We start from the raw sequence: 71,086 nt of genomic DNA on the forward strand, positions 1-71,086 counted from the left end.
CACATTATTTGAACATTGAAGTGAAAACGAGGATCGGTCGTCAAAAGTATTTGAATCACATTTGAATGTGAAAATTGCCATGCGTCTTGAATGTTTGAATAGTTTTGGGAAAAGCCTGGGCTTTGCTCATCTGGAATTGACAACTGAATGTTGTGTGCTCTCTTGTGGAGATAAGGTTTTCAATTGACTTCATTATTTTACTGTCCTTTCATTGATGTGCAAACATGGACTTCATGTTTATGAGGACTGGTTCATGAGGTAGATTGTGGAAAGAAAGGCACATCGCTAATTTGAGAGACTATTTGACTAAAACACTCGTAAAAGAAAACTGTCCGCTGAAGGAATAGCGCAGTGCAGACCATGAAAATCACTTTCTGAAGCCGGAAGTTAATGGATTTTGTTTAGGCATTGAGAAATTCACCCTTTTGAAGGGGATCTCATTGCACAAAACGTACAACGAAAATGGACATCTGGAGCATTGGGTTTTCTCTAGCATCGCTTCACAATTGAGTGATTGCCAGACAACTTAGTCAAGTGCTGATGGAGATAATGGCAGGGGGGAGTGTAAAGAGTGTTGTGATGACCTCGATCAAAATATATTCGTTGTCAACTTGACAAGTCATGGGGCCAAGTTTCGTTTGGACTGCCTCTTCTTTCTCTACGAAGGAGAAAGGGCTTTTATCAGACAAGCAGAAGAGAGGTTAACGCGACCTACAAGTGTAGCACGTGGAACTCTGACGTAACCGCCTTGAGCATCCCTACAGCTGCGATGTATCACGGCGGCTGAAAAACAGTAAGTTTTACCTTTTGTGTGAGCGTGGTGGCACCGACGTGCATAATGCCCGCCTCTCTCTGTTTCTGTGCCAAAGAATACAATGCGAATGCCCATGAAACGAAGGGAAATGGATCATCCGATGATGCCGCAGAACAAGCGCATGCGAATTCAAGGTGAGCGCCTCACTTGCGCGTTTGTTCTCGAGGCATCGCGACGGCACCTTTTGCGTTCGGCAAGATGTCAAAAGACGAAGTATCCATTCAAATGTCTTGTAGAGCAATTCAACCATTTGTGTGAGAGAACAATGGGCCATGCAGTTACCTTTGAGGGCCCTTGAAGGGACCCCTGTTCCACACAGCATGACATTCAAACCAATGTATTTCATTCTAGGGGTTGAAATGTCGCCAAATTACATTAAGAACCAAATTAAATGGTTTTTGGCGCAGTCATTAACCCACTATACTTGAGACAGGGTTTAACAGGTGGCTGCCTGCATTCAAACCCAGGATGTAAGTGATTCAGGTAAATAAATATTCAATGGATGTAGTGTTTAGGTTTTTATTCGTATAATTCACATTTTGCTTTGTAACTAGTTTAATGCCATTTAACTGGCATATAATGAGCTTAAAATGTAAGTGTTAATTTCTTGGCCGCAGGATTCTGCTCAATGTGGATAGTCTCCCATGAGGTGGATTATAATATTCAATGTTTTTTTTGTGTTCACTCGGGAACCTGCCCCCCTTGTATGTGTGTTTTGTTTTTAGATTCTGCGCAAGGATACGGTACAGGAGATGAACACGAGATGGAAGACCGCTACTGGATAAAGTGAGTCGCTCTAAATATTTTAACAAAAGCTTACACAGGAATCCCCCACTCGTTCTAAAGGGATGTATTGCTGGTAAAATGCGAATTAACTCGAAATTACTTTTGAAGCCACTCTTGGTTCCCCACGGACAATGTTAAACTCAGGGATTGCGTTCTTAGCCAACATGAAGTATACAGATGCATAAGGTAACATTTTCACTAATAATACAAATAATTAGGTAAAACTTAGCAGAGATGTTTGTAGAGCTTGCAGATCGAGGCCGCATAGGGTGAGCAGTTGTGGAGTAGGCCAAGCATTCTGGCACTATCACTGTAGGTTTTCGCATTATGCGATGTTTCGGATATATGTGTCATCCATTACTTGGGGAACATTGCCGTAAGAGTAATGTTTCGCACATACGTTCTTTAAATAAAAAATAATCATCAAAGTTTTTCTTGCGATTCTTAACGAGGAACGCACGTGGTGAATACAGAGACTATATCTTGCGATGTAAGTTCGTCCTACACGCGTCGTGTCTACCACCAAATAATAATCTCCACGTGTTCAGCCTCCCATCTGCCAGCCCGTCATTTTGTGTGATCACTTAGGAAGTCATAGCTTTAAAAAAGTACAAACGGGCTTTAGAAATATGAGCAAAACACGGTAAATGATGATGGTGTCTCTGGCAAGAAAAGGCAAAGGAACAGTATTAAATCTCCAGTTACATTTGAAGTTTTAAAGCATTTTGAAGCAGGTGAAAAGGCAGTTGATGTTGCCAGAATGCTCGGCTGACCCATGGTCTTTGTGAGAACTATTCAAGTTAATGCAGGAAAAAATTCTAGAATGATCTAAAAATGTAGCACCTTTAACTGCCACTACAATTACTCGTAGCAGAAGTGGAATTCTAGAAAATATGGAAAGACTTAAGTGCCCGGATTGGAGATAAAATCAGCGTAGTGTGCCGATTAGTACATTGATCATCGAGGAAAAAGCTAAAAGTTTGAAGACATCATTGGAAACTTTAGGAGCTTAGTGTGGCTGGTTTACCCAGGTGTAAGCGGTCTGCATCATATTAAAGCGTCAGGTGAAACTGCAAATGGTGACAGTGAAGCGGCAAGAAACTATCCTCTAACATTTTGAAAGAACCTATTGAAGAAGGTGGCGATACACCTGAGTAAGTGTTCAAAGTGGATGGCACAAGGCTGTATCAGAAAAGCGAATGTCGGCAAAAACATTCCTTTCTAAACAATAGAAGACTTCACCAAGTTATAAAGCAGCCAAAGATCGATTTACTGTCTTGCTAGGTCGGAACTCTTCAGGACATTTCGAGCTCAAACCCTTGCATCGTTTACCACTCGGGAGACATCAAAAATTGTGAAAGGTTATACAAAAGAACATCTGCCTGTTGTTTTGACGATAAAAAATTGCCATGACAGCGGGTTTCTAGAAGGGTTTAATTAGCATTTATGACCAGCTGTGATGGAATATTGCAACAAAACCAACTTTGCACACAAGACATAGCTCAGCAAATGTGATGAGTTTAAGCTAATTTGTATTGAGTTAAAATGCATTTTAACTTCTAATCATATGCATTTTCGTGCACTTAATGATTTTTTTCTCCAGAAATGGTCGGTTAGGAGCGTAACTCCTGAGTTCGCTTTCGGTAGCATTTCATAGGAACTTTTCCCTTGTATATAGCAGGAGTTTCCTGTACATTACACGTACTTGATTCATACAATGTCTGCTTTCGCTCAACACGTAATATGCAAAGCATACATTTGTTTTAACAAACGCCTCTGAAAGGAAGATGTGTTCCATGTTACGTCTAAACTCCAAAGATGCAATAAATAAGGGAATTTCTTCAATTAAACTTGTGAGCACTAAATGACTTGGTCAACCCCACGCAGGGCCCCATTAGACACTGTTCACATTGACATTTGACCTGGCTTCAAACACGCGGGCCCACGTGCCGTCGGTGAGGTTAAATCTCGGCCTCGGTGACCTGGAGTGCGCTCGGCCTGTGCCCAAAGGTGCAAGTACGGCTGCTCGCTGTGCAAGTTCTTCACGTACGACGAGAAAATCATCAAGGAGCACATGACGGGCGACAACCACCGGCACACGCTGCGTCTCGTGGACACCCTCTTCCCCAACGACAAACACATCTCACACTTTCTGCATGTGAGTGCCAGCTTGCTCTGGGATCCGATGCTGATGCGGCCCTGTGGAAATTGTAAATAAGAATGTATTGATACTGGAGGAATCCGATGAGCTATAAAGCTCCTTTTTTCACAGATGTCCAGTAGGGGCAGGTCAGAACGTTACAGCAACACACAATACAAAACACGATAGGAGTGAAACGGATAAGAAAGGTAAGAACATCATTTTAAAAATAAATAAATAATTAAACTTTTTTCCCCCCAGGTAAAACCCACTGACCTATTAGATTCTCTTTCAGAAGCGACCGGGCCACAAATGATGATATCTCAACGAAAGAACCTTGACATAGTGGTGAGCACTTTGCTATGAACCCAGTGACCTGAATTTGATCAACGTCACAACACTGGGTAGTGTTGGTTATCAGAGGCAGCACAGGTGGTACAGTACAATGGTAGATTTTTCAGCACTAACCTTATGCTGCCCACAATATGTTCCTACAGCCTATATAACACCACCTGTTGTACATGGTGATCACTCATCCAAGTTCTTTGCAGGCTCAACTCTGCTTAGCTCCTGAGATCTCAAGAGATTCTGGATGCATTGCAGGTGATTTGGTCCTGGGCTGAGACTGGTTAAGGATACTTATTTTATAAAGGAGAATCTGTCCCATTCCACTTGCGTTTATGCAGTGCCTGCTTGCATACCTGTCGAACCCTTATCAGTGCCTACCTTATTACAGACCAATTCAGATCTTATTGATCACCCCGTGCCCTTGTAAATCTCAACGTTCATCCTACAAAATCCTATCACAAGGGAGAAACACAAACGGAAAAAAATTATGTTACTAAACAAAAACTTGTTACGTATTCATGTTGATAATTAGTATCAATGATATTACTTATCATGCTACTGTGATCTTGCATGCTGATGATGCTGCTTGCTTGATATTTGGATGCACACACTCATATTGAGTATTATTTTTACCCTTATTGAAACGTCTGTATGCTGTTATGGACCTGAAAACTGAATTTTCCTGTACAAGAATACGGGTAAACCGTATGGGTTGACAGGTATGTGCTTGCTTTGACACTTGTACTTTTGTGCATTTTTGTTTCAACCAGAAAAAAATTGAGTACAGGAATAGCAAGATAGTCCCAATGACTCGCAAGAGGTGGGAACAAGACAACAGCCGGCCATTCAACGAACTGATTGATGGTGAGAAACAGTCGGTTAGCTCTTATTAACTTGTTGTGTCAGTCTAGCCCAGGTAATTCTTAACAATTGGCTACATCGATCTAACAAATAGAGTTGTTGTGTGGATGTGTGTGCACGCTGTGGAGAGCAGTATTGTAGTGGTTAGTGCACTGCCCTGCGGTCCGGCGACCCCAGTTTTATTTTTGCTCACAGCCAACATCGGTGACTTATGTCTGAACCGGTACTGGGATTTTCCCTAGGTTGACACAGCCTTCAATAAGTACCTTGTGCTCTGCCGACCATCAATAATGTTTGCTAACTGCACTTGTTTTAATAGTTGGCTTGATAAAATTGGGGATATTATTTTCGTTTATATTACTTACATTTTGCACGAGGTTATGCCTTTTGGCGATGATTGACAATGCAGTTTACCGGCACACATGTCCGTCAGATAGCACGGAGCACATTAGTATAGACACTTGTATTCTAACGTGCACAAATTAGTCAATCCTTTGATTACTTGGCAGCCAGTGCAGGTCATCACATATGGTCGGTGTGATGTATGTATGTATGCATGTTGAACTTCTTTCGCACTGCACGTGGCCATGTGGTCATTCTTACACTTCTGCACTATTAGACGTGTGGCTGAGTTCAGGACAGACTAGAGTGGATGTATATGGATGGTGCTGGTGCGGCTGAAGACGCTGTCACAATAGTCCACACGAGTGGTGATGAATGCGAGGACTAGTGTCTTGGCTGCATCAAGAGTCAATGAATGGCCTATTGTGCGTAGCCTCCGTAGTTAGGAATAGCACCTGCCCACACGTCGTGCGCGTAGAGAATTTAAGTTCATCGTCAAGGTCAACTCCCAGGCACTTGACACCAGCAGTCAGTGGGGTGATGATCCAATTCTGAACGTTGGTGAGTTGCTTCTTGGCACCAAGCGAAATTAACTGGGTCTTCTCAGCATTTATCTTCAGCTGGTTTGATGACATCCACTGGTCAATGTCATCAATGCTGAGGTGCGATAACGATGCGACACGTTGAAACAGCTTCATCACCAAAGTAAAACTGCATGTCTTCAGCGTATGTGTGTGTGCCAAGACCGTGTCACTTGGACAATGGTTGTGATATCAGCCGTGTGAAGTAGACAGATCACCCCGTGCCCGTGTACCTTGTGTCCTCTTCCGAATTCGATACTAGCGACATTCCAGTGACATCTTGCCGTAAGTTTACATATGCGGATGATATCGCACTCGCAACCCAAGCACGGAAAATGGAGGACACTGAGACAGTCCTCGACAAACATCTGAAGACTGGAAGAATACTTCAAGAATTGGCGCCTTAAGCCAAACCCATCGAAGAGTGTCGTCTCCGCCTTTCACCTGAACAACAGACAAGCTTCGAAAACGTTGAACGTTAACTCCTGCGGGGCGAAGCTAAGGCATTATGAACACCCTCGGTATCTACCAGTTTCCCTGGATCGGACGCTTAACTACCATCACCACCTCAAACAAGCAAAAGGTAAAACGAAAGCACGAGTGAATATTATTCAGAAACTTGCAGGAGCAACCTGGGGAAGGGATGGCAGCACGTTGAAGATATCGACGCTGGCCCCTGTTCACTCCACTGCGGAGTACTGTGCCCCGGTGTGGGGTGCAAGCCCTCACACGAGCCTTGTCGATGCCGAAATTAACAACGCGCTTCGTATCATCGGCGGTTCCCTCATGTCTCCTCCACTCCTGTGGCTTCCGGTGCTGGCGAATATCGCTCCGGCCAACATGCGACGACACGGGAGTACAACAACAAGATAATGAAAAACTTCACTCTGTCGCTCCATCAAGATCTAAAAGAACCCCCACGCCGCCCAAGGCTAAAATCCAGGAAACCGTTCTGGATAAGCGCCTCTGCTCTTAGCAGCCGAAAATAAAGACACCACCACTGGGTGGTCTGAATCATGGGCGGCTATGGACGTGGCAAACAAAAACATAATTCACGATCCGACGGTGGAAGTACCGGGATTCTCTCTTCCACGTCGACTTTGGACCGCATAGAACCGCGCTCGAACACAACACGGCAGATGCGCGTACACGTTCCATAAACGGAAGATCAAAGAATCGCCCAGCTGCGACTGGAGAAGTCCAAATCATCAAGCACATCACCGATGAATGCTCCATGCACATCCTGGCGGTAATGCTGAAATCCACACTGCGTCAACCACATCATTGGACTGGATGAGGAATCCTTGCATTCATTTATGACGATCGTGAAGAAAAATTTTAAACTGTTGCTTTTCACAATTCCATACGAAAGAAAAAAGTAGAAAGAGCAATGGACCCAAAGAATTGACCAGCAAAGGCAACCGTGTCTTGTGTCCTCTGCTGAATGGACGAGTCAATCCGGCAACTCCAAACGCATCGTGAAAACGGTTGATGATGTTGTGGTCGACCGTGTCAAAAGCAGCGAGCATGTGGATTAGACCTAGGATAGCGTTACGTCTCCACTATCAGTTGCTTAAAAAGAATATGAAACGACCTTGAGAATGCAGCCTCTGATATTTCCTGTAGGCTGACTGAAGGCGAAAGAATGTCATGTTCAAGGAATGCGATGCGCTGAAGACAGACCATAATCTCAACAACTTTAGAAATAAATGTAATTTGTGATATTGGTATGTAGTTCTTTACGTCAGCTAACTTCCCGCTGACTCAACAGATGTGAACCTTGATTAATGCATTGCACAGAGCTGTTATACACGGTAGAATCTCTGGAAGAAACTACGCAAGAGTCTTGGTTGGTATATGGATCAAGTGCACGTGACTTGAAAGGAAAACCCATGATTATACTCCGGACAACATCAACTGAGGATGTGGCTCAAACTCATTGAGCATTTCAGGGATGGGCTCGAGGGATGGCAAGATTGTATTCCCACCAGTAGAACTGAAAATTGTAGTGATGTTATTGAAGTAGGTGAGAAACTCGGTTTCCCGATCTTGTCAGATCCCAAGAGTCTGGTGCTGATCATATGTGGTTGTACGGTGCTGAATATATTGAGGGTTTTTCACTACTAAGTTTATTGAAATGGCTATTGTTCTCTGAGACTATGGAATTATACACCACAGAAATTGAGAATAATACAAATAATTTCAACCGCTGTGATTGCTCCAGACTCAGCGCAGCCTGGAAGTGTATTAAGTAATACACAATACATCCTTATAGAGGAGTCACATGCTAAGTGGCTGATTACTGATCTATTACATAATTGCAATATCCCCCCCACCAATGCCTCTGATCTCGAAACTGATGGGGTTCAACAATGATGACGTCATCTTGCACTATTTAAGACCGGAAGCAGGTGGATGGCTTCACTATTCTGGCAAATCGCCTGAAGATGCTGGCTGTAATTACCAGCGAAACATCGTACTCAAATTATAAATGTTGTGGATTCACTTTCCAAACACACCGGTGGGCTGAAGAAGTAACTTATTGACGTTTTGTTAACGTGACCATTTTTTACCTATTGTCCGTATCCGGTGGTGGAGGGTTGCGACACATTTATAATAACGCGATCTAACCCAAAAACCTTTATCATGAATAATACTGGTCGCGAAAGACTACGTGTTAAACTGAGTAGTATCTGACGCTGCAGTAGTATCTGGCTCTGCAGTAGTATCCACTGACTCTATAGTATCTACTGAGCCCCGTAGTATCTACTGACCCTATAGTAGTATTTACCGACTCTATAGTAGTAACTACTAACTCCATAGTATCTGCTGACTCTATAGTAGTATCTGCAGACTCTATAGTCGTATCTAACCGACTCTGCAGCAGTATCTACTGACTATAGTGGTATCTACTGACTATAGTATTATCTAATGACAAGTAGTATCTACCGACTCTATAGTAGTATCTACCGACTCGATAGCATCTACTGACTTTATAGTAGTAACTACTGACAATGGTAGTATCCACTGACTATAGTAGTAACTACTAACGCTACAGTAGTATCTACTGACTCTATAGTAGTACTGACTAGATGTATTTACTGACCATAGTATCTACTCACTATAGTAGTATCTATTGACTCTATAGAAGTATCTACTGACCATAGTCGTAACTACTAACTCTATATCAGTATCTGCTGACTCTTATCAGTATCTGCTGACTCTATAGTAGTATCTGCTGACTCTATAGTAGTATCAGCTGACTCTATAGCAGTATCTGCTTACTCTATAGCAGTATCTACTGACTCTACAGTAACATCTACCGACTCTGCAGTAGTATCTCCCGACTTTACAGTAGTATCTACCTACTCCATAGTCGTATATACTGACTCTATAATAGTATCTATCGACTCTATAATAGTACTAACTTCAAAGAGTAGTGTTGAGGCCTAGTCCCGTGCAAAGCCCCCGGCCTCGCCTAGATTGCCCAGCCGGCCGAGGTGGCACCTTTGCAGGCTGGGGCTGTGCCGCTACCCCCCCCCCACCATCCCCCCGCCCGCTCTACAGTAATAGTATCTAATGGCTATAATAATAGTATCTACCGACCTTATAGTAAGTGCACACATTGGGGTGGGGGGGGGGGGATAGGACATCGCACTCTAAATAATTCACCTCAGCGTTGTGTTTTTTTCATTTTTAACGTGAATGACAAGTCCCCCCTCCCCCCCTCCACCGATTGCGTGTGTGCATTGCCATGGGAACCACTTGGCAGCGTTTCGCGCATCCACATATGCGTGCTTTGATGCACGCTCAGCTTAGTAATATAATAATTAATAGTACTAAATTGTTAATTTAACTACTTTAAAGTTGACGGATGTGAAATACGAATAGCGGTGGCTCACCACGGGGCTTATCGTGTGGTATCTGGCTACTTTTTTGAAACGTAAACCCCACAGTTTGCGAGTTAAATCCGTCGCAATTTGCGTCCACAGACAGACGGACAGACAAAACACGTCTTTTATAGGTAAGAAGCAATCATCGCCCCTGCTGTGGAAACTTTGCAGGACGCTCCTAAATAAAAGTCATGAGATTCAGCGACGATTTTCCTGAGTAAACAAGCAAAACAAGTTTGAAGATGCTGGGTGTCTCTAGGTGGACCTTAGAAAATGTCTCTGGACGGTTTACCAAGTATTGTACAGAGTGAAACGGTACCTGGAATCGTCCCTCAATCTGCATAATGTCCTCGTCCTAGAAAGTCACTAACTTTGCTGCAAGTCATATTGATAAATAAAATTGTTGCGAGGGAAAGCTTTAAAAGGTTGCTTCGTCTGGTGACAAAAAAAAAATCACACTGCTGCTTATGGCACTTGCCCAAACAGGAATCCCGTGTTCTTTCCACATCCAGGCATAACGCTGCCCGAAGGCTGGATACGCACGGAGGTGGTGCGCTGTCTCGCTTGCCGCCGCTTCCTGCTCCGGAACAAGCTGGACCTGCGGCGCCACATCGCCTCCAGCGCGCACGCCGCTTGCTACCAGGTGCAGCACACAGACGCTCCCCCACCCATCGCCCCACTTGAACCCCACCTCTCCCTTTCCCTTGGTGCAATGTACTGACTGCTCAAGCTGCACTTCTGCAGTGCGGAACATCTTGGAAGTCAGACTCGGAATATTTATTTATACCGGATGAAGCCGATGAGCTATAAAGCTCTTTTTCACAGAGATCCGGTAGTTTCACAGATGTCCAGTCGTCACGTTACAGGCCTACGAAGAGATGTTAGCCACAATGAAGTGCTTAACCCTTTCCCGTTCATAACTCGGCGATATAAACAATAATCGACTCTAAATGGGGCAAAACTGTTCAGCCTTTTCGGCCAAGTTGATGATGTCACACGTCATGCACTTTGCGACTTCATCTCATTGTGCAGCTCACAGGGTAGCGATAGTATCACTTAGTAACCCTTTCCCCTTCCGAGACGTCTGCAAGTGGCAGGGTTAGTCTTAATTTTATTTAGAGAGGCAGAGGGTCGTTGTTTTTAAAAACCCTACTCACCGCAGAGAACTGTAGCGACACAACCGCACTCTATGATAGCTGGTGCCAAACTGTGCCACAGAGCCTCCCGCACGGCCTTGTGGGAGCCTCGGTACCAATAGAGTTGTATTTTTCTTCCGGTGACTAAGGCTTACCATACTGCCATAATGGAACAGCAGAGTAAATTTATGGATGGAAATCTTAAATTAATTCTTATGTCCAGATTATTATTGTTTCAAGGAACCAGGGGCATAACTTTTATGTTGTCAGTTGGTAGACATGTTGCTTTCTTCCAATTCACCAAGTGGAGTGGCCCTGAAACTTAGGCATTGCCATGATACTCAGATAATTTGATGACATCTGTTCGTCTTAATAATTCAAATGCTTAATAGGTGAACCTCGTGAAGATTGTGATAGCTCGTCAGAAAACAAATCTCATAGAAAGAGGTAATTCCGTAATTTTTCTGTTGGCAGGAAAGGATTTTAAATTAGCACGCTGTCATAAATCGACCTTTTGCTTTAATCGCGAAACAAAACTTTGCAACAAAAATGTCAAATCGCATCTTATTTCCAAAGTTGTAAATGTTGAGTAGTTTTAGACGTAGGTTTCCCAGCGTGCTCGCTCTCCGTGACTTGTTGTAAACGGGTGTCCGTTGTGCTTTGCCCCTTAGACGTTCACAAACGATAAGAAGAAGGGCATTCAGAGCATGGTTTTCCAGGTCTACGACAGTGCCACCATGGCCCACCGCTTCCAACGCTTCAAGCGGGTGAGTCACCACGCATTGCGCCACGGTGGCGGGATGTTAACTACCTCGCCTGGTATGCAGGAGGTCGTGTGTGTGCGTGTTCACCCCGTGGTCACGTGGATTTTTCTCCTGGTCCTCCGGTTTGACCCTCCACATTGAGAAGCGTGCATATAGAGTATTTGGCTGCTATGCATTTCTGCATGATAAGCTACTTTGTTAAGCTGTAATTTGTGGCCAGGTCGCTTCTTCAAAAAGAGCTACATAGCTCAGTGGGGCTGACCTGGTATATAAAAAATATATAAATTCACCTTTGGAAATCCCTTTCTCGTCTATATTTCTCACTTGGGTTTACCCATTTTCCTGATATCGTAGTGGACTGTCGTACATAAGCGAAATTTATTTTTTCAGTGACATTATGATGAGAGGATCACAATGCACTTCCAGAAATGCTGATGGTTTTTGCATAATGCACGCACGTGCCTTTTTTTATTTCCTATCCAGGGTGAAGACGTTTTTGACGAGGATGAAATTAACGTCAAGGACAACAGCAAGTTGAAAAAAGAGGATCCAAAAGCAAAGAAGGATGCCAACAAGAAGTCCGCTCCCGCAGGCGCGGCCGCGGAAACAAAGGTCGCTAAAAAGGGTAAAGCAGATCTGGAGAAATCGGCCAAGAAGAACCCCACGGAGCACAAGGAGTCGGCGGATGGCGTCAAGGTCAAGACGGACGCAGAGGGGAAACGGGAGGGTGAAACGGAGGCAGTCAAGGACGACAAGGAGAAGGGTGCAACGTCCGAGACGAAGGGGAAAGAGGAGGGCGCTGCGGCGAAGGAGGAAGAGGAGACCCAAGGGGAGGAAGATGACTTGGGAGATGATTCTGACCTCTTCCAGGAGCTCATGGACGAAGACGAGGGCGAGGGAGGGGAGGACGAGGAGGCTGCAGCAGAGAGCGCCGAAGTGGCGAAGGGCACCAAGGAGACCGGGCAGGAGAAGCAGCCCCCCGAGGGAGGGGCGACTGAGCACAGTGACGAGCTGGAAGATAAGGAAGACCTGGATTACGAGGAGGCGGAGGAGGAAGACGTGGAGGCTGAGGAGGAGGAGGAAGATGAACATGAGTTTGAAGAGGATGAGGAAGATGTTGAGGAGGAAATGGAGGAGGAGGACGAGGAAGATGAAGGCATGGGTGGGGACAAGGAAGACTTTTTGGAGGGGCTTCTAGATGAGCAGGGTGACGAGTTTCAGGAAACGGACGCCACGACCACCACCACCGCCACCACCACCGCCACGACCACCGCCACCACCACAGCCACGACCACAGCCACCACCACAGCCACGACCGCTACAAAGAAGGGGAAGTAATTGTCAGTCTTGAGAAACAAGCGCCTGTTACTCGGTGCCAGCCTTATAAAAGCTGCATTATCGCCCCAAAAGAGCCCTGCTTTTTACCCAAGATGGAGAGGCGCAGTGTTCATTGGACCAAGTCTTCGTATTTTCCGAGCGTCGCGTACGAAGAGAGTGGTGCCGTAGGGGTCATCGTTACCTCTCAGTCGTACGAGCGGCGTGCACGCAACACGAAACAGAGTTGTAGATGGGGATTTGGTGTTAGAATTGTTTAGCGTCCAGTGCGACATTTATTCTTTTGGGGATCGTAGGAAACCCATGAATTCACAATTCGAGGCATGCATTTCCTCAGAAAATGTGAATGTTTTCCAATCCCCCCTTTAAAATATGCTCGTCCTATTTAGAAATAAATGAAGTTATAGTTTTGATTGCAGGTTGGTATTGGGTTATGCTAACGTGTCTAGGTTTGAATCCTGAACTACAGCTGTATTGGTAATTGCCGAGGCTTGCAAGACATCCTCGTTGAAATAACGTTCATACAAGAGGCTTCGACTATTAGTTTATTATGAATCCTTAAAATTGTATTGGATTAAAAGCGCAATCCTTTACAATGCCTCGCGATGTGTGAATTCCAATAGCGTGTTTGGTTGCTGTCGGACCCAAGTTTTATGTTCGACAAATCTTTTGATTTGCAGGTGTTTGGTCTAAAAACCCCAATATTTCCTCCCAGCTGTAATCGGACAGGGGTGATGCATGAGAGCAATATGACCAAGATTATTCAACAGCTGTGTAAATGTCGCGTTGCATGCCAATGGTACCACAGCACCTGCGACCGTCAAGGTCACTGAGCAATGCAGAGGTTCTGGGACAATTGCGAAATTAATTCTCGGGCGTCCTGGCCCCCTCCCAACGTTAGCAGTGAACCCCCCATGAAAGTCCACCTGCGTGCTGGTTACATCAACACACTTTGCCCATTTGTATGGCATTGATAAGACACATTTTTGTTGGTTATTGGAACTGGTGTAGTGCGTAAATGTCCACTGGGTTGACGGAATTCGATTAATTTTTATGTAAATGGAAAGTGGTATCGGGTTGGGATTAATCTCAATTGTGTACAGCCTTTGTCCTTGGCATGTACGTGGTGGGGGGGGTGCGTGTTCGTTTTCCATGAAGTCTGATTGTTGCAAGCAACGCCTGAACTCTGCCCCGTTGTGAGCCGCCACTGCACAGCCTTCAACAGCACTCGTGATGTGAAGTCAACGCATGGGCCGGTCTTGGTTACACTTGCTTCGCGCGTGTACAACAGCTGTTGATTTGGTTTGGATTGATCGCTGATCTTCCTCGGTTGATTAATTTTAGTTGCAATCGAAATTGGCTGAAAAGTTTGCCCCCCCAGTTCGTGTTGGAAATGTTTATTCCCACGTGGAGTATGCCACCCATGTCGGCCCTGTGCCATTTGAAGTGAGATTTGCATGCATTTTGCATTCGTTGTCACTCGAGCAGTGCATCAGGTCGTGGACATAACACGACGCTGCCACAATGATTAGAAATTAGGCTCAGGCCACGTTGGACTATACCTCCACGGCTCCTGTCTTGTCCCATTGTGTCTGTGGTCTTGGCCCCTTTTAGTGTTTCTCCATTTCTTTCCTGCCCCCCATCACCCTTTTCTGATCATCGGGGCATTATGGTATTGTACTTTAACAAGGTGTAACGTGCTTGGATTAGCTTATCTTGCCCCATCTCCTGACACGTCTCCCCCCTAGTCGTCGTCTTCCTTCCCGATCTTTTATCTGTCCCCTCACTGTGCCCTATCCCATTTACGGCCCTTTCTCTTTACAACTCCCCCTCCACTGACATGAACTTCCCTTGTTACATTAAGCACCCCCCCCCTTAATCCTCCCATTCCTCTCTTCATGTCAAGCGCCTTGAACAAAAAGCACTCCGTAAATATAAATTAGATTATGCGATCCTAATTTATAATTGGCTTTTAAAACTAAAATTAAGGCTCTAAAGTTATTTATAATAGGTTCTGAGGTCAATCTAAAGTTCCAGCCCGTTTGCTTTTGAAAGTAAGAACATTGGCTGTGCACGTGGGGGCGGGGGGTGGTTAGGTTTATGTGGCTGGCTTTTTAACAATCTGGCCAAACCTTTAAAAAGTTTCGGAGGGGAAAACGTGTAAAGGTTCAGCCCCGCAATTGCTCGCTAACGCAACTGCCGGTGAAAGGGCATCCACTGGAGGGCGCTCTAAAGAGCTGTGGGTATTTTTGTCCTTGGAGTCAGTGGGAGTTACCCACACGTTGGCCCACACGACTTGTCGATCGACTGGTGAACCCATGAACACTGTTGGGTGGGCGTAATTGAGGAGGTGGGGGGGGATTCATGAAGCTTCTCTTCATTTGCCATGCCGGTGTGCTCACCATTCATGTCGAGCCGGCATTTAAGTAATGATCCCCTTCCTCACCGCGGGGATTTATCCTGCAGAACGGCAGCACATGGGCAGTGGCGATTTATGTTTTTTTTATGTCGATGTTTCGTGTGTACTGTGTTTGTGTGTCGGGCAAGAGTAAACAAGGGTGTCCTTGAATACCATGTCGTGTCAATGTCAAATGTCGGGTGTTAATCGGAGCATGATTGCCTATTGTTGGAAATAAAATGATTTGGGTACCAAAAATCGAAATGGTGGATGTTGAACTTCTTTGGTTTATTAGCAGCAGTAGTGGATTACATAGCATCGTTTATCATGGGACCTTTTTACCAGTATCAAAGTATGAAAAATAATAGGGTTTTACCCTTTCTAACAATAAAACAGGTGAAATGGGCTCCAATTAGGCGCACACACTTCTTGGGAGGCAACACTTTATTGTTAACGCAACGCACACTTAACATAGGGTGGTGGCCACCGACCTATTCTCACTAATACCACACCACCACTCACTAGCACTGACTCTCCGATACAACTCGCGTGACCCAGCCAGGAGGGCGACTGGTTGGCCACGCTGACTTGAGGCTTGACTCTTCTTCACGAGGCGTCTTCTTTCTTGACACGAGCAGCCCCGAACCCGGTGCGGAGGCCACTTATATGCGCCTCGGCGTGTCCGGGCCACACTCTGGCCACGCCCACCTTCGAGAAGGCTCCTCTGTCCACGTGGCCCCCAAGGTGCCCCCAGCCCCCACCTTGACCCGGTCACGTGTCCAGCCGAGTTCACTCAGTGCCACGGCCTCACAACCCCGTAGCCCTCACCCACGGCCTCCAGATCCCCTGAACCGGCCGTGACGTCATTCCCGCCCCCAGACGGGATGACGTCATGTGTGTGTGCGTGTCCACCTGGTAGTGACAATACAAGTCACTACACAGGTGTGAAGATGTTCGAACACCAAATGGAAGCCTTTTGTAAGGAATCAAGTCCTCATTCACCACACGTACTTTTGTGGTGAACACGCATACTGGCAACAATGTCCCATGATAGAGCGCCTCAACCAGAGCTGTAAATTATCTTTTATGTGCAATGTCTTTGTGCTGTTCGCCTTTTGCCGTTCTCTGGTCTAACACCAGTGAGACTTGGTCGTAAAGAAGGCTGTCTGGTGTAGGCCAATCAGTTTCAAATCATGAATATATTAGCAGTTTGCATGTTCGCCAAACAGCACGTGTGGGGTTAATGCAGACTTGACTCCTTGAAAAAGGTTTCAATCTGGTGTTTGAAGATCTTAAAACCTGTTTTATTCATTCTAGATTTGAAGTTGTCGTGACTGCAAGGATCCAAACTCTTTGGTTCTTTCGGTAGTCACGTAGTGAAAAAAGTATAATTAATTAATTAAATCACGACGTTTCGGACGCAATACAAGCGCCCGTCAACAGGTGGGACAACCACAGCAAGAAAACTATTGCTGAAATGGTCAAGAGAGCTGCTGCAAAACAAGAGGTTTTACCGGTAGTAACCTCCTGGTTACACCAGCCCACAGGGGATTATTGTGTCCGTCCGTCGTGCATCCAAAAATGGGAGAGGTGGGGTTGAGTGGGGAGGGGCTGGGTGGGGAGGGTGGGGCTGGGTGGGGGGTGGGAGGGGTGGAGCTGGGTGGGGAGCGGCTGGTCACCCCGTGGTGCCCTTATAAAACTCAACGTTTAACCTACTCACGCCGGCTTGTGCCCACCCTCAGTCGGGCATATTTGCGGAATACACCACGCCGCCGTTGACCCTGGCCATTGACCGAGCAACCCAACGTTCCTACCAGCTCCCTCCACAGGAATGTGTTATATAAGAGAGGGGGGAGGAGCCAGGGAGGGGAGGCAGAGGGATGGGGTGTGCGTGGGGCGGGAGGAATGGTGAGGCTGCTTGAGTACGGGGGAATGGAGAACAAAGGGGGATGGGAGGGAGAACGCCAACTGCAGGAGCGGAGGTGGAGGCGGGGAAGCAAGCGGGGCTGGGAAGCTGAAGAACAAGATGTGGAAAAAATAAGCAACAACGTTGTTATGGTTTTACCTGGTTAATAACATCCTTCCAATGATTGCTCAATTTGTATCCATCTTCTCGGTTGAAGCTACGTCTATGTTAATATATCTGGATGGCTTCATGAACAAATCTTTGATGGTAGCCAGACGGCTTGCAGAGCACCTTGGTCTCGGAGAAAACAATATCATGAGAGCCCACAGCGTTATAGCAATGATCAACAACGGTGGAGGAATTAGTTCTGCCGTGTTTCAGATCTGACTTATGCTCGCGGATATGGTCAAAGACATGACGTTTTGTTTCCCAATGTAACAATCACCACAGATGCAAATTAGTTTGTAGACTCCAGGGTATTGCAAGTCAGGAATGACATCCTTCACAGATGGGATTAGATCACGGATTTTGTGTACTGTACTGAATTGGACCTGGATCTTGTGTTTGTTTAAGATTTTGGCAATCTTTTTGGTAACGCCTGCTATGTAGAAGAGATATGTGGATGACACGTTCGTCATTTGGCCATATGGCTGACCAGCTCTGAACCAATTCTTCAACCACATCAATTACATACATCCGGCCATCAAATTCACCATGGAGGTGGAAAAGGATGGCAAGTTACCATTCTTGGATGTTTTAATTGTAAAGAGACCAGATAGCTCAATGACACACTGTCTACAGGAAAGCCACCCATACGGATGCCTACCTAAAACATGACTCTCACCACCATCCATCCCAGAAGAATTCCCTCATCAAAACTCTACACCATAGAGCTCTATGTATTTCCGACCGTCATCACCTAGCCAGTGAACTGGAACACGTACACCAAGCCCTCAAGATGAATGAATATTCAGACCACACAATCCGTAAAGCTATCACCCCAACCGTTGGGAAAGAACCATCTGAGGACCCAATCAAAACCATCACCTTGCCATACATAGCAGGGGTCACTAAAAATATTTCCAAAATCATGAGCAAACACAAAATCCAGGTTCGATTGAACACAGTACATAAAATTCGTGATCTGATCCCATCTGTGAAGGATGTGATCCCTGACATGCAATACTCCGGCGTCTACAAACTAAGTTGTGTCTGTGGCCATAGATACATTGAGGAAACTAAGTGACATGTCTCGGACTGTGCTTGTGAACATAAGGCAGATCTGAAACACGGTAGGACTAATACCTCGGCCGTGGCTGATCACTGTTTTAATGCGGTGGGCTCACACGAAATTGATTTCTCTAAGACGAAGGTACTCTGCAAACCCACTGGCTATCAGCAAAAATTTGTTCATGAAGCCATCCAGATATTTAAACACAGACACAATTTCAACCGAGAAGATGGGTACAAACTGAGCAATCATTTGAAGAACGTTATTAACCAGTTTAAGTCATAACTGGCTGTGATGTTCCCATCCTTCCGATGTTAGTAGTTATTTTCGACTCTCTGGTTTTACATTAACAGGTTAAATGTCTTTACATTAACAGGTTAAATGTCTCACTAACACAGCCACCGTTGCTCGTTTTCCTCGATGTGGCGGTGGCTCTGCGATCTTACATTGACATGCTAATCTCTCACAATACAATGGCCACCTTCGCAGCTTCATTGTCGTGGAGGTAGCTCTCCGATCTTACATTGACATGCAAATTTCTCACTTTAACATCACTAGCCCCGCCCACTTCGCTTTTGACCCTTGGGCTACACACATTTCAAACCTTTAAAACATCCTGCCTCAGCAGCTTTCCCTCTATTTTTTTACTTCTCCTGATGACGATTGCTTGTGTTGCGATCGAAACGTCGTAGTCTTTTTGTTATTTTCTTTGAACTTATCTACGTGACTTTACCGAAAGACCCAAGAATATATGTATTGTATTGTTATATCGTCATATTGTTGTATTATATATTGCATCGTATAATTGTATCATATCGTGGCATTGTCATATCGTATCGACTCATCGTGGCATTGTCACAGTACATTATGGTCGTATCCTGTCTTTGTATCCTGGTATCGTCTTCCCGTGGTATTGTTCTACCTTTGTGTCGTGGTATCGTCATATCGTGGCATCGTCCTCTCATACGGTATGGTATTCATATTGTAGTACCGTTCTATCGTATCGTGGTTATTATACCTCTGACATTGTAAACTCTCACATTTCGATTTAAAGCTTTCGTGACTGCAGGGATTCATCTTCTTGGTTCTTTCGGTAAATGTCTTTCTGACAGACCTGTTCTTCACCTGAGGACGGCTGCTTGCGTTGTGGCCGAAACGTCGTGATAATTATTTTATTATGTTTTATTTTTATTATTTTATTATTTCCATTCTACGTGACTTTACCGAAAGAACCAAGAAGATGAAACTCTCACATGTTAAACTCTAACATATAATATTATATCTCATACAGGCCCTTTGTATTGCACCCGTTGGGTTGCACTCCCTCGTCGAGGAGGCCGCTCTCCTCCTTTTCTACAGTTACATGCTAATTTATCACATTAACACATTCCTCCTGCGGAGGGAGCTGGTAGGAACGTTGGGTTGCTCGGTCAATGGCCAGGGTCAACGGCGGCGTGGTGTATTCCGCAAATATGCCCGACTGTGAGGGCGGGCACAAGCCGGCGTGAGTAGGTTAAACGTTGAGTTTTATAAGGGCACCACGGGGTGACCAGCCCCTCCCCACCCAGCCCCACCCCTCCCACCCCCCACCCAGCCCCACCCCTCCCACCCCCCACCCAGCCCCACCCTCCCCAGCCCCTCCCCACCCAGCCCCTCCCCACCCGCCCCTCCCCATACAGCCCCTACCTCCCCACCCAGCCCCTCCCCATCCTCACCTCTCCACCCAGCCCACCCCTCCCATTTTTGGATGCACGACGGACGGACACAATAATCCCCTGTGGGCTGGTGTAACCAGGAGGTTCCTACCAGTAACATCATGCTAATCCCTCACATTAACATAGCCACTTCTATCTTACAGTTACATGCTAATCTCTCACATTAACATAGCCACTTCTATCTTACAGTTACATGCTAATCTCTCACATTAACATATCCACTGCTATCTTAGAGTTACATGCTAATTTATCACATTAACATCACCAGTCCCGCCCACTTCTTTATGACCCTTGGGCTACAACCATTTAAAACCTTTTTAAAACATTCTGCCTCGGCAACAGACCACGCTTTCCCACCTGATGATGGACGCTTGTGTTGCGCCCGAAACGTCGTGATTTATCGTATTTTATACCCACGTGACTTTACCGAAAGACTCAAAGAGTATGATATGGTATCTTTATTTCCTGGTCTCATCGCAATATCGCGATATCGTCACATCGTGGTCTCGTCATGTGGTGGTATCGTCATATCGTGTCTTCGTTTATATCGTCATATCGTGATATCGTCATATCGTATATCTTCATATCCTGGTTTAATAATATCGCGATATCGTCACATCGCGATCTGGTTATGCGGTGGTATCGTGCCTTCGTTTATATCGTGATATCGGCATATCGTATCTATCTATATATCGTGATATCGTGATATCGTGATATCGTCATATCCTGGTTTCATAATATCGCGATATCGTCACATCGCGATCTCGTTATGCGGTGGTATCGTGCCTTTGTTTATATCGTCATATAGTCATATCGTATCTGTCGTGATATCGTATCTATCGTGATATCGTCATATCGTGATATCGTCGCTGACGATATATTCCCTCCCTGACCCGGAAGTGCTGACCCAGGGTCCCGCGGGCGCGTGGCCCCGTCCCGCGCGACTTTTCAGCGCTCGCAAACGGCGGCGGCTCCCGTCGCGAGAACAACGAACGTGGAGTGGGCACGCGGGTTTTGTTTTACGCACACCGGGCCACATGGACGCGATGGACAAGAAGTGGGACGTCATGGGAGCGCTGCGCAACTCGCCTCAAGGGAAACTGCGATACGAACGAAAGTGGAGCCCGGTGACTTACCATCAGCACCATCATCACCATCATCAATCAGCACCATCATCACCATCAGCACCATCATCACCATTAGCACCATCATCATCACCATCAGCACGGTCGTTATTATCATGAACGTGATTATAATTGCGACTTGTTCTGAATGATAAGAAATTAACACGACACTTTACAGACCCGTGTCAAGCCGCTGCTGGGATGGAGGCCTCGCCGTGCCACACTTCACGATTGTAATATAACTCTAGAAGCTAGGTTTAGAACCGCTGTACTACCGCTCCAATCCTTTACACGTATTGTTTTAGTACAGTTCAATTACAGCGCCACATTACTATGATTATACTGTACCATTGAGCTACCATTACTGCCAAGCATAGGTGGGACAAAGTCATTGTTATGCAAGTCCAAGTCGAGTCGCAAGTCATCAAATTCATGACTCGAGTCTGACTCGAGTCCAAGTCACATGACTCGAGTCCACATCTCTGCTGCCAAGTGCTTTTTGTGGAGTTCATTCCAATTAACTTTTGACCCACCCACTGCTGTTTGAAGACTCGTCTCCATGTCATCTCCATCTCATGGGCCTAGGGGCCATACATTTAGTTATTTAGTTCGTACGCGTGGAGGGGGAAGGGGGGTTCACCCAAATGCGTTCGCTTGCGTGTGGGGGGTCTACTGACAATGTACGCATAGGGGACGGAGGGGGGGCTGAAGCCTCGACAATAATTTGTCTACACTCGTAAGTCGGGGACTACCTGTATAGGTAGACTGTACTGTCTCATTTATTGGTTGTCGGTGAGAAGTATTAAGAGCTGCGTTGTGGATAATTTGAAGTTTTTTGGGGAAGCCGTATGGAAGACGAGTCGCGATGTTAAGAAGGCATGGATTGAGGGTCTCAGCGGTAGCTGGGACAGAGATGTGGATGCTGGACATGTTATGTCTCTTCTTTGTTCTGTTTCTCAGTGTACTAAAATTCCAAGCGTGCCACCACCCCATGCAGCATTTTAAACAATGGTGCAAGTTTCTGAAATCGCCCCCACTCTGTCCACCCAGAGGTATAAATTGGTACACCACAGTCGATGGGCAGGTCGCGCGTAGTTGTGTGATTGTTCCCACCTCTTCAAAGACATGGACAGCATGGAAGAGTTGGCCAAAATAAACTCTAAAAGGGCTCTAGATTATACACCATTGGAACCTCATTTGCCAGTAAAAAATATGATAATTGTTTTTTTACCCTTTTATTTGGCAACAAAACTGACACCTTTTTTTGTCAGTTTTGTTCTCATACTCTCATACTCTGATGGTGCATTGTCTTTGAGTTGTGCGCCTTTTGGCGTCACCTGGTCCAACACCATGTGAGACTAGGCTCTAAGGAAAGATGTCTCGAGTGTGGATCAATCAACTTCAAGGACAGTGCATACATTATCAGAGTTATGTTTTTTGTTTGCATTATGACTGCAGGTATTGTGGTCTATGCAAACATGACTCCTCGTAAAAAAGGTGTCAGTATTGTTGGCAGATAAAAGGATAAAAAAACAATTATCAGGGCTCTAGCTTGTTCCTTCTGATGGAGGTGCTTCTGCCATCAGTGGTGTGAGCACACAATTGCAGGGCTGCACCTTTACCTTTTATCTCTACGTATTCAGCATTTGTCCCCCGTTACCTATGTAATCTTATGTACACGGTACGTGCCTTGTAAACGCAACTGCTGCTACAGGAGGTGCTGACGGAGGTGGTCCCAACGCTCTCGCCGCTGGCCGGCAGAGTGCTCGACCTTGTGCAGCGACGCTCGCCCTCCGCCCCTGATGAGGAACAGCGGAGCCGAGTCTCCATCCCGTCGCTGCTCGTCAACTGCCAGGTGCGAGCTCCGTCGAGAAACATAACCCTTGCCTTGTACAACCCTTGCCTTGTACACGTCACACAAGGCCGCGTGGTCACCTTAAAGCAGGGGTGTGGATTCTAATACCGGTCAAGCGGGACTAATATGCTCCGCTACTTAAATTCATGCGGTCTGTGGCCACGTGAGGCCTACTGCCACTTTGTCCATCGCGGCGAGCACCTTAGCCATTGGTTACAAGAGGGGGATATTTTTGACCTGACAACACTGTTTCCGATTTTTTACGCATTTTGTCACATTTGTCTTTCAAGTAGTTATGAGCGCAATATCAATAGATATAGTAGGAGAAGTTGAGTGTCAAAGGTATTGAAAGTAAATTTGTATGTCGGTAAGGAATAGATTCCCCACCTCTGATCTAAAATACGACTGTATCTGAACTGAATGTTGGGGTACGGTAAGGCTTCGACATTGGTGAGGGTTCTGTTCTTGAAAATCTACGCGAAAGTATAATTCGTGAATGTAGATACTGTACTATGTTTATATGCTTCCCGTGTCCGACCGAATTTACGGGAGAAAATTAAAATGTATCGTAACATTAATCCTGTACTGTACACGTAACTAATGACATCCATATACTTAATACATTATACACGGATAATGACACAGCAAATACAACAATATATTTATGTTCTTTGGGTCTTTCGGTGAAGTCATGTAGATGGTTCAAAGAAAATACCAAAAAACTACGACGTTTCGGTCACAACACAAGCGACCGTCATCATGACTTTCCCGAAAGACCCAAAGAATATGAATTCCTGCAGTCACGAAAGCATTAAGTCAAGATTTAAAATAGAATTAATAAAATAAAACGCATCAAGGCATCATACTATACATTTTGAAGTTGTATTTACCTTGGATTATGATGGGGGTATGTTGGGGATGGTTTTGTTGGAGAGCAAGTCGATCGAACGACTACTTTTTGAGCGAGCTCATCACTTCTTTTCTGCCTTTCAGTCTTGCCCTCACTTTCTCCACTCACTCGATGCTTAGACCCTATGATCAAAATATAAAAAAACACAAATAAGGCAAAAAATAGCACTTGAACAGTAAAAGCTTCAGCGTTCAGATCTTGGCACAACGGGATTTGATGCACATGCTGGGGGCGACAGTAGACCGCTGTGATGCGCAAGTACTCCCCCATGATGCGATGTTGACAAATCTGGAATAGTCGAAGGAAAAAGGCACGAAACTAGAATTAGCTGACCAGCACTTAATTCTAAGCATGCACAAGAAGCGTCTGTATTTAATGTATTTGATTGGTTTTTTTTGGGGAATTCTTAAAACTTACAAAAGTGCAGAGGGTATTGGTGGATGGAGTAATTTGTAAACGTCTCCTACACGTGCTGCCATGAGTCACTATCCCCTTCTGAAAAAAACTCACGGGCACCCGACGCCTCTGCCTCCATTGAACCAGGCTGGTGAGAATGTTACTGATGGTCATGCGTTCGTGTGCGCACACTTCTCTGCTGTGCCACAGAACCTCATCACAGGCAACAGAAGTGGTGGGAGCTGTATTCGCCGTAAAGATGAAACCACCTTCGTGGTTTCCATGCCGGAGGACCCAGCCGAGATTGAAGCGCAGATCCGGGGCCAGGAGGAGATGTACAAGATGAGGACAAAGGTGCTTGAATGCTTATCAGCATGGTTGTACGCTGCTTTGTCAATGACTGCTCACTCGCATCAATCTTCTTCTTTCGTATGGCATGTAAGCAACAGTTTACGTAGATGTCTAGTTTAATTTTAAGGTCCTTCAACCAATCCAAGGCGGCAGTAGACGCTCTACGGATTGCAGCGATACCGCCAGGGTGTGCGTCGGCGGCTCAATCGTCGGTGGTGTGTTTGATGGTTTGGGCTTTACCACAGTCGCAGATTGGTGATTCTTTGATTTTCCATTTATGGAACAACGTGCATGCCGCACATCTCCTGTGCTGCGTCCGATCGCGGTTCAGTGTGGTCCACAGCCGTCGTGAGAGAGAGAATCTCAGCAGCTCACATCCATAAATGAGACTAATTTTCATTTTTATTTACCTTCGATTATGATGGGAGTATGTTGGGGATGGTTTTGTTGGAGAGCAAGTCTATCGAACGACTACTTTTTGAGCGTGCGCATCACTTTGTTTCTGCCTTTTAGTCTTGCCCTCACTTTCTCCACTCACTCGATGCTTAGACCACATGATCAGAATATAAAAAAAACACAAATAAGGCGTTCAGATCTTGGCACAACTAAATTTGGTGCACATGCTGGGGGCTACAGTAGACCGCTGTGATGCGCAAGTACTCCCCCATGATGCAATGTTGCCATATCACGAATAGTCGAAGGAAAACGGCACGAAACTTTAACTGATATGCAAATATAAAATCGTAAATAATCAAATTTTGGTTTAACACGTAGCCTTTCGCGACCAATATCCATAATAGAGGTTTTTTTGGGTTAGATCGCATAAATAAATGTATCGTTAAAACCCGCCACCACCCAACACAGCCAACTAGCAAGGGTTGTCACGTAAACAGAACGTGCCAATTAGTCACTAGTGCAGCACACCGGTGTGTTGTAGATCCAAGCCACTCAGATTGTAAGAGTATGTATTTAATTTTTCTTTTTTTTTTGGGGAATTCTTAAAACTTACAAAAGTGCAGAGGGTATTGGTGGATGGAGTAATTTGTAAACGTCTCCTACACGTGCTGCCATGAGTCACTATCCCCTTCTGAACAAAACTCACGGGCACCCGACGCCTCTGCCTCCATTGAACCAGGCTGGTGAGAATGTTAATGATGGTCATGCGTTCGTGTGCGCACTTCTCTGCTGTGCCACAGAACCTCATCACAAGCAACAGAAGTGGTGGGAGCTGTATTCGCGTCAACGATGAAACCACCTTCGTGGTTTCCATGCCGGAGGACCCAGCTGAGATTGAAGCACAGATCCGGAGCCAGGAGGAGATGTACAAGATGAGGACAAAGGTGCTTGAATGCTTCTCAGCATGGTTGTACGCTGCTTTGCCACGTTAATACAGGTAGTCCCCGAGTTACGATGGTCCGACTTACGATATTTAGATCTTACGATGGTGATAGCGATACGACAAAATTGCCATCAACAATCTAACATCGTTCAAGTATGCAGACGACGGACATAATCTTGGTGATTACAGTACAATATGTTACGATACGTTCAATGCATGTATGATACGTAGCTCTAGCGATTTCATTTTAAGGTTACCATGATACGATACGTTCAATGCATGTTAAAAGTTTTTATAGTAGATAGGATTGTTTCCTGAAAAAAACTTTCTATTAAATTGCAGTTCATATAGGTAGGCTAAGAATTTACCTTGGTTTTTTTACTTTACATTTTACTGTGCAATACAGTATTGTAATTAATAAATACATACAGTATATAGTTTATACAGTACGGTACTGTAAATTGCTCTGTTTTGCTAAATTATCACCATTCTTTAAGACTCCTGGGTAGGCTAGGCCATCTTCGACTTACGATATTTTCGACTTACGATGGGGTCGTCGTAACGCATCTCCATCGTAAGTAGAGGACTACCTGTATTTAATTTGTCAATGACTGCTCACTCGCATCAATCTTCTTTCGAATGGCATGTAAGCAACAGTTTGTGTAGATATCATAGTTGAATTTTAAGGTCCTTCAACCAATCCAAGGCGGCAGTAGACGCTGTACGGATTGCAGCGGTACCGGCAGGGTGTGCGTGGGCGGCTCAATCGTCGGTGGTGTGTTTGATGGTTTGGGCTTTACCACAGTCGCAGATTGGCGATTCTTTGATTTTCCATTTATGGAACAACGTGCATGCCGCACATCTCCCGTGCTGCGTCCGAGCGCGGTTCATTGGGGGCCACAGCCGTCGTGAGAGAGAGAATCTCAGCAGCTCCCATCCATAAATGAGACTCCTTCACACCTGTACTACCTGTCCCTCCACTGGCTCCAAATAAAGTCCCGGATCAGTTTCAAGACAACTCACCGTCATGGACTTGCCCCTGCCTACCTCTCTCCTCCCATCCCACGTTATATTGTTTTTGGAAGCAGTTAGACACTGCTTCGTATGCGAATATGGCCCATGATAGTAGATCTCACAGAGTTAGCTCTGAGATTCCTTCAAGTTACCTGGTATAGACACCAAAGGTCACATTTTTCTACATGCTCTGACTTATGACCGTAATGTTTTGCTCACAGGCTGCCGACACTGGCAGCCGGGAAGCCGTGCACTAAAACCTCTCGGTTAAATCCAATAGAAAGATGTTAACTTTGTAACAATCCCTCCGTCTACCTTCTATATCTGTCTCATCACCGCTATGTTGTCTCCCTTGTTGCCTCTTCTACCAATGCCTCCATGATCAGTGCTCTTTTACAAGTTTCAGACAACTCCACCCGTGTCTGCTGGCCAATATGTGTCATTCCCATCTCTTCATCTAGCCATGCAAATTATATCCTTTACGACCTGCGGCATAAATTGTACGTGCTACAAAGAAGAGTCATTGCGTTGTCTATTATATATATATATTTTTATACATTTTAGGGCCACAGAGTTATTGATTGTTTAATTTGTATTATTTATGCTTGTGCACAACTGCCAACGCAGCATCACCAAAATAAAATGCAGCATAAATCACTTAGCTACATCCTTCACACCCCATACTGGGGTGTGGGATGCCACGGTGGTGATATGTTAACTACTTTGCCTGGTATGCAGGAGGTCACAGGTTCGATCACAACCCTGACGCCTGTATATTTAGCATTTGCGTGTCTCTCTGCTCATAGTCGTGTAGATTTTCCTCTCTGGGTCCTCCGGTTTTTCCCTCCACAATTAGAAACATGCGTTTAGAGTATTTGGCTACTTTTATAAATGTACACGTGTTAAGCCACTTCGTTGAGCTCTCATTTGTGGACACGTCGCTTCTGAAGAAAGAGCTACAAAGCTCTGGGCCTTATCAGGTAAAATTAACTAAAATTGTTCAATTTAATAATAGTTTAGATTTGGCCATAGGTGTTCATTTGTTCTTTTGGTTGATTCATTGCTGCCTTATTGATATAATTGGTATCGATGTCGGCATCAGTGGGGATGACGACATATATAGCTCAGTGGGCCTTACCTGGTCAAATAAAAAAAAAATTATTTTAGATGAATGTTCAAACTCATTACCCATCAATTTCTAGTCGATTATTCAACCTAATTTCCGAATCGTCCCCGTTGCTGTGAACTTGTTTCTGGTGCCCCTTCCAACAGGTCCTGCTGCACCAGCGGTGCAAGCGCCTGGAGGCAGCGGAATGTGCAATGCAGCAGCAGGCCACCCAGCAATTCAAGCGCTACGAGGAGGAGCTTGAGCTGGAGCAGCGGCTGGAGCAGGAGCGACGCAAGGACGAACTGGATAAGAGGTGACTGGACACGGGTAGGGGAGCTAGCAAGCCCCGGGGGCGAGGCAGTGGGAAGAGGCGGACGTCTAAATGGCCGGGGGTTGGGACGACCGGTGGACATAATAGGTGCTGATTCGGGGCTACAACCAGTTATTCTAGGTTTGTGCATACGAATGTCATTGCTAACGGCTGTTGATTTAATTTATCTGAACGGAATTTATATAGCGCTTTAACCGTGGCGCTTTACAAAGAATGAACAATGTTACAGCGTGTGAATGAAATGGTGGAGATGAGGTGAATTAAATTAATGACAGTAAGCAATCGGAGCGAATCTGTGAAGCGGCAATTTGGTGAAAGCAAAATTGATGACAGTCAATTAAGATGAATGGATTGTTGTGGATACCACATGCGCAAGTGGAAAATAAAAGGCGCTGCGGCTACGAACTCAAAACCGTGGACTTCTTAGCTTTGCACTACCCCAGATATAAGTTGAAAGGTGTCGGGTGGGTGTATCTGAAATTCAACAACACTCAGACGAAGTAATTGAATGACTAAATAATTTACAATTTAATATCTAATAGGCGCTCTCTATTAGGCCGCACAAATAGAAGCAAGAAGATGTAACTGGTTGCTGTGTTTGTTTTTGTTTAGCTTGGTAGAGGCTCAGAAGAAGCTGGAAAAAATTATGGAGGAGCATCAAGACCGAACGAAGGTAAAATCTTGCTGCTGGAGAACATCAAAATCAGAAACTTTATTTATCCTGGAGTAATCCGATGCGCTGTGAAGCTCTTTTTCGCAAATGTCCAGTAAGGGTGGGTCAGAAAATTACAACAAACAAACGAAATTATACAAAAACAAAACCATGGCCCAAGCGAGGAGATGGTCGGCTGCATCGGAGGCCGAATACCGCGGTTCAAGGACACTGAGCTGGCATTGCTGAGATCCTCGACTCAAATTCGGGTTGCCCTCGGCCAACCACCTTCAAAACCGCCGTGCACTCGTGTTGCACGAGTTGCTTTTCACCTTACCCAGGGGTCGACAACCAAAATGCCAAGAAGAGCCATTTTTTTTCGAATTCGATAAAAAAATACTTTATTTGAAGAGACGCAATGCGCGTGTAGAATGTTCGAGATGGTGGTCCTGAATAAATAATGTCACCAAGCGGTCCTGAAAGAGCCGCACACGACTCCAGGGCCGCAAGATGCTGACCCCGGATCTCTAGCCATATGCACGAGACCACCACTCTTCCCGTGTCTCCACCGGTTCCCGTCTCCATAGGTGCTGAACATTCGCTTGCACGAGGCGGCCGAGCAGCACCGGCGCGAGGAAGAGGAGGAGCGGCGCCGGCTGGCAGAGGGTCACGAGCGCGCGCGCCGTCTCAACGCGCTGCAGGAGGAGATGCTGGCGCTGAACCGACGGGCCCAGCCGTCTCCGCCGCAGCCCGGCGCCGCCGCCACCGCAGCCGGCGCTCAGTCGGGGGCGCTGGCGCAACTGGCCGAGCTGCGCGTACGCGCCGGGCAGCTGTGCGACACCGTCGCCACCGCCATCAGGAACAGCTCGGATGTGAGCCATCGCCGCGTGCTCGTTAATGCAATCATCGGGATGGATTGATATGTTTCACTAGCAGATACTTGTGTATCTGGCGAGATGTTAAATTCCTCGCCTGGTATGCAGGAGGTCGTGGGTTCGATCCCGCCTCTGACGCCTGCTGCTGTATATTTGGAGTTTGCATGTCTCTCCGTAGTTTTATTTTATCCGGGTCCTCCGGTGTTTTCCCTCCACATTTAGAATCAATGTGTGTATAGATTATTTGAGCCACGACGCTGAGCTATCATTTGTGACCAGGTCGCTTCTGAAAAAATAGTTATATGGCTCAAGTGGGCCTTACCTGGTAAAAAAAAAATGTATATGTAGAATTTTATTTGGGCCACCTCTTCCCCTATTATATTGATTATCATATAAAATTCTTAAATGGAACATTTTCTGTTTTTTTGTCAGATTAGATTATATAGTTTTATTTATATATATTTTAACAGTGGTACTTGAACCAGCAAATTTAGGAACTGCCGTAACAGACAACATACCCTTATGAATTGCGTCGTCATGGTCGTGTTGCGGGGCGCGCTGTCTGCAGAGCGGTGGCTTAGGCCCAAGCCCGCAGGACCTCGCGCATGCGGAGCAAGTCTTGGCGGAGATGAGGCTCCTGGCCGTGCAGGTGGAGGCGTTGAGGCTCCAGGAGGAACGGCGCTTGGAGGCGGAGAAGGGGAATGCACAGCGCCTGGCACTGGAGCTCCAGCAGCAGCAGCACCAGCAGCAGCAGCAGCAGCAGCAGGAGAGGGAGCAAGCCGAGCAGCAGAAACGGCAGCAAAAGAAGGAGGAGGAGGAGACCCGAAATGCGAATCAAGGTCAGACATCTTCCCCCATACCGCCACCTGCTTGCGTGGTGATAGAAGCGGTTTCGTGGGCTTCGCGAAGAGTTGAAGTGAACTTGAGGTGGCCTCTTGGGCCCTGTGATGAGAAAAATTATGCAGATCCATCTGATTTGATGGCAGATACCTGAACAAGGACTATGTCGGTCCCTGGATATTCACACTCAAGGCTGTATAGGATTGTATATTGGTTCCTGATTGTAAAAGGTTGGGTGTCAGTCCCTGGCTATTTTATGGATGCGTTTCGGTTCCTGGTTCTAAGAGACTGTGTCTTGGCCCCAGCTATAACAAGCAGGGTTCATCCCTGGTTATAATGGACTATTGGTACCTCAACAGGTTGTTACCGGTTGTGTATCACTGCTGGTGAGCACAGCTGCACATCGCTTCCCGCTCACGCCTTGTTTGACGTCGTGGTCGTTGCGCACAGTGGGCTTGCAGCGCACGGATGGCAGCATCCTGAGCTGGTCCAAGGAGCTGCAGGGCAAACTGGAGGAGACCTTGAAGAACATGGACGGCCTCAACAGCAGCAAAGACCCCAAGGTGCGGACCGTTACCCCTGTGGCAGTGATACAAAGGTGGTTGGGAGTTCGTACTGCCGTTGTATTTATTGCTATTGCACGCGACTTTCCACAGTCAAAACTCTCGATACAATTGCAAACATACATATAGATAAATAAGTAAATAAATGCTATTTGATTGGACATGAGCCCCCACAGAGCCACTTTGCAGCCTCCTCCTCCAGCACGTGCAGGGCCACCAGTCCGCCCGGCACGCCCCGACGCACTTCACAGCCGAAGACGATGAGCACCGTGGCCTCCCTTGCTCCCCGCATTCACACAGTGGGCTGTCACGTAGGCCCCGTCAATTTTTGGAAGCAGCAACACACCCTGGTCACACCGAAGCAGTTTAACTGCACCCATTTGCACCTTGGGAGGTCAAAGCCAGGCATCTGAAGGGACGGAGCACTTATGAGGTCCGATCACATAGCCCCTATCCCGAGGGGAGTTGGGGTTTGGGGCGGGGCGACTGGGCATTGCTTTATTTTTTTCTGCATTTGAACAAAATATTTTCCCGTTCGTGTTGTCGTCATTTTGTCACGAGATGAAAAGTCAATTTGTATGTCTCGCAGAGAAGTGCGACGACCCTCCCTGTTGGAGAATGGCCCCATGAACCAGAACACCTGGGTTAGATCATCGGCCGCGGCTAACATTGCTCGGTCTTAACATGACCACCTGGTGCTACGTGTAAACAGCAGCACTGGGGAAATGAAAGCGGTCCTTGTGTGGTGCTGGCCACGGCAACGTCACACGTGGCACGAATAGATGCTCGCTAACAGCACTTGCTTCAACAGTCGATAAGGCTGTATGGGGGATCGTTGTCTGTGTGTGCGGTGTGCAGATCAAGGCCATTAAGTTTGATCTTGCCAAGGCAGTGTCGACACCAGTGTCACAAATCTGCTCCACATCAGGTGAGGACCATCCCCTCCCCTATTGCAGCTTCAAGTCTGACCCATGACCCCTCAGGTTGACACACAATCACGTGGATTATGTATGATAGTCATTGCATTGTGAGTGCAATATTTTAGCAGTGCCTGTAACCATGTCACCTGGAATGCGCCTGAGCTCGTCTGATTGTGAAAGCCAATTGGGTTTGAGCTGGGATAGCATTTGGATGGGTAACTGCCATACAAGAAACAGATGTTGTCGGCTGCTGCCGTGCTGTGTTAGAAGGGACCAGTGCAGAAACAAATCATGATTGTGCTCCAATGTCTGCACTCACCGCTTTCACCAACCCACACTGACCACTATGGGAACCTCATTTGCCAGTAAAAATATGATAATTGGTTCTTTATCATGGGCAGGCCTTCATCTACCAGTCGTCTGGCAAAGGGGAAGTACAAATACATAGAGCACGATTGTCAAACGCATTGATTCCGCTCCATCTATTCTCCCACTTTGTTCACTTTACCCGCTGTTAACCACGCCGCCCACTTAGTCATCACTCGTTTCTGTTTATTTCTGCGTCTTCTCGCGTATTTTTTTGTGCACTAGTGAATGACCCTGTGTGTTCTTGTGTATTTGTCTGTTCCCCCGTATCCCATTTCTTCTATGTCTCCCTGTGCATGTTGTGATTGTCCCTTGTTGTGTACCGTGTGTTGTGCGTATTCCATGACCAGGCTCTCACCTGTACGATATTACGGGGAAGCTGAACTCGCTGCTGAGCAGTCAGACGATCGAAGTAGGCACCCGCTCCATCAGCGTTACTCGCCATCCGCAGGGCCTTCTCTACGCTCAATTCAAACTCGGCGAGAAGCTGGTGGTAAGTCGAAATGCCACACGGCCGAGCGTCAGGGTCCATATTTACCAAATTCGTAAATTACCTTCAAATTCCTTCATGGGGACTATCTTATCTTAACGAAATTTATGTTGAGCCTTAACCAAGGCACTTCACGAAGAATTGACAATGGTACAACAACATTGTGTGAATGTAATGGTGGAGATAGGGTGAATACATATATGAGAGGAAGTAATGGGGGCGAATCTGTGATGATGCGTGAATTCGGTGAAGGCGAAAATGAAGACGGTCAATGATGATGAATGTATCGATAGAATGGGGAATGAGTGAAAGGCATAGCATGGGAATATGAAGAGGGGAACAGTAACGGTGGTGTGGTTATGAGGGGGAGATTTAAGGGGTCGTGGGGTGAGCTAGGGAAAATAAGTGAGGTTTCAGTGAGGAGCGGAAACGAGCGAGCGAAGGCGGCGCTTAATGTGGAGAGGGAAGTTTGTTCCAGTGAAGGGGGGTGACAAAAGATGAAGAGTGAAAGCGTGGATTTAGCGCAAGGAGGAGAATTAGGAACAACAGAGAGAGACGGCAAAGATTGAGAACGTGGAGGGCGAGAAGGCGACACGTAAAGAGGTACAAGCGTGTCAGGCTGTGGTGGGGCAAGACCATGAAGGGGTTGGTAGATCAGGGTGCAGACTCATGCGACTCTTGCAAACGATACTACCCTGGTCTGTTGAGTCCTCACCTGATTAAACAAAATTGATGGGAAACTCGCATTTTGTTCGCCGTTCAAACACACCCCACGTGCCCATTCATCCACTTTGTCGTCGTCCACGAAAATCTGCTCCTCGGTTTTGTATGGCAGTTCGTCCAGCAGCGGATAGCTCAAGGCAGTCCGTCTGTTTGCCCGCTGTTCCTCCGTGCCTTTGCAGAAACAAGGAGAGGAGGAGGTGGCGTCGCAGCACAAGGCGGCGTTCCCCATTGCGGCCGTCGCCATAAGCTTGTGGGACCGCCACCCGGCCCTCGGGGAGCTCCTCCTCGCTCACATGCACCGCAAGTGCCCCTACACCGTGCCCGTCTTCAACCTTCCCACACCAGGACAGAACCAAGAGGACTTTTTCAGGTAATGGCGAAGCCCGGTACGTGGGGGATGAGGGGCGCGCGAGAGAAGCAGTGTTAGGGTGTCGCTCGAAATTCAAGTTTTGTTATTATCAGGGTTACATCTCCTGGTTTCGTTCATTCGCCTGTTGCACTGAAGTGCTATGGAGTTAAAGGCAATTTTATCGATATTTACTGGTTGCTCAGCACGTTTGAAACGTGCATTGCAGGTGTAATAATGTTCCAGGAGACTGGACGCCGGGGTTTGGAGGCACACGTATTTATTCCGTGTCGGTACAGCACAACACTGACATACAACACTGGAGGGGGTATCGGCCCCCTCACCCGTCTAACTGGGGATACACTCTCTAGCTACGCCTAGCCTACCTCTGGGTCCTCCACTAACGGGCTAGGGGAGGCTAGCTAGCCCGACACTGGTAAGTCGGGCTCACGGTACCCGGAGTCCCAGACCAGCTCTTACAAGAGCACCGGCTCTGGCTCTCGGGACCACGCCGCTGGCTCGATCCTGTTCGGCCCTGATAAGGGCGGCGATCCAGGGGAGTCCAGGGCTCTATCTACGACGATCTTCAGCCTTCACTGGTTAGCTTCAACATCTCTCCCCGAGCCCTCCGGCTCATCCCCTTTTATACCAAAATCCCCCGCTGAGGGGTGGGGCCCCGGGGGATCCCAGCTCCGAGTCAGCCCCCCAGGCTGCCCGATGCGGACGTCGCTGGGAGCACCTTCCCGTCCACCGACATAGCCACGCCCACTGTGTTTCTTTCCCATCTGATCCCATTCTATAACAGCCCCTCCGTAACACCCCTACACAGGCAATACATCAAGTCGTCGTAGTGTAGGCACAGATAGAGATAAGTAAAGTGGGAGGCTGAGCGACCTGTGAATATTAACAGAGTTGAATGATATTTTCAACATTTGACTTTTGCATTAGAAGTAACAAAATGAGAGGTTGTGATCCCAGAAAACTAAAAAAAAATTCCATATGCACATTGAGTGGCAGCCTAGTAACGGTGATGGGTGAGGGGCGATTGGTGACAATCAGACAAATTGTTTTAATTCTCACAGAAGGAATAATCCAACGTCATATTACAATTTTTTCCGCAGTCATTTGTGAGTGGACTGAGCTCGTCAACTCGGCACACTTGAGAATGCGGTTTAATAGCAGCCACCTGAAACTCGGATGCGAACCCAGGACAGCTGGGCCTTGTGCCAATATTCTTGCTTGACTGGTGCCCCTATCCTGTCTCTATTACCCGCAGGAGCCTTGGTTACTGTTACGATGGCAAGACACTCGAGAAACAGGACCTCTTCCTCAACCGTATGTCGGGCATGATGCGCCTCTACGCAGCCATCATCGCCACGCCCGTGCCCTCTCCCAGCATGAACAAGGTACGGTTGTGCCAGGTTAATTACTATAATAATTACATTTATAATGCGAGTTTCGTCAAGGATCTCAAAACGCTGTACAGGACACAGATGCAGCAGACACTGAGTATAAAAATAATTATATTATGAATACACAAAAATCCATTTACTCATCGAACTAAAAGTTTAATAAGCGGAAGTGTATAAGTCGGTTTTAAGACGCATTTTAAAAATGTCCCCACAGAGATCCCTGATATCTTGTGGAAGAGCTTTCCATAGCCTGGGGGCAAGACGGGAAAAATCTCAGTCACCAATAAACTGAAGCCTCGACCTGGGAATGCAGAGAAGATCTGCATCCCACATCTTAAGGATCTTGTTGAATGCTTTCTACTCTAGGCACATTCATACGTCGGGGTTAGGGACCGGAAAGTTTTGACTTATAACAAAACGATGTATAACGAGAATTTTTCCCCCATAGGAATAAATGCTAATGGGAAAGGGGGGAGGGGGAGATGGGGACCGTGAGAGCGTCAACATTGCCTCCTCTTACGTGCTGATGAGCGCTACACTGCGTGCTCCGTGTGTGCTGTTCATGTTTTTGCGTAACAGAGCTGTGTGCGTGTGTGTAACAGAGCCACCCCCATGGCTTGCAGTACGGCTGGCGGTGGATTGCACAAATGCTGAACTTGGAGCCGGTGTCCGACATCTCTGCCACCATGCTCTTTGACTTCCTCGAGGTATGCACAAGTACAGACTGTTTAGGCAATTGCTGTTAGCAAGCACTTGTGAAGGCACGGCACACGGGGGGCTGCGTGATCAACACCACGCCCAACCACCTTTGGTATATACACACACCAACCAGTTAAATCTTCATTTGAAGCTTTCGTGACTGCAAGAATCCATACTCTTTGGTTCTTTCGCTAAAGTCACGTGGGTAGAAAAATAACAACCAATTACTCATTCAAGGGCTGAGTCGACTTTGGGAGGCCCAGGAGGACTACTTTATACATGTAAGCATATGGACACACATTTGGACGTACACACCTACACCTGCTGATAATCTTCCGGCTGTTGGTCTCAGTACATTAACCTGATGTCACATCGACCCGTGGTCACGTACCTTTCCATGCTGCAAGCTGTTGTTTTCGTGTCGATATTTGTTTGTTTCAAACCTGATTCATTCCATTGATCAAGAAGCCAAAGGTTTTGGTTCTGGGCATCGCTCACAATCACATGAACGGATCCTCAACAGACCACTTTGGTCATGCCAGTTAACTCTTAGTTAAAGAGGGATTCTATTGAAACGGGTGAGGAACCGACAGTGTGTGGGCTAGGGCACAAGACTGTTTCATACAACCCATGGTCACGTCTGGCCTTACCACCTTGAAAGGGCCCAAAAACGGTATTTCTCCATTCACTGCAAGCTTCTGAGCTGCATTAATCAGGTACTAGAGGGAAATGTTTTCACCCTGGCAATACCGTGCTTCTAATTTAAGTGCATTCAGTCACTTCTGTCACCGCAAGGGCACTCGCCACTGATGGGAGCCATGGCAAGTTATGGATCGGCAGTTTCCACGTTCATCACTGAGTGCGCTAACCACTCCACCACTGCTCCCCCCCCCATCAGTTGCAGTGTAGTTGAGAGAAATCGAGACTGTGATGTAACTTGTTTCTGTGTTCCTGGTGGGTGTGTGAGCAGGTGGCGGGTAATGCCATGGAGCGTGCATACTGCAGCCAGTTCTGGAAGCTGCTGTTTTTCATCATCGAAGAATACTTGCCTAGGTAGCTAAACCACCAAGTGTTTCCTGAAGAACTGCACTGTAGTCCTCTTGTCTTAGATCATCACCTGCTGCTGTCAGTCCGTCATATTTGCTCAAATTTATTTTGATGGTGATCTCAGGCGAGGACCACAATGTACTGCTTCCGGAGATGCTGTTTGTTTTTGTTGCATAATGCACAGTGACTGTGTGCTTTTTACATGTTCGCATAATGTTTGAAACTTTGGGTTTTCTAGCCTGCACTATTCTCTTCTAATTGGGGTTTCTCATCATTTAAAGATTTGAGCCTTGCACACTGTAATAATATGTTCGATGTGAATTGTAAACTCTGGCCCACAAGTTCAGATTTCCACTCTTTGTTAGTAGCAGTGACTTGGACAATTTCATTTATTAAGCTGCCAACAGCTGAGCCCTGATGCAGATGTAGTACCTAAAAGAGCCGCTATTAACAGTGGTCACAGGTTATGGAATTGAGCGTATGGCTTGTAAGCATCGAAGTTATCTCTGGATGTGCACACAACCTCACCGAAGTTTGGTTTTGGTCCGTCTTTCAGAATCGAGAAGGTGTCAAGTCCCGCGCAGATGGGATCAGTCAGCAGGCTGAAACTCTTTGTCGAGGTACCACATTCGGCGACGAGCGTTTTGATTGCCCGTTTACATGCAGGTTATGTTACAACATACACTGCCGCAATGCCAATGTTTGGCACACTGACCTCGCGCAACCAGAAATACTCAACACATTCGTCAACCCAACGCATTCAGTCGCAACTCCGATCAGCACGGTTGGCTACGTACGGTGCAAAAGAAGTTCTACATACGTACAAACGATGACACTTCCTTAAAGGAAAAATATATAATCTGCGAAATTTCTGGCAGTGGGCCCATCACCGTAGCACATCAAATGTGTTACGGGGATGGCCCATTGCCCAAAACGTTGCTATGATATATTTTTCCTTTCAAGGCCACAGTGTTATTGATGAATGCTGGTTTTCTTTTTGTTATCGGCGCTTGTGCACTGCTGCCAATGCAGGATGGTCAAATAATTTTGCCATCCAGAGGTTGCAGCTTCGATTCATTCCCCCAGCCTGGTCAGTTCAAATGGGTAAATTTTACTTAACTCGTAAGTTTTTGTCGCCAATATTAAATTCACAATTCACTTTTTGGGGCAGTTTATAAAAAAAACCCACTCTGCCAACCCAGCAAAATAATGTGTACACCTACAGTCTGTCGGTTTGTCGCGTGTCGTGGGATAAATTGCGGGTATTCCCACCTCGTTTGTTGACGTCTGGCAAGCGTGGAAGAGTGTGTGCTCCATAGCCTCTGAACGGGGCATCATGACCTGTTGAACTCCCTTAAAGTGGTGGCCTTTCCGCAGTAGCATAAGCAAGTCCTTGCAGGGCGGCACCTTCATGTCATCTCTCTATGACGATGTTGGTTGCTGAACTGTTGCAACAAGATGAGTAACGTGGTCTTAAGGCTTAACAATCCAAATTCCGTGGCCTGTGCAAGACGTCTATTCAGACTTGCCTTCCCGTAAAAAAAAAAACTTTACTTATTGTTTATTTTTATTTACTACTTACCTTTCCTATGCTATTCGTTACGCACGGTAGCAATTTACTTTGCTCGATCGGTGTTTGCTGCTGAGGCCGTGACGTTCTGTGTTGTCATGCCCACTGTCGCCGACTTTTTTCGAGGGCAATATTGGCACGTATAATAAAGATGAATTGATCGATTGAAGGTGAGATGACGCAAATATTTTTGAAATTTAAATGCATCTGTTTCGTGAGCATGCTCTGCATACCTTATGGGCATGCTGCCTGGTGGTCAGGGGATGGCAGGGCTTCGAGTGTTTTATTTACTTCCCACATTGTTGTCGTTATTGATCACCTTCCACCAGGGCTCATGACAAGAAGTTGGAGGATTAGATTGACAAGCTCCCTCTACTCAAACCATACAACTCACGACTGATATTAATCGCCGTGTGTGTGTTGTGTGTTTTGTCTACAGAGGTGTATTGCCCGTCGAGTCGTGCCCCAAGCGAGCGGGTATCTCTCCGAAAGTTTCTGGAAGACCTAAAGGGAGAACGGACACAATGGCGCTTTACAAGGCCCATGACAAGCATCCCTGCGGTGAACCTGATCCAAGTGCCTCTGTCATATTCACAGTGTCTCCTAGTTCGGGGGGTGGGGAGCGCCCCGCTATATCAATGAACAAGTTGATGTTGTTGCTACGAAAACCACATTTTAGCCCGTTTTACAATTTGTTATCTTATTTGTATTGCATTTTTTTTATTTCGGGAAAAGCAGAAACAACATTAAAATAAAGTTAAACCACACACACCACTGAAACTGCCAAAAATCGCGAGCCAATTCTGGAACCCACAATCCAGTGCGCGCTGCATTAGTTATCGCGCCGCGTTAAACTGGGACCAGCTCGTCTTGATGTTCCTGCTCATCGTGGAGTTGCAGATAATGGGCAGTTGGTATTACATGGAATGCTGCTCAATCCCTGATCTTTGGGAGTGCGAATGTCACGTTTTTCATTCACTGTTAGCATTCCCCCAAACAACACTTATACATGGGTGGGACCGTATAACAGGCCACGCTTTTTATGAACTATGTACATCCATTGAATTACCAGTCGAGGGGATATTGAGAGAGTACGGGAGAGAGTTTTTTAATTGCGTGCATAAAGTGTGCGACAACAGACACGGGGGCAATGCGTACGCATCATTTGAACAAACTATGCGAAGCGATACAGGCAGACCCCGCTTAGCGTGGGCCCATAGAACACTCATTTCACTGTAGCGCTCTGTCCTTAGAGAATTTTAGTTTTTCTACAATAAAAATTAAATGAAATCCAAAAAATCCACAGTCATCTTATACGAGTGGGAATGCGCGCAGCAGTGCCGGCCGAGGGAAGCGTACCCGGCCCCCCATCCCGCTCAGCCAATGAGAGCGACGCAAGACCCCCATCCATCCCCGGCGACTATCACGATTCGTAGTCACGATTACTTTTTTAAAACCAAGTTTTAGTATTTTTCCCCCCCTCTCTGGTGAGAACTCGCGAGACCCAGGGCCGAGTCCTCAGGTTCCACCTAAAAGAAACCTCGCCACAGTAAATGTCGACCACGGGCATCACTAAGACCACGGGGGTCCTGGTGCACATTCTGCGACAATGACGTGGACGAGGCGAACAGCAGCAGCTCCCACCACCGCTGCCTTGTAGGCGGAGTAAAGTAGAATGAACTCGTGAGTAACAGTACATAATACTGATGTTATAAACTATTCATTTTATTTATGAAATCATATTTCGCCGTCTGTATTATTATTGCTGTTGCTCACATTTAAGAAATAAAGGGCTCGGCAACGCATGTACAATGGTATAATGACGCCCTTCTTAGCGCCGATTTGATAAGCGCTCATTTCTCCAGGAATGCATCTTGAATGCTCAGCGAGGTCTGCCTGTATATTATTTCCATTAAGACTTGCAGTAGACATCCTTTGATGTGCTCTACTGTATATTTCATGTGTTATGTATAAAATGATTGTAACCTAACACGATTCTAAATGTTTACACATTAAAAATAATATTGCGTTGAATTAATCAAATACTGACATGTAAAGTGCGATTCGACAAAGCGACTGTTTCATTTGCTGTGATGTACTTTTAAATACATTATTAAGTAACTTTTACGTGCGTCCGTATTCAGTCTTTGTTTGAACTTTTTTAACAGTCCACCATTTGTCCGTTGCCGGATGGAAGAATGCTCATGTCGGTGCCATTCGGCGTCATCCATAGTCAAATCCACTGCTGGATGGAAGCTTTTGCCAAGCCCCCCACCCCCCACAGTTCCCCTCGTAGACTTCGAATGTTAATCTCTCGACACGTTTTGCTTCACCTGGCATTAACATGCAATGTTAGAGGGTGTTAGCATGCACACTGCATCACTCACGTTGTGGATAAATACATTGCATTCCACTTAGAGTCCAGGCGGCCAGAGTAGAATTGGGTACCACGGGCGGTGGCAAATATTTAGTGACAACGTTGGTGTATTTAAAGATATTGGTAGCAACAAAAAACATTTGGTCTGGGATCATGGCCTTAGCATCGTTCAGTGAATCGTGGTTACAAGAAAATTAGTTGGTCACTAAAATTAAAACTGTAGATTGGGTTGCCACTGCGTGAACACGCATCTCGATTTTCCAAACAGATTTTTGGAACAAGATTTACATCTAAAACCAAACAAGTCAAGCAAATGTAATTTTTGGTGATTTGCCCGTGTGTTGGGGTTGGAGGCATTGCTACAAATCTGGCCCAAAATTAGATGAGGGCCATTGCCACCACATCCACGTGAATCGTACCCTTGAAAGAGTGAAGCTTTTAACGAACTGCGCTCAGATTAAAACCAGCCCAGCTTTTGCAATCAACAAAATAATTCTACAGTATGCTACCATGAGGTAATGGTTAGCACACCAGACTTGCAATCCAGGTCTCTCCCGGAATAGCAGTTGAAACAATGCACAAATGTATTAAATCCCTCTGCCTCTTGTCGACCCAGCGGTATAAATGGGCACGCCACAGTGGGGAGGTCGCGTGTGGTGGTTCAAAGCAGAAATGCTGTGCCACCATCTTTGGCCCGTGTGGAGAAGGAGGCCAAAAATACCCTCTGAGAGCTCCCTCGAGTGGAGGCTCTTTCCGCCAGCATTGGTGTTAGAAAAAAAAGCAACAAAATCTCATGGCCTGCACCTTTTTCCGTCACTTTCAGCAGTACGCTTCACTCCGCGCACACGCTCCCAACATCGCGCAGCTCCGCCGAGCGCAAGCGAGCCAAAGCCCGGCGCCCGACGGCTCCGCTCCCAAACAACGCTCGGCATCTCCGGCCGTGCCTCCTTGTCGAGTAACTGCAGGCCAACGAAGGCCAACGCCGGCTACAGTCAAGGTGGACACACCGCGGCGGCGGCGACGACCGCCGCCAACGCCAGCAGACTCGCGCTGGAGGAGACGGAGGAGGAGGCGGAGGTGGCGCCGTCGGTCCAGTTTCCCCAAACTCCGCCGCCATTGGTCTCGTCGGAGACGTTGCCCGCGCCGCTCGTGTTCTTGAACGTCTCGAGCAGCATGCGCGACAGCATCGCGCTCAGCCGCCCCTCGCTCGGCCGCGCCGGCACCGCCGCCGCCGCCGCCCGCTGCGGCCCGGGGCGGCACTCGCGGGCGTCCGTGTAGCGGAACGGCACCGCGCTCAGCTCCAGGCCGGCGGCCGACTCGGGGGAGGCGCAGGTGACGTCGCTGACCCTGACGCCGAGCGCCGGCGACCAGCCGCGCAGCCAGCGCAGCGCGCACGTGCAGTGCCACGGGTTGCGGAAGAGGTAGATGCGCTGCAGCGACGTCAGGCCTGCAACGTGCGGGGGGGGGGGGGGGGTCACACTCGTCACTCGCGAGGAAATGCGATTTCGAGTAACTTGTAGCATATGCGTACTTCTTTCGGGCCGTACGTAGCCACAGCCGTGCTCGTTGGAGGCGCGGCGACTGGTGCGGTCGTGGTGGACCGAGAGATGTTTGGAGGTTGAAAAGGGGTCGGCACGCTCCAAAAGTTTGGGAACCGCTATCACAGGCGATATGGGTGATATCTTAGAGGCGTATTGAGCATATTGGCACAAGACGGAGGAAAGTGGAAACAAATGACGTGCCGTGGAAGCCTACGGGATATCTGCGCATGGATCGTGATGATGATAACAGGCGACGTTCTGGGCAATGACCCTCCACAATTGCACGTTTTTCCCTTTAACCCCCCCTCCCTGCCCTCCCCACGCAAAGCAGCGCTCTTTGACGAACGCCGTTGTTGGAGCGTCCTCGCGCGTGAACGCTCCGAGCGACCTGCGAGGGCCTCCTGGGACAGCCACGTGAGGTTGTTGTGGTTGAGGTGCAGCGAGTTCAGCACTCCCAGCCGGCGGAAGGCGCCGGCGTCCAGCGTGGACAGCTCGTTGCGGTCCAGGTAGAGCTCGCGCAGCGCAGACAGCGACCAGAACCAGCTGCCGGTCACGGCGCGCAGGCGGTTCCCGCCGAGGTTGAGCAGGCGCAGGCGGAGCAGGCCGATGAAGGCGAGGGGAGGCAGCGAGGAGATCTCGTTGTCGTTGAGGTACAGGTCCTCCAGGTGCGAGCAGTCGTGGAACGAGCTGTTGTGCACCACCGAGATGTGGTTGCCCTGCGCGTGGTTGGAGGTGGTGGGGAGGAGAGCGGTGGCGCAGGGGTTAACGCGCCGCGCTAAGGAACCCGGTGACCCGAGTTCGATTCCCGCTCACGGCCAACACCGCTGGCGATTATCTGAACCGGTTCTGGGACTCCGCTAGGTGGACTCAGCCTAAAATTCGAACCTCCGATTAGCACGGTTGGCTACGTACGGTGTGAAAAAGTTCAACAAACATACGTACAAATGAGTACCTGGTACGGTGTGTAAATATCGCCACTAGCGAAACAGAGGCTGGGCGTGGTGCTGGCCACCCACCCCCAACGTATGCCGTGCCGGCCTTCCTAGGTGCTACTCGCTACCAGCACTTGCCCCAACAGTCTGTTAAAGGCTATACGGGGGGACTTTGTCTTTGGGGAGGGGGGGGGGCAAGGGGGTGTCAGTGATGACTCTGGGGTTTATATTTGAATCGTTGTTACTGAACGCAGTTTCCAGGAGCCAATATCCGCAAATCGTCCAGCGACCCGCAGCACTGATGACGATATGGAGAGCGAGCAAGACCGGCGCGAGATGGAGTGATGACCTGGGACCTGCACCACCAAATGCATAGCGGTCAACCCAGACGGTTTACCGTGTTCTTGTACGGGGAAATTGAGATCTCAGGTCCAAACGGCGTACACCCGTTTCAATACGAATACAAAATAATTGTCTGTTGTAGGATGAACGTTGCAATTGATAAGGGGCACGTGGTGACCAATAAGGTGTGAATTGGTCTGTAATAAGGTGGGGCACTGACAAGGGGTTGACAGGTATGCAAATATCCCTCTGGCCTGCCCAAGTTCACTCTCTTCCTGAGCGGGAATCTCCGGCATGGACCCCCCCCCCTCCCAAACACAACCCGAGAGGAGCTCGAGCCAGCACTCTGAGCTACGTACGGTGCAAAAGAAGTTCCAACATACTGAACATGCAAAGGGAAAGGTGGCGCCCTGCATGTATGAATGTTTTTGTTTTGTTTGGCATTGTAACGTTATTACCCCGTGCCCCGACTGGACATCTGTGAAAAAGAGCTTTATAGTTAATCGAATTCCTCCAGGAGAATTAAATATTGTGATTCTGTATGTTGTTGTTCTGCTTGAGTCTCGTTGAGCTGCCAGATATGTCAAGTTCAGGTTTCAAGTGTATTTGGTTGAACCATGTGGGAACTCAAGAGACAAGGGTAGTCTCATTCTTTGGTTCTTTCAGTAAAGTCACGTATAAAGATAAAATAATAAATTAAATAATAGCATACTACGACGTTTCGATTGCAACACAAGCAATCATCATCAGGTATAAAATAAATAGCAACAAAAATCTAACCAGAAAACTATAGCGGCCCCTTAAAGAGCAGTCCGCACGTGGCCAGCCGGAGCCGCAGGTTTGCCGACCCCCCTGGGTGTGACCCGTTGGTGTCCGAGAGGCGCCGCACCTGCAGGTCGAGCAGCACGAGGCCCACGAGGCCGTGCAGCGAGTTGTAGGCCACGGCCTCGATGTTGTTCTGCCCCAGGTAGAGGTGCGAGAGGCGCGAGAGGCCCTGCACCGCGCCCGGCACGCGGCGCATGTGGTTGCCCCAGGCGCGCAGCTCCCGCAGCGCGTGCAGCTCCAGCAGGATGCGGTCGGGCAGCGAGAAGAGGTTGCAGGCCGACAGGTCGAGCAGGCGAAGGGACGGCAGGCCCTCGAAGCTGCGCGTGTGCAGCGCCGTGAAGTGTCGGTTGTGTGCCAGGCTCAGCATGCTCACGCTCGGCAGGCCTGCGCTCTCGCGCCCACCACGACCACCACGACAGTTAACGCGCAACGACGGGGCGACGTTGGCTGACGTTGCCGGTCACGTTAGTTGACGTTGAGCCAACGTTGGTTGACATTGGGTCAACGTTGACCCAACGTTAGTTCAGGTCGGGGCAACATTAGTTGACGTTGGGTCAACGTTGGTTTACGTCAGGCCGACGTTGCCTGACGTTGGCTGACGTTGCCGGTAACGTTAGTTGACATCGGGACAACGTTGGCCCATCGTTGCATGTCTACTGGGGAGGGCCTCATATCGCACGCATCTCATCTGGTCTCGAGCAGACCAGTGCCCTCTGCGCCTGTAGAACAGTCCGGCCAATAATAATTTTCACAATAACATTGATAATCCTATTGAGTGTTCACATAGCAGCATCTTTGATACAACTGGATCTCACAACGCTGCGCAATCTGCAAATACGGAGGCGCAACGATTAATATGTTCAGCCAATTAACGAGCGGGAGGAATCGAGAGCACCTGGGGGAAAAAAATGCCCACGCCTGCAAGGGGGCAACACTCCACACCTGTCAACCCCTTATCAGCATCCTACCTTATTACAGACCAATTCAGACCGTATTGGTCACCCTGTGCCCCTTATAAATCGCAACGTTTATCCTACAGTCCCATCGCAAGGGAGAAACGCAAACAAATAGACAAATGTGTTTGCCTTTATTGAAACGGCTATACGCTGTATGGACCCGAAAACTAAATTTCCTCTGTACAAGAAGTCGGGTAAACCGTATGGGTTGACAACTATGACACTTTATCCCGCGCAAATGGAATAGATGGAGATTAGTCACATTTTGCTGTTGACCCCTGCTGGCGAGCCAAGGTAGTTTCACAAAATGTGGTGTGCGACGCATACGTTGAGATTTACAAGGGCACAGGGTGACCAATAAGGTCTGAATTGGTCTGCGATGAGGTGGGCCCTGATAAGGAGTTGACAGGTGTGGTGATGCGTCGCTCGCTGCCTCCACAGTGCTGGATTACAGGCGTGCGTCGGCACCACCCCGATGGGAGCTGTCCCTTCGCAGTGTGTAAAGAGCACCGGCCTGCAAATGGGCAAAAGTCTGCCAGTAGGGGGACCACGTTACCCCGTGGTTTTATTTTTATCAGGAGAAGTTGACAGCATGGATGGCTTGGGGGGAGGGGGTAAGAACAAAACATTCCAGACAGTTTGGGCAGCAGAGGAGAATGAGCGATCTTCGACAAAGCGACGATTGACTGGGGACTTCCACAGAAGGCATTGGTAGCTGGAGCAGGCGTCGTGTGAAGGGGAGTAGAGTGAGATGAGAGGGGAGAGGCAGGAGAGTGCGTGGAGGGGAGTAGAGTGAGATGAGAGGGGAGAGGCAGGAGAGTGCGTGGAGGGGAGTAGAGTGAGATGAGAGGGGAGAGGCAGGAGAGTGCGTGGAGGGGAGTAGAGTGAGATGAGAGGGGAGAGGCAGGAGAGTGCGTGGAGGGGAGTAGAGTGAGATGAGAGAGGAGAGGCAGGAGAGTGCGTGGAGGGGAGTAGAGTGAGATGAGAGGGGAGAGGCAGGAGAGTGCGTGGAGGGGAGTAGAGTGAGATGAGAGGGGAGAGGTAGGAGAGTGCGTGGAGGGGAGTAGAGTGAGATGAGAGGGGAGAGGCAGGAGAGTGCGTGGAGGGGAGTAAAGTGAGATGAGAGGGGAGAGGCAGGAGAGTGCGTGGAGGGGAGTAGAGTGAGATGAGAGGGGAGAGGCAGGAGAGGGCGTGGAGGGGAGTAAAGTGAGATGAGAGGGGAGAGGCAGGAGAGTGCGTGGAGGGGAGTAGAGTGAGATGAGAGGGGAGAGGCAGGAGAGTGCGTGGAGGGGAGTAGAGTGAGATGAGAGGGGAGAGGCAGGAGAGTGCGTGGAGGGGGGTAGAGTGAGATGAGAGGGGAGAGGCAGGAGAGTGCGTGGAGGGGAGTAGAGTGAGATGAGAGGGGAGAGGCAGGAGAGTGCGTGGAGGGGAGTAGAGTGAGATGAGAGGGGAGAGGCAGGAGAGTGCGTGGAGGGGAGTAGAGTGAGATGAGAGGGGAGAGGCAGGAGAGTGCGTGGAGGGGAGTAGAGTGAGATGAGAGGGGAGAGGCAGGAGAGTGCGTGGAGGGGAGTAGAGTGAGTTGAGAGGGGAGAGGCAGGAGAGTGCGTGGAGGGGAGTAAAGTGAGATGAGAGGGGAGAGGCAGGAGAGTGCGTGGAGGGGAGTAGAGTGAGATGAGGGGAGAGGCAGGAGAGTGCGTGGAGGGGAGTAGAGTGAGATGAGAGGGGAGAGGCAGGAGAGTGCGTGGAGGGGAGTAGAGTGAGATGAGAGGGGAGAGGCAGGAGAGTGCGTGGAGGGGAGTAGAGTGAGATGAGAGGGGAGAGGCAGGAGAGTGCGTGGAGGGGAGTAGAGTGAGATGAGAGGGGAGAGGCAGGAGAGTGCGTGGAGGGGAGTAGAGTGAGAAGAGAGGGGAGAGGCAGGAGAGTGTGTGGAGGGGATTAAAGTGAGATGAGAGGGGAGAGGCAGGAGAGTGCGTGGAGGGGAGTAGAATGAGATGAGAGGGGAGAGGCAGGAGAGTGCGTGGAGGGGAGTAGAGTGAGATGAGAGGGGAGAGGCAGGAGAGTGCGTGGAGGGGAGTAGAGTGAGATGAGAGGGGAGAGGCAGGAGAGTGCGTGGAGGGGAGTAGAGTGAGATGAGAGGGGAGAGGCAGGAAAGTGCGTGGAGGGGAGTAGAGTGAGATGAGAGGGGAGAGGCAGGAGAGTGCGTGGAGGGGAGTAGAGAGAGATGAGAGGGGAGAGGCAGGAGAGTGCGTGGAGGGGAGTAGAGTGAGATGAGAGGGGAGTTGTAGGAGAGTGCGTGGAGGGGAGTAGAGTGAGATGAGAGGGGAGAGGCAGGAGAGTGCGTGAAGGGGAGTAGAGTGAGATGAGAGGGGAGAGGTAGGAGAGTGCGTGGAGCGGAGTAGAGTGAGATGAGAGGGGAGAGGTAGGAGAGTGCGTGGAGGGGAGTAGAGTGAGATGAGAGGGGAGAGGCAGGAGAGTGCGTGGAGGGGAGTAGAGTGAGATGAGAGGGGAGAGGTAGGAGAGTGCGTGGAGCGGAGTAGAGTGGGATGAGAGGGGAGAGGTAGGAGAGAGCGTGGAGGGGAGTAGAGTGAGATGAGAGGGGAGAGGTAGGAGAGTGCGTGGAGGGGAGTAGAGTGAGATGAGAGGGGAGAGGCAGGAGAGTGCGTGGAGGGGAGTAGAGTGAGATGAGAGGGGAGAGGCAGGAGAGTGCGTGGAGGGGAGTAGAGTGAGATGAGAGGGGAGAGGCAGGAGAGTGCGTGGAGGGGAGTAGAGTGAGATGAGAGGGGAGAGGCAGGAGAGTGCGTGGAGGGGAGTAGAGTGAGATGAGAGGGGAGAGGCAGGAGAGTGCGTGGAGGGGAGTAGAGTGAGATGAGAGGGGAGAGGCAGGAGAGTGCGTGGAGGGGAGTAGAGTGAGATGAGAGGGGAGTTGTAGGAGAGTGCGTGGAGGGGAGTAGAGTGAGATGAGAGGGGAGAGGCAGGAGAGTGCGTGAAGGGGAGTAGAGTGAGATGAGAGGGGAGAGGTAGGAGAGTGCGTGGAGCGGAGTAGAGTGAGATGAGAGGGGAGAGGTAGGAGAGTGCGTGGAGCGGAGTAGAGTGGGATGAGAGGGGAGAGGTAGGAGAGAGCGTGGAGGGGAGTAGAGTGAGATGAGAGGGGAGAGGTAGGAGAGTGCGTGGAGGGGAGTAGAGTGAGATGAGAGGGGAGAGGCAGGAGAGTGCGTGGAGGGGAGTAGAGTGAGATGAGAGGGGAGAGGTAGGAGAGTGCGTGGAGGGGAGTAGAGTGAGATGAGAGGGGAGAGGCAGGAGAGTGCGTGGAGGGGAGTAGAGTGAGATGAGAGGGGAGAGGCAGGAGAGTGCGTGGAGGGGAGTAGAGTGAGATGAGAGGGGAGAGGCAGGAGAGTGCGTGGAGGGGAGTAGAGTGAGATGAGAGGGGAGAGGCAGGAGAGTGCGTGGAGGGGAGTAGAGTGAGATGAGAGGGGAGAGGCAGGAGAGTGCGTGGAGGGGAGTAGAGTGAGATGAGAGGGGAGAGGCAGGAGAGTGCGTGGAGGGGAGTAGAGTGAGATGAGAGGGGAGTTGTAGGAGAGTGCGTGGAGGGGAGTAGAGTGAGATGAGAGGGGAGAGGCAGGAGAGTGCGTGAAGGGGAGTAGAGTGAGATGAGAGGGGAGAGGTAGGAGAGTGCGTGGAGCGGAGTAGAGTGAGATGAGAGGGGAGAGGTAGGAGAGTGCGTGGAGGGGAGTAGAGTGAGATGAGAGGGGAGAGGCAGGAGAGTGCGTGGAGGGGAGTAGAGTGAGATGAGAGGGGAGAGGTAGGAGAGTGCGTGGAGCGGAGTAGAGTGGGATGAGAGGGGAGAGGTAGGAGAGAGCGTGGAGGGGAGTAGAGTGAGATGAGAGGGGAGAGGTAGGAGAGTGCGTGGAGGGGAGTAGAGTGAGATGAGAGGGGAGAGGTAGGAGAGTGCGTGGAGGGGAGTAGAGTGAGATGAGAGGGGAGAGGTAGGAGAGTGCGTGGAGCGGAGTAGAGTGAGATGAGAGGGGAGAGGTAGGAGAGTGCGTGGAGGGGAGTAGAGTGAGATGAGAGGGGAGAGGCAGGAGAGTGCGTGGAGGGGAGTATAGTGAGATGAGAGGGGAGGGGTAGGAGAGTGCGTGGAGGGGAGTAGAGTGAGATGAGAGGGGAGAGGCAGGAGAGTGCGTGGAGGGGAGTAGAGTGAGTTGAGAGGGGAGAGGCAGGAGAGTGCGTGGAGGGGAGTAAAGTGAGATGAGAGGGGAGAGGCAGGAGAGTGCGTGGAGGGGAGTAGAGTGAGATGAGAGGGGAGAGGCAGGAGAGTGCGTGGAGGGGAGTAGAGTGAGATGAGAGGGGAGAGGCAGGAGAGTGCGTGGAGGGGAGTAGAGTGAGATGAGAGGGGAGAGGCAGGAGAGTGCGTGGAGGGGAGTAGAGTGAGATGAGAGGGGAGAGGCAGGAGAGTGCGTGGAGGGGAGTAGAGTGAGAAGAGAGGGGAGAGGCAGGAGAGTGTGTGGAGGGGATTAAAGTGAGATGAGAGGGGAGAGGCAGGAGAGTGCGTGGAGGGGAGTAGAATGAGATGAGAGGGGAGAGGCAGGAGAGTGCGTGGAGGGGAGTAGAGTGAGATGAGAGGGGAGAGGCAGGAGAGTGCGTGGAGGGGAGTAGAGTGAGATGAGAGGGGAGAGGCAGGAGAGTGCGTGGAGGGGAGTAGAGTGAGATGAGAGGGGAGAGGCAGGAGAGTGCATGGAGGGGAGTAGAGTGAGATGAGAGGGGAGAGGCAGGAGAGTGCGTGGAGGGGAGTAGAGTGAGATGAGAGGGGAGAGGCAGGAGAGTGCGTGGAGGGGAGTAGAGTGAGATGAGAGGGGAGAGGCAGGAGAGTGCGTGGAGGGGAGTAGAGTGAGATGAGAGGGGAGAGGCAGGAGAGTGCGTGGAGGGGAGTAGAGTGAGATGAGAGGGGAGAGGCAGGAGAGTGCGTGGAGGGGAGTAGAGTGAGATGAGAGGGGAGTTGTAGGAGAGTGCGTGGAGGGGAGTAGAGTGAGATGAGAGGGGAGAGGCAGGAGAGTGCGTGAAGGGGAGTAGAGTGAGATGAGAGGGGAGAGGTAGGAGAGTGCGTGGAGCGGAGTAGAGTGAGATGAGAGGGGAGAGGCAGGAGAGTGCGTGGAGGGGAGTAGAGTGAGATGAGAGGGGAGAGGCAGGAGAGTGCGTGGAGGGGAGTAGAGTGAGATGAGAGGGGAGAGGTAGGAGAGTGCGTGGAGGGGAGTAGAGTGAGATGAGAGGGGAGAGGTAGGAGAGTGCGTGGAGGGGAGTAGAGTGAGATGAGAGGGGAGAGGTAGGAGAGTGCGTGGAGCGGAGTAGAGTGAGATGAGAGGGGAGAGGTAGGAGAGTGCGTGGAGGGGAGTAGAGTGAGATGAGAGGGGAGAGGCAGGAGAGTGCGTGGAGGGGAGTAGAGTGAGATGAGAGGGGAGGGGTAGGAGAGTGCGTGGAGGGGAGTAGAGTGAGATGAGAGGGGAGGGGTAGGAGAGTGCGTGGAGCGGAGTAGAGTGGGATGAGAGGGGAGAGGTAGGAGAGAGCGTGGAGGGGAGTAGAGTGAGATGAGAGGGGAGAGGTAGGAGAGTGCGTGGAGGGGAGTAGAGTGAGATGAGAGGGGAGAGGTAGGAGAGTGCGTGGAGGGGAGTAGAGTGAGATGAGAGGGGAGAGGTAGGAGAGAGCGTGGAGGGGAGTAGAGTGAGATGAGAGGGGAGAGGTGGGAGAGTGCGTGGAGGGGAGTAGAGTGAGATGAGAGGGGAGAGGCAGGAGAGTGCGTGGAGGGGAGTAGAGTGGGATGAGAGGGGAGAGGCAGGAGAGTGCGTGGAGGGGAGTGGAGTGAGATGAGAGGGGAGAGGTAGGAGAGTGCGTGGAGCGGAGTAGAGTGAGATGAGAGGGGAGAGGCAGGAGAGTGCGTGGAGGGGAGTGGAGTGAGATGAGAGGGGAGAGGTAGGAGAGTGCGTGGAGCGGAGTAGAGTGAGATGAGAGGGGAGAGGCAGGAGAGTGCGTGGAGGGGAGTAGAGTGGGATGAGAGGGGAGAGGTAGGAGAGAGCGTGAAGGGAAGTAGAGTGAGACGAGAGAGGAGAGGTAGGAGAGTGCGTGGAGGGGAGTGGAGTGAGATGAGAGGGGTGAGGTAGGAGAGTGCGTGGAGGGGAGTGGAGTGAGATGAGAGGGGAGAGGTAGGAGAGAGCGTGAAGGGAAGTAGAGTGAGATGAGAGGCAGGAGAGAGCGTGTGGGAAGGAGCAGAGTTGAGACGAGTGGTAGGAGAGTCAATGAAACGGGGAGCATCTTGAACGGGACTCGGCGGCGGCAGTGGCTGCCGTTACCGCGGAATGCGCCGGGCGTGAGGAAGGTGACGTTGTTGTGGTTGAGGAAGAGCTGCTGCAGCAGCGCCAGGCTGCCGAACGCGCGCTCGGGCAGCAGTCGCAGGCGGTTGCGCGTGAGGTGCAGGGAGCGCGCCAGGCAGGGGAAGGCGGGCGGCATGGCCGTGAGACCCGCTCGCTCGCAGAAGACGCTGTAGCCCACGTCGGCCGCCACTCCGCACGAGCAGCCGGCGGGGCACGCGTGCGCGCAGCCGCCGGACGTCGCGGATGCGGCCACGGCGGCCCAGAGGGTGCAGGCGCACGCCAGGGTCGCTCCTGGCACGGAGGAGAGCGAGACGAGAGAGAGAGGGGGGGGGGTTACATAAAGCAAAGTTATTTTTAAAAATTAAAAAAATTACGAAATGATGAACGAAGCAAAGTGCCGACTACACCGAGCATCTTCTTGTTTCCACTGATCGAAAAAAGAGAGAGAGAGACTGCCGTTGTCTTCTCGGCGGTGGTTTGTTGTTGTTGTGATTGAGTCTGGTTGAGCTGCCAGATGTGTAATGGTCAGATTTCAAATTTAAACATTGAAACTATTGATAATTGTTTTTTTACCCTTTTATCTGGCAACAAAACTGACACCTTTTTTACAAGGAGTCATATTTGCGTGTCAGTTTTGTTGCCAGATAAAAGGGTAAAAAAACAATTATCATATTTTTTCTTCTGGCAAGTAAGGTTCCAATGATTGAAACTATTTTTTTATTTTGACCAGGTAAGGCCCACTGGGGCTTAACAGAGCTCTGTTTAAGAAGCAACTTGACCACAAATGATAGTTCAACGAAGTGGCTTGTCACGACGAAACATTGTGTATCTGCCAGGTCCTCTAAACGCATATTTATAAATGTGGAGGGAAGAACTGGAAAACCCGGATAAAAATCCACGCAACCACGAGGGACACGCAAACTCCAAACATACAGCAGGGTCAGGATCGAACCCACGACCTCCTGTACACCAGGCGAGGTAGTTAACATATCCTAGCCACCGCAGCGTCCACGTGGAAACTCAAAAGACAAGTATCGTCTCGTTCTCTCGAGTGACCTGGTGTTACTGTCACGGGATGGACTAATTCGTGTGTTGAACTTCTTTCGCACCGTACGTAACCAACTGCGATAATCAGAGTTGCTAATCCGAGGAAGAACAACCGCTGGTGTTAATAATGATTGTACCAACCCTTATTTGACTTTTAAACACGTAGGCTTTCGCGACCGGTATTATTCATGATAAAGGTTTTTGGGTTAGTTCGCGTTATTATAAATGTGTCGCAACCCTCCACCACACGACACGGCCAATCAGTAACAAAAATGTGTCGCGTTAACAAATCGCCAATTAGTTACTTCTTCAGCCCACCGGTGTGTTTGAAGAGCGAATCCACAACATTTCGAATTTCAGTACGACGTTTCGCTGGTAATTACATCCAGCACCTTCGGGCGATTTGCCAGAATAGTGAAGCCCTCCACCTGCTCCCGGTCTTAAATAGTGCAGGACGGCGTCAACGTTGTTGAACCCCATCACGTTTCGAGATCAGAGGCGTAGGTGGAGGGGTATTGTAATTATATAATATATTAGTAATCCGTTAATTAGTATGGGCTAAGTCTGTAGCTATCAGAGCGGTTACAATTATTTGTATTTTTCTCAATTTCGATGGATTCTCTAATTCGTGTTGGGCAGTAATAATTAGTTTTGCATAACACTTCAACGTTATCAAAATCAATTGAGTGTCCTCGTTGGCAAGCATTGCTCTGCCACTGCTGACAGCTGTGATTGAGAGAATGTAATGTTCCTTTGGTGTTCTTTTAGTCTTACGCTGATGTGATGTCCCGTCTGTCCAATATAGCATTTACCGCATTAGCAATTGATCCGATATACACCTTCTGTTGATAACTTCGGTAATTAATCTTTAGTACAAAACACTCGTTTTTGAATTTTGTGTACCGTACCAAATCTCACTTTAATGTTTTGCTTTTGAAAAACACGGGCTAATTTGTCAGTAACTCCCGAGATGTATGGTATTTAAATTGTTTTGATAATCTGATCACTTTCAGCTGTATTGTTGTTCGGTCTTGGTTTGGCATTCACTGCTCTGTTAATTTGAGCATCATTGTAGACATTCAGTCGTAGTGCTTCTTTAACACGTTGAATCTCTCTCCTTAGACTTTCACCATCTGACACTGTTTTTGCCCGATGTATGAGCGTCTTGATGAGAGAGGATTTCTGTGTTGGGTGATGATGGTGTGTTATTTTACCATTTTGACCGCGTCCAAGCAAAATATCCAGGAAGGGGAGTCTGTTGTTCACCTCCATTTCCATGGTGAACTGGATGGCCGGGTTTTGTTCATTGAGATGATTAAAAAATTCACTAAGTGTATCTTTACCATGTGGTCAGACAACCAAAGTGTCATCGACATATCTAAACCAAAATTATGGTTTAAATGTACTTGATGCAAGTGCTCTTGTTTCAAAGTTTTCCATGTACAGATTTGCTATAGCAGGAGACAAAGGAGAGCCCATTGCTGCTCCTTCCTTTGGTTTAAAGAAGTCACCTCTCCATAAACACATTCCTGCGGAGGGAGCTGGTAGGAACGTTGGGTTGCTCGGTCAATGGCCAGGGTCAATGGCGGCGTTGTGTATTCCGCAAATATGGCCGACTGTGAGGGCGGGCACAAGCCGGCGTGAGTAGGTTAAACGTTGAGTTTTATAAGGGCACCACGGGGTGACCAGCCCCTCCCCACCCAGCCCCACCCCTCCCATTTTTGGATGCACGACGGACGGACGGACACAATAATCTCCTGTGGGCTGGTGTAACCAGGAGGTTCCTACCAGTATAAATAAGTGTTATTTAGACAATGGTCAGCTATTCTTTTTTTTCCGGTAAAGTCACGTAGATAGAAAAATAAAAATAAAGTGAATAACAAAAAAAACTATTGTAGACTGTAGCCTGGTTCTTAATCGGAGTGAGTGTACTGGCAGTCTATAATGTAGACTGTAGCCTGGTTATTAAGTTTGGTGAGTGTACTGGCAGTCTATAATGTAGACTAAATACATTATAGACTGCCAGTATGCTCATTAAGGTTATCAACCAGGCTACAGTCTACATTATAGACTGCCAGTACACTCACCAAGCTTAATAACCATTGCTCCAGTCTACATTATAGACTGCCAGTACACTCACCAAACTTAATAACCAGGCTACAGTCTACATTATAGACTGCCAGTACACTCACCCAGATTAATAACCAGGCTACAGTCTATAATAGTGTTTTTTTTGTTTTTTATGTAAAAAAAATTCATTATTATTATTTTAATTCACTTTCTTTTTATATCTACGTGACTTTATCGAAACAACCAAAGACTATGAATTCCTGCAGTCACGAAAGTTTTAAGTCAAAATTTAATGGTCAGCTAGTTTTGGAATATCTTTTGGTAAACCTGTCTTCTTTACGAGTGTATCAAATAATTTAAGTGACTCGTTAACTGAAACCTTAGTGAATAGAGAAATCACATCAAAACTCACCAGAATATCATTAGGGTTACGTTTAATATATTTAATCACATTCACAAGCTGTTCTGAATTTATTATTATTATAAATGAAGATGTCCTACCGATGTAGGGCTGTATTTGTTTCGTTACATATTTGCTCATTTATATGTGGCAGAGCCTATTGTACTTGCTATGGGACGTAATCGGATACCGATTTTATTAATCTTTGGTAGCCCATATAATCTTGGGGGTTTTGAGGCCCGTGGCTTAATTTGGTATTGCTCAGTCTTGGGGATGAATGAATTTGCAATGATTGCAGAAGTCTTGCGTTCTAAAGTATTGGTTGGATCTCGTTTAATTTTAATATAGGCATCTTCCTCCAGTAAATCTTTAATTTTATTATCATAATCTGTTGGGGACATCACTACAGTAGTGCGGCCTTTATCAGCTGACAGAATTTGAATTTATTTATTTAATCGAAGCTCTCTTAAGGCTTTTCCTTCGCCAAAGCTAATATTTATTTTTCTATTCTCAATTATTTGACTTGACTGAAAATTTGAGAAGGGGACATTAGCCTTCGACAGGATGGCCAGGTTGGTCGTGCGTGTACACAAGACAAATACAAAGATCGCCCGTATAACCTTAATTGACTGTAGGGACAAGTGCTGTTAGCGAGCAGCTATGAAGACGGCCACGTCACACGAGGAGGTGGGAGGGTAGCACCACGCCCGACCGCCTTTGTCTACCCAGTGCCGATGTTTACACACCGCACCTGGTACTGATTTGAGGCTGAGTCCACCTAGGGAAGGCCCAGGACCGATTCAGATAATCGTCACTGCTGGTGGCCATGAGCAGGAATCGAACTCGGATCACCGGGTTCGTAGTGCAGCGCTACACTACCGCTCCCCTCACACACACGCGCGTGTTTGTGTGTTGTGTGTACACAACACGCGCGTGTTTGTGTGTTGTGTGTACACAACACGCGCGTGTTTGTGTGTTGTGTGTAGACAACACGCGTGTGTTTGTGTGTTGTGTGTACACAACACGCGCGTGTTTGTGTGTTGTGTGTAGACAACACGCGTGTGTTTGTGTGTTGTGTGTACACAACACGCGCGTGTTTGTGTGTTGTGTGTACACAACACGCGCGTGTTTGTGTGTTGTGTGTACACAACACGCGCTCACCATAGAACAGAAGGACGCGGCACGTGGCCACCAAGATCCTCCTGGGCACCCACGCCCTCCGCTTGATCTGCAACTTCCACAGCCTCATCACGGCCTCTGTCTCCCACACGACGCCAGCGATACGGGGAGGGGGGGGCATCAGTGTGTTTCTGAACCACGGGGAGGGGGGGGGCATCAGTGTGTTTCTGAACCTCGGGCTATTATACTGCGTGAGTGTTCACGGTTGTGCTGTCTGGCTTGTCCATTGCGTTTTCGGCTTGTACCCCGCGCGTGTTGTTCGGCGTGATGTCCGACGTTTTGCTCCACGTTCTGGGAGCTACTTCAGAGACTGACCTAAAAGAAGCCCCCAGCATGTGGAGTGATGGCTAGGAGATGTTAACTCCCTTGCCCGGTATGCAGGAGGTCATGGGATAGATCCGGACCCTGACGTCTGTTGTATATTTGGAGTTTGTTAAGTCAAATTATGAAGGAACCAAACGTATTTCTCTCTGCCTGATTTAACAGACGTGTATTTGCTTTTCCCCACCCATCTGCCTACAAGGTGAAGACGAGGAAGATCGCTGTGATTACCTGGAACACAGAAGTGCGGAAGGACGCAGTTTGCGCGTCTCTCTCTCCGTGGTGGCGTGGATTTTTCTCCGGGTCCTCCCGTTTTTTATCTCCACATTTAGAATCAACATCACGCGTTTTGAGCATTTGGCTGCTATAAATAGCCATGTGATAAGCTACTTCGGTGAGCTATCATTTGTAACCAAGTCGTTTCTGAAAAAAAACCTATATATCTCAGCGGGGCCTTACCTGGTAAATAAAAATCGTTAAAGTTTAACGGGTTTTTGGGGGGGGGGGGGGGGGGAACGTCAGACATCATACTGAACAACACGCGGTACAATCCGTCAGCACAGTGGAGAGCTCAGAGCCCTGCTAACTCGATCATCGTGCCTCCTGGCTCTGGGTGGAGGGGCCTACAGAGTCCGCCTTCGGGTTTCCAGTCGAAGATGATGACTCGCATAGCTGGATTCATTGAGAAACCGGAAAGGACCGGCTTGTGGCTTCACCATTTAGATACCCACAGACTCACGCAAAGACCCATAACACTCGTAGAGAGGCATCAATACGCACAAATGTTTGCCCAATTTCTTTTCAAAAAATAAATCAGAGCACCTGCAGATACATACTCAAACAGAATCTGCATGTATGGCTTCACAAACTCCCTTGCCGGATTGCGACCTCTTGACCACTTACATCACGGTGGGTGTGGGAGTTTGACATCGACTGGAATGGACAATTTCACAAAAACGACCATTCTGTGGCTTCAAATGAGCCCCCTCTCAGCCAGTGGGATACAGCCTCGACCGAAATGTGCATCTCATTTTAAAACCAGGAAAAAAACGATTTTTGGCACGATGTTTTATTATTTGTTCTTTTTGAAAGACACCAACCGACGCCCGGTGTCGGCTGAGCTGCCCAAATTTCGCATCGTTCGTGAGCTCATTTCAATCAGACTCAACAGCTCGGCAAACGAGCACGATCGCGACCGGGATTAGTGATTTAGAGAACTCGAACGAACGCACACAAACGACAGTGACATTTCCTTTCGAAGCGCTCGATGCCTGCCTTACCTCGGAGGGACGACTTGGGACGGATGAGTGTTTTGGGGTGGGCGAGCGCCGATGAATGACCGAGCGCGCGAGCGCTTGTGCGTCCGTTGTTTTGGGGTCACGGTGAAATACAGCCCAGGTCCGCACAGTATCTGCTCACTCAGAACCAAACCCAGCTCCAGCACCCGTGGCAGAGAGCGAGAGAGAGATTAAAACGATCGGCACATCCAGGGATTATCACGCGGGGCGGGAGGCAGAGAGCGAGCAAATCATGCACCCCACACACCAAACGAAGGATCGCCCCTCCTAGGGTCGCCTGGACAGTGTTGAGCCAGCGATGCTCGCGCGTGCCTATAAAAGGCCGGTGTGGGGTAAATGTGAGGTTAGCACCACGTGTGTCCAGGGCTTCATTGCGCAACGAATATATTCCCAATCCCCAACACCAAACTGCACCCCCACCCCCCATCCTCGACTGTCGTGGGTTGGGAAATATTTTCGGGCACTCAGCCCTGGACAGCTCCGGCTGTAATTAAACCCAGCACATGTCCACGTGACGTGACGGAAAACAGCTGGCCATATGCGCACAGTGGCCAATCGGGAAAGATTATGCTCTACTATGCTGATGATTTCTAACGAAATGGTAAAATCACACACATTGTTTACCGAAATAAAACGCATACTGACGCCTATCTTAATGCAGAGTCACACCATCACCCCGCACAGAAATCTGCTCTTATCAAGACGCTCATTCATCAAGCTAAGAAAGTGTCAGATAGTGACAGTCTGAGAAGTGAAATTAAACATGTTAAATAAGCGCTGCAAATTAACGGTTACAATGATGCACAAATCAACAGGGCATTGAATGCCAAAATAAAATCAAATAACACGAGCATCGGAACTGCCCAAGTAATTAAAACAATCAAAACACCGTACATTGCGGGAGTAACTGATAAACTAGCCAGATGTTTGGCACGGTACATAAAATACAGAAATTAATATCTGGTACAAAAGATGTATTACCGAAGCTATCAACAGAAGGTGTGTACAGGATTAACTGCACTTGTGGCAAATACTATGTTGGGCAAACAGGACGAATGATCAGCACGAGACAAAAAGAAAATTAGAGAAATATTAAATACTCCCAAATCCAACTGTCAGCAGTAGCAGAACACGCGTGCCAACAAGGACACTCAATTGATTTTGATAGTGTTGAAGTTCTGTGCAAAACTAGCTACTACTGGCCAAGACTAATTAGATCATCTATAGGAATTGAAATAAATAAATTAAAGTGTAACCGTTCGGATAGCTACCGACTTAGTGCTGCGTGGAAGTGAATCATCAAATAATACATTGTTTAAATGCATGCCTATACAGGCCACCATACTTCAATAGAGATTACCGTTGGTACAGCTATTTTAATACACACAATGGACAGGAAGGACAAGTTCAAAGGGCTCGCATAATGTACGTTGACTCATTAAGCCCCCCCCCCCGAACTTTGCACAAGAGTGCAGAAGTGTGGTCACCACATCTACGTCTCTATATAAGAAACGAAACAGATGGACTTTTACACAAATCTGGCTGTCGCCTGATGAAGCTAGTTGTAATTACTGGCGAAACGTCGTTCTCAGATTGTAAATGTTGTGGCTTGGCTCTCCAACACACCGGTGTGCTGTACTAGTGACGAATTGGCACGTTCTGTTTACGTGACAAACCTTACTAGTTGGCTGTGTCGGGTGGTGGCGGGTTTTAACGACACATTTATATATTTACGCGATCAAACCCAAAAAAAACCTCTTATGGACTATTATGGTCTATAATTTGCTTAAACTGATTTTGCTGGGAAATATTTGTGCGGTAGACTCCGAGACACTTAGTCCATCCCGTGACACTGGAAAATGAGACTACCCTTGTCTCTTGAGTTCCCACATGGTTAAACCAAATACACTTGAAACCTTTACTTGATATATCTGGCACGGTCTTGAGCCATTAGTCGGATCTCTTCCCATGTAACACCTGCAGATAAAACTATTTTATTTTATCAGGCAAGGCCCACTGATCTATATAGCTTTTTCAGAAGCGACCTGGCCGCATATGATATCTCAACGAAGTGGCTTATCATGTGGAAATGTATATTAATCAAATATTCTAAACGCGTGATGTCGATTCTAAATGTGGAGAAAAAACCCGAGGACCCGGAGAAAAATCCACGGCACCACGGGGAAAGAAAAAACACGCAAACTGCGTCCTTCCTCACTGTTGGGTTCCAGCTAATCACAGCGATCGTCCTCGTCTTCACCTCGTAGGCAGATGGGGAGGGGGGGGGGGCAATAAACGTCTGTTAAATCAGACAGAGAAAAATACTTTTGGTTTCTTCATCATTTGACAAGTCTGCTTGCTGACTGACGCCACGCAAATTCACAATACAGATTTTGGGTTAGATCGCGGAAGTATAAATGTGTTGTAACCCTCCACCACCCGACACAGCCAGTACCTTTATTATCTTACCTATACGTCCGTGTGTGTGTGTGTGTATAAGTCGATGTGTGTGCAAGTGGATGTGTGTGCGCATCAGTCGATATGTGTGTGTGTCAGTAGATGTGTGCGTGTGTTCAAGTCGATGTGTTTGCGTGTGCGTCAATGTATGTGTACGTTCGTATGTGTGTTTCGAAGTCCATGTATGTATGTAAGTAGATTTGTGTGCGTCCATGTGTGTAAGTCGATGTGTTTATGTGTGTGTACGTCGATGTGTGTGTGTGTAAGTCCATGTGCGTGTACTTCCAGTCCGGCAAAACAACCCCCTACCTCCTCGTGTTGCTGGACGGGCAACGCTGTCGTGGACAGTGCTGTGGGGGCTAGGGCCAATTCCGATTGGCCTTTCCCCTCATGGCGTTTGTAACCACCACAGTGGCCAAATGGAGGCTCTGGACGGGTGTGAGGTGCTGGTAACCCATCCACCTTCAATTAATTACCACTAAACCACGAATGAAAATTTTAATTAATAAGCTTGTGCCAGAAGTCCTGGGGGGACAGGCGTCTATGACGTCTCCTGGCCAAACCCCATTTGGCGAAGCCAGGAGATTTAATCTTTACCCTCGGGGCTCCTCCAGAAACAACAAAAACCCACTACGGATGGCCACGTGGAATGTTTGAATGCTCACTGCGGAAGAGAGGCTGCCACTCCTCTGTCGAGAGCTGGACCGGTACCGCCTGGATCTCTGTGGTATTCAGGAGGTCCGGTGGACCGGCTTTGGCTCCTTCCACCATGAGGGGTGGACAGTCATCTACTCGGGGCAGGAGACTACCAAACAACAGGGAATGGCTCTTCTTCTGAACAAAAAAATGAAGGGGGCGGGGGAGCGTGGCGGTGAAGTGTGGGAAGCTGTAAGCCCCAGGCTACTTTGAACTCGCCTTCCCAACAACCGGAGGCAAGGAGTGGTGGTCGTTGTTACTTATGCCCCCACCGAAGATGAACAACGGTGGAGGGATGCAGGCAAGGCCGATGAGTCAGATGCCTTCTATGATCTCCTGTCACAGGTGCTAGCTAAAGTGGCCCCTCGGGATAGAGTCATCTTGTTGGGTGACTTTAATGCCCGAGTTGGTCATGATGCTGGCACCTGGTCTGGAGTGATTAGAAGGCATGGGCCAGATCAGCTCAATAACAACGGTAGGAGGCTGCTAGATTTTTGTGCAGCCCATGGGTTTGTAATTACCAATATGCTGTTCCGGCATCGGTGTATCCACACAACATCATGGATGCATGCCGGGTCCAAGCAAGAACATCTGCTGGACTACATAGTGACAGAACAGCGGATGCGGGCCCATGTCCTTGACACCAGGACCTACCATGGAGCTGATCTGCGCTCTGACCATCGACTTGTAATCTGTAAGATGCGCCTGCCATTCTTCCACTCCGTTGGTGGGTGTACTCCCAGGACCCCATTCAAAATCTAAGGTGGCCTGGTCTCAGCCAGTTGATGAAAGTTAAAGCTAGAATTTCATCATCGTTTGCAGCTGGGGTTGGCATCGTCCCCCACTCCTCCAGATGTCGAGGGTAAATGGGTGAGGTTTAGGACTGTGACTCAGCCAGCTGCAATGGCTGCTTTGGGTACGGGGTCCAGACCTCCCTAGAGACCCTGGCTGACAGAGGAGGTGTTCAAGCTGGCTGAGAAAAAGCGACAGGCCCACTCTAATCGTCTACAGCATCCCACGTCAGGAATAAGGAGGCTTATCGCAGCCTTCGCTCGGAGAATCGGAGAGCCGTGAGGCGCTAAAGGATGGGTGGTGGTCGTGGGTTGCTAAGGAGATGGAGTCTGCCTCAATGGCCCACAATCACAAATCCCTATTTAACTCCATCAAAAAAGTAAGCCACACCTATTACCATCATTAGGGGAAAAAACGGTGATCCAATCTCCGACCCCCAGGAACAGGTTTGCAGATTTGCTGAGCATTTCTGTGAGGTCCTGGGGGAAGGAAATCCCTCAGCCAGGAAAACATCATGGCACAAAGTGGGGCTGACCCTGCTGAGGCTGCGGTGCCTCAAATATTGGAAGAAGTCACCCCCTGTGAGTGGCTGGCTGAGGTGCCATCTGTTGAGGAAGTACTAAAGGCAATCCAGAGTATGAGACCAGGAAAGGCACCGGCAGAGATGATCACCCAAGAGAAATGCTGAGGGAGGGTGGGGTTTGTGCACAGACTGCTTACATGACATCATAACAACAGTCTGGACCACTGGACGGGTTCCGCAGGACTGGAAGGATGCCATGATGGTCCCCCTCTTTAAGAAGGATGGTCCCCCTCTTTAAGAAGGTGGACCACACAGACTGTAACAACTAAATGGGCATCTCACTCCTCAGTGTGCCGGGAAAGGTCCTGGCAAGGATTATTCAACATCGCCTTGCCAGGCATGCTGAGGAAAGGCTTGCGGAGCCCCAATGTGGTTTCAGGAAAGGGCGGTCCTGCACAGATGCCATATTCTCTGTCCGTTTGCTACAGCAGAGGTGTAGGGAATTCCAACAAGACATACATCTCTGCTTTATTGACCTAGTCAAGGCCTATGATACCATCAGTAGGCCTGGGCTCTGGGTTGTTCTTCGTGCTTTCGGAGTCGCTGACCCTCTGCTCACGATCATTAAGGACCTTCATGATGGTGAGCGGGCCCGGATAAAACTACGTGGCCGGGAGTCGAAGCCATTTCTTGTTCACCTTGGGGTGCGACAGGGATGTACTCTGGCTCCAACATTATTTAACATATTTTTCGACCACGTAGTTCGTGAAGCCTTTGATGGCTGTACCAGATGAATTTCCATCTGGTACAGATACAATGGGAGGCTGATCGATGCCCGGGTGTGGTCAAGGGATGGCTCCCTATTGGTCAACCACGTTATGTATGCCGATGATCTGGTAATTGCCGCTCACTCAGAGGAGGAGTTGGAGGTGCTGCCGTTGAAACTGGAGCGTGCCACTAAGAGGTGGGGCCTTACCATCAGCCCCACCAAAACTAAGCACCTGCCTGGGTGATAATTGGTTTTTTACCCTTTAATCTGGCAACAAAACTGACACCTTTTTTTATGAGGAGTCATGTTTGGTGCATTGTCTTTGAGTTGTGCGCCTTTTGGCGTCATCTGGTCCAACCCATGTGAGACTAGGCTCTAAGGAAAGCTGTCTCGGGTGTGGACCAATCAACTTCAAGGACAGTGCATACATTATCAGAGTTATGTTTTTTGTTTGCATTATGACTGCAGGTATTGTGGTCTATGCAAACATGACTCCTCGTAAAAAAGGTGTCAGTTTTGTTGCCAGATTAAAGGGGAAAAAACCAATTATCATAATTTTTTACTGGCAAATGAGGTACTAATGGTGTAAATGCTTACCCAGAGCTCTCATACTCTGATGGTGCATTGTCTGTGAGTTGTGCGCCTTTTAGCGTCATCTGGTCCAACCCATGTGAGACTAGGCTCTAAGGAAAGCTGTCTCGGGTGTAGACCAATAAACTTCAAGGACAGTGCATACATTATCAGAGTTATGTTTTTTGTTTGCATTATGACTGCAGGTATTGTGGTATATGCAAACATGACTCCTCGTAAAGAAGGTGTCAGTTTTGTTGCCAGATTAAAGGGTAAAACAACTATTATCATATTTTTTACTGGCAAATTAGGTACCAATGGTGTAAATACCTGCCTGAGTATTTTGAACCATCGGGCACTCGACCCCTACAACTCCCAATCGGTGATCGGGCAGTTGTGGAGAGAGTGGAGAGTTTCCCATACCTGGGCAGTGCGCTCATGACTGACTCCGGTTTGACAGCAGAGGTCTCACTCAGAATCAGTCGAGCGGTATTATTTTCCATCGGTTGCGTAACACTGTGTGGAAGCTACCTGGTCTGTCACTCCGCACGAAGCTTCAAGTTTTCTCGGCCACAGTCATTCCCTCCCTTCTCTACGCTTGCGAAACATGGACCCCCCTAATGGAGCATCTTCAATGATTGGAAACATTTAGGCTGGCCAGCCTACGATCCATCCTGGGTTTAACCAGGCTGGATTGTGTGAGGAGCTCACAAATCTTTGAAAGATCTGGGCAAAGTCCCATCGGTGAGCTCCTCCGGCAGGCAAGGCTGTGTTGGCTGGGTCATGTAGCCCGCATGCCCAGCCACCGCATGCCTAAACAGTTTTTGTTTGGCCGGACAGAGGAGGATGTGGAGCTGAGTGGACTTGCCGATGACTGGTACCAGCGGTGTCAAGATCGGCCTCTGTGGAGGAGGCTCGTGAAAGACCCTGCTGGGCAGTTGGAGGCAGTCGCCCGCGAACAACAACGGAGGGCGGAGGAGCGACGCTCACAACAACGAGCGGAGCACCGGGTGGCTAAAGCACAGCAAGTTGGCACAATAGGGGGCACAGGTAGTGCATCAGCCAGTCATCTCAGTCAGTTGACCCATGGCACCTGGGTCTGCCCCGTGACCTCCTGCCAGCGGGCGTTCGACACTTCACGTGGACTCAAGGTGCACATAGCCTGCCATAAGCATCGTGGTGACGTCACCGCCACTTAGTGGCGAATGGCAGTTGTTGTTGTCACTGTTTGTGTGTGTGGGTGTTTGTGAATATCTGCGCAGTTTTAAACGTCCCGGGAGGCCTGCCTACGACCCGTCCTGGGTGTCACCAGGCCGTCTTGTGTGAGCAGCTCACAGACCTACGTTGACCTTCTTTCGCACCGTACACAGCCGACCGCAATAATCGGAGGTGCGGGGGAAGGATGTGGGGGCCGTTGGCCCCCGGGGTCGCCCCCGCCTGCATCCCCTATTCCGGTTGCGTTGCCGCACCGCCCTAATACCCGCTAGGGTTTCGTCGGTATTCGAACGCGACGCCCCTACTCATGCAGCCTCGCGCAGCGCTCCCACGATGCGAGCGTACGTACGCACCGCATCATCAATCAAACACCATACTCCCCCTCACGCAGCTTCGCGCAGCACTCACTCGCTACGAGTATACGATTACCCAGTACCGCGCACTCCAAACGCAACCCCTTCCCTCGGGCCGCTCTGCACGGCGCTCCCACGTGGCGAGCCACTGTATACACAGCACCACACGGTACTCGTCTCAACACTGAATACTCACGTTATGATCGCGAACCTGTATCATACACGTAGTGAACGTACGCACACACACACGCAGCTCCGTGCACTCCAAACGCGACACCCTCTCTTGCGCCGCTCTGCGCAGCGCTCCCACGTGGCGAGCCACTGTATACACAGCACCACACGCGTTCACACTTCTCAGCGAGATCACACGAGGCCACGATCAGCTATTAATGATTTATTTTTGGCTACCTGGGAATTGATGTTAAATCAGTATGAATCGACGAGGCTGGCCTATTCTACTACCTCTGGACCTATTCCCTATTTATCGGCTTATGATACTAATTCACCTTCTTACTCACGGTTCGAAGTATTCGGCGTCCTGTGGCGTTTCCTCGATGCTCGTCTGGACACGTCACACGGACGTCTGGAGGGCAGAGCTGGGAGCCGCCTCGATCGGTGGCTTCTTGGAGTGAGATTCCCTCTACCTGGCTACGATCGCTTTTATCCTATCTCCCCGTCCTAGGGCTCCGCCTCCCCCAGCACTTTTCGCTCCTTCCCGCGTTTATGCGCGGCGCATATTCTAATTAGCTCCATTCTCATGCCTCCCCATCACAATGGGTGGTCGGCTTGACTGCGCTGGTGCACGCCTTTGTCATGCCAATTATGCCGCGGCGTCCATCACAAAGGCTCGCCGTGGGAATTTGTGCACGGGCTCCCCGCGTGCCTCCGCCCCTCTGATTATTCGTAATTTCAGCTTTATCCTTTAACTTCCCTAATTAATGGTGCCTGCGTGCTTGAGCCCATTTTATCCTAACCATCAGCGACTACGCGCAAGAGCCCCTGTTGTCATGCTAATTATGCCGTCCCGTCCCTCCCCTGCCTGCCTCGTCGATACGTGCGTGGGTGTGGGGGGTGCGTTTTAACCACAGTGGCCGAGTGGCCCCTCGCCGCGACCATGCAATCTTAATGCCAGTCGCAGCGCCGCGAAGTAGCATCGGGGGAGGTCGTCCAATTCCCTGGTCGCCGGAAACCGTGAGAGTTATCCCGATAAGGACTTCTTGGATTAAAACCGGTCGGCCAGGTGACTTCCCCTCGGAGCTCTATGGGGGGGGGGGGAAATGCGTGCGGGTGTGTTTATGTGAGGTGAGGTGGGGGGACGCGGGGGTCGGCTCCGTCACTTGGTGGTGGCGAGGTCGGGGATGGGGCGCCCGCCGAGCGGCTTCGTGGCGGCGGCATCACAAGGACAACAAACTAAACACGCAAAAAAACTGTTCTAAAGAAAATACTTTTCAATCTGCCCCAGTGGCTTCCTCATATTCATTCATAAACCTTGAAAGGATAATAAATACACAATACGAAAAGCCTGAAGCTTAAGGTATTCGACGAGGCGCTGAAGAACTCGGCCTTAATAATGTTTAACTCAATAAACAAAATAAATAAACCTTAAATTTGAATAAATATCCGTGCATTTGTATTATAAAAAATATAGACACGTACATTTATATTTGAAAGTGCATACATATACACAAATTAACAGAAACCAAAAAGAAAATACCATACAAAAAGCTGAGGGATTTAGGCGAGGTGCTGACGGACTAGGCCTTTATCACATTTACACTCAATAAACAAAGTGAATAAATCTTAAATTTGAATAAATCTACGTGTATTTAGATTTGAAGCTTTCATAACTGCAGGAATCCATATTCTCTGATTCTTTCGGTAAAGTCACGTAGGTATAAAATAAAATAAAAATAAATCACGACGTTTCGATTGCAACACAAGCAATCATCATCAGGTGGGAAAACCACAGCAATAATTTTTTTTTGCTGAAGTGGGAGAGAGATGCCGTGGTAAGAGGTTATATAGGTAAGAGAGGGGGAAGGGGCAAGGGAGGGGGGTAGGGGGAGGGGAGCGTTGCGTGGACGCGAGGAGAGGGACGTGAAGCTGGACGGGGGGAAGTGGGCGGGGCTGGAAGTGGGACGCTGAGAGAGCTGGAGATGCACGGGGGGGAGGGGGATGCAACAACAACGCCACTGCAGCAGCAATGCCAATGAAGCCAACAATGCGAATGCAGCAGCAATGCCAAACGCTGGGGATGCAATTTACTCGGCAAAATAGACTAGTGCCCGGCAAATATGATGGAACAATCATAAACAATTAAGGTTTTACCTGGTTAATAACATCCTTCCAATGGATGCTCAATTAGTATCCATCTTCTCGGTTGAAGTTATGTCTATGTTTATATATCTGGATGGCTTCATGAATTAAACTTTGATAGTAGCCCGAAGGTTTTCAGAGTACCTTGGTCTCAGAAAAAACAATGTCATGCGAGCTCACAGCGTTATAACAATGGTCAGCCACGGCAGAGGTATTGGTTCTGCCGTGTTTCAGATCTGCCTTGTGCTCGCGGACACGGTACGAGACATGTCGTTTAGTTTCCCCAATGTAACACCCACCACAGGTACAACTTAGTTTGTAAACTCCAGGATATTGCATGCCAGGAATGACATCCTTCACAGATGGGATTAGATCACGGATTTTGTGTACTGTATTGAATCGGACCTGGATCTTGTGTTTGTTTAAGATTTTGGAAATATTTTTGGTCACACCTGCTATGTATGGTAACGTGATGGTTTTGATCGGCTTCTCAGGGGGTTGTTTCTCCATAGTTGGAGAAACAGCTTTGCGAATAATGCGGTCCGAGTACCCATTCATCTTGAGGGCCTGGTGTACGTGTTGCAGTTCACTGGCTAGGTGGTGTTGGTCGGAAATACAGTGGGCCCTATGGTGTAGTGTTTTGATGAGGGCATTTTTCTGTGCCGGATGGTGGTGGGAATCAGGTTTCTGATTGGAATCGGTGGCTTTCCTGTAGACAGTGTCCCAATGAGCCATCAGGTCTCTTCTCAAACAAAACATCCAGGAGGGGTAGCTTACCATCCTTCTCCACTTCCATGGTGTATTTGATGGATGGGTGTATGAAATTGATGTGGTTGAGAAATTGGTTCAATGCTGGCAGGCCATGTGGCCAAATGACGAAAGTGTCATCTACATATCTCTTCCACAAGGAAGGACGTAGGGTGGATGTCTGGATGGCATCTGTTTCAAATTTCTCCATGAAAACATTAGCTATCAAACATTTTTCTTGCTGTAGTTTTCCCACCTGATGATGATTGCTTGTGTTGTAATCGAAACGTCGTGATTTATTTTTTCTTTTATTTTATACCTACGTGACTTTACCGAAAGATCCAGAGAGTATACGTGTATTTGTATCTTGTTGTTGCGTTATGAACCCGGTGACCCAAGTTCTATGTATTTGTAATAAATACTGACACGTACATTTATATCTGAAAGTGCATAAATTTACACAAATTAACAAACTCTTTAAAATAATTTACAAAAAGCTGTGGGCTTTAGGCGAGGCGCTAACGGACTAGGCCTTAATCACATTTACACCATGAAACTCAATAAACTAAGTTAATAAACCTTCAATTAGAAAAAATCAACGTGCATTTGTATTGTAATCAATACTGTAATGAATACAGACACGTACATGTATATTTACACTCACGAGAGAGATGAAGGAAAGAGATGATGATGGAGAGATGGAGAAAGAACACACGATTAATCCCGACTAAACGATTAAACCCCCCTGCACCCGCCAATCTCAATTTAAACACACACAGCTGCCTCACACACACAGCTCACTCACTCACACACACTCACACGCAGCTCACACGCAGCTCACTTTCACTCATTCTCACGCACAGCTCACTCACACGCCGCCGCCATCTTGTGACCTCACTCTCGTCTCAGCGATCGGCCCGAACCCGTCGCATTCCGCTAAACTCCCTCAGCAATATTCCTTTCGCCTGAACCTCAACAATTTCCATATCCCCAAACAGGATCTGCAGGAATGGTTCCCCTATCCACTGAACAGCATTAGCACCCAGAGCGGTACGAGTCCGCGGCCATTTTCACTTCAAGACAGCCCAAGGAGAACCCCCGTCTCCTGCCAGCCAGGTCTCACCGTTCGCTACAACGTAACGGGACCACTATCTTCAAGCTCTGTGAACCTCCGGCACATCGTTCCAAATGCGCCATGGAGGGTCTCGACCTCCGGGCCGTCAGGTCAAGCCGTCTGCCGTAACGCGACGGGACCACTACTTCTGGGCACTATGAGCCAACAACACACTGCGCTAGACATGCCACGGAGGATCTCGTCCTTTGGGCTGTCAGGTAAAGCCGTCCGCCACAGCACGACGGGACTACTCTCGTGTCAGGCAGATCTTCAGATATCCCACACATTACCTGAACACACTAATGCTCGCCGATGGGGGGGAATCCACGTAACATTCGTGGCTCCCTGGCATCTGAACACACCCTGGTCGTTTCACAATTGCAGGGGCATCTTGGGCAGGAACTAAGCCCCAAGACAGGCCACAACCAGCATCCCAATTCAAATACCGGCACCACATCTCACCCTTACTCTACTCTGATCCCAGTTAATTTGCCTTCATTCCTCCATACGCCGCCACACACACAATCACCCCAACGGACCCCAACGATGGCTCAATTCCAAGGGCTTCATAACAAAATGACTCCTGAAGTTCAAGGCACACCTCCCACAATGCATAAAATCTCATACTACACATAACATACTATTCCCGATGAATCAGTCACCCTCACCACTACTCGACTGCCAGCTTCCACTGCCGCGTGCATGA

At 48.5% G+C, this 71,086-nt stretch overlaps 3 protein-coding genes across 4 annotated transcripts in view; 2 read left to right on the forward strand and 1 right to left on the reverse strand.

The window, feature by feature from the left end:
* LOC144948516 (uncharacterized) overlaps positions 1–14,933 on the forward strand; it is a 23,567-nt gene extending 8,634 nt beyond the window's left edge. Inside the window, exons 7-13 of the mRNA XM_078878079.1 lie at positions 870–948; positions 1,540–1,600; positions 3,611–3,758; positions 4,859–4,952; positions 10,278–10,408; positions 11,573–11,668; positions 12,149–14,933. Of these exons, the coding sequence (XP_078734205.1) occupies positions 870–948; positions 1,540–1,600; positions 3,611–3,758; positions 4,859–4,952; positions 10,278–10,408; positions 11,573–11,668; positions 12,149–13,003 (1,464 nt within the window). The 3' untranslated portion in view covers positions 13,004–14,933. The remainder of the gene's footprint in view (positions 1–869; positions 949–1,539; positions 1,601–3,610; positions 3,759–4,858; positions 4,953–10,277; positions 10,409–11,572; positions 11,669–12,148) is intronic.
* A 6,229-nt stretch (positions 14,934–21,162) lies between these two features.
* On the forward strand, positions 21,163–41,293 carry GLE1 (GLE1 RNA export mediator). 2 transcript variants are annotated; one of them, XM_078878081.1, is made up of 18 exons: positions 21,163–21,377; positions 23,089–23,229; positions 24,746–24,822; positions 24,862–24,889; positions 26,083–26,226; positions 28,512–28,660; positions 29,291–29,351; positions 29,918–30,202; positions 30,774–31,044; positions 31,496–31,608; positions 32,467–32,536; positions 33,245–33,387; positions 34,287–34,477; positions 35,730–35,859; positions 36,468–36,572; positions 37,535–37,617; positions 38,168–38,231; positions 39,621–41,293. In XM_078878081.1, the coding sequence occupies exons 1-18, from the start codon at positions 21,288–21,290 to the stop codon at positions 39,687–39,689; spliced, it is 2,214 nt and encodes a 737-aa protein (XP_078734207.1). In that variant the 5' UTR covers positions 21,163–21,287; the 3' UTR covers positions 39,690–41,293. The 2 variants fall into 2 exon arrangements, with proteins under 2 accessions (XP_078734207.1, XP_078734206.1); XM_078878080.1 differs by having other exon boundaries at positions 24,746–24,889.
* Positions 41,294–42,550: 1,257 nt separating this feature from the next.
* LOC144948363 (nyctalopin-like) lies at positions 42,551–57,279 on the reverse strand. The gene is made up of 5 exons (XM_078877791.1): positions 57,192–57,279; positions 52,493–52,804; positions 45,263–45,582; positions 43,488–43,815; positions 42,551–43,005 (listed from the first exon to the last, which is right to left on the reverse strand). The coding sequence occupies exons 1-5, from the start codon at positions 57,277–57,279 to the stop codon at positions 42,551–42,553; spliced, it is 1,503 nt and encodes a 500-aa protein (XP_078733917.1).
* Positions 57,280–71,086: the final 13,807 nt, after the last annotated feature.

The sequence above is a fragment of the Lampetra fluviatilis genome, chromosome 49, assembly GCF_964198595.1.
Source record: "Lampetra fluviatilis chromosome 49, kcLamFluv1.1, whole genome shotgun sequence".
Taxonomy (NCBI): Eukaryota; Metazoa; Chordata; class Hyperoartia; order Petromyzontiformes; family Petromyzontidae; genus Lampetra; species Lampetra fluviatilis.

What these genes read in the sequence shown, in the direction of transcription:
- GLE1 (XM_078878080.1), top strand. Translation starts at nt 21,288, where the DNA reads ATGGACGCGATGGACAAGAAGTGGGACGTCATGGGAGCGCTGCGCAAC. An exon ending in TGTACAAGATGAGGACAAAG is followed by an intron (nt 24,890 to 26,082) that starts GTGCTTGAATGC and finishes GCTGTGCCACAG; the next exon opens with AACCTCATCACAAGCAACAG. An exon ending in CCTCTCCCAGCATGAACAAG is followed by an intron (nt 35,860 to 36,467) that starts GTACGGTTGTGC and finishes TGTGTGTAACAG; the next exon opens with AGCCACCCCCATGGCTTGCA.
- LOC144948363 (XM_078877791.1), bottom strand. Translation starts at nt 57,279, where the DNA reads ATGAGGCTGTGGAAGTTGCAGATCAAGCGGAGGGCGTGGGTGCCCAGG. An exon ending in CCGCGTCCTTCTGTTCTATG is followed by an intron (nt 52,805 to 57,191) that starts GTGAGCGCGTGT and finishes CCTCCGTGCCAG; the next exon opens with GAGCGACCCTGGCGTGCGCC. An exon ending in TCGTGCTGCTCGACCTGCAG is followed by an intron (nt 43,816 to 45,262) that starts GTGCGGCGCCTC and finishes AACCACGCGCAG; the next exon opens with GGCAACCACATCTCGGTGGT.